General features: G+C 45.5%; 3 protein-coding genes and 1 pseudogene across 5 annotated transcripts in view; 2 read left to right on the top strand and 2 right to left on the bottom strand.

Moving 5' to 3' along the window:
- Window positions 1–34,159: 34,159 nt before the first annotated feature.
- On the bottom strand, window positions 34,160–37,480 carry LOC136465839 (receptor kinase-like protein Xa21; annotated as a pseudogene).
- Window positions 37,481–43,164: 5,684 nt separating this feature from the next.
- LOC136463800 (uncharacterized) lies at window positions 43,165–45,361 on the top strand. Its single transcript, XM_066462782.1, has 2 exons — window positions 43,165–44,404; window positions 44,506–45,361. Exons 1-2 carry the CDS (start codon window positions 43,393–43,395, stop codon window positions 45,003–45,005), a joined length of 1,512 nt encoding a protein of 503 aa, XP_066318879.1. The 5' UTR covers window positions 43,165–43,392; the 3' UTR covers window positions 45,006–45,361.
- A 16,265-nt stretch (window positions 45,362–61,626) lies between these two features.
- On the top strand, window positions 61,627–61,944 carry LOC136465838 (uncharacterized mitochondrial protein AtMg00810-like). The gene has a single exon (XM_066464420.1). It carries the CDS (start codon window positions 61,627–61,629, stop codon window positions 61,942–61,944), a length of 318 nt encoding a protein of 105 aa, XP_066320517.1.
- Window positions 61,945–68,207: 6,263 nt separating this feature from the next.
- The window catches only part of LOC136463798 (filament-like plant protein 7), an 8,379-nt gene continuing 4,497 nt past the window's right edge, over window positions 68,208–72,089 (bottom strand). The window contains exons 2-4 of one of the 3 annotated variants that reach the window (XM_066462780.1): window positions 69,260–71,183; window positions 69,103–69,163; window positions 68,208–69,000 (exon numbers count right to left, since the gene is read on the bottom strand). In XM_066462780.1, the coding sequence (XP_066318877.1) occupies window positions 68,500–69,000; window positions 69,103–69,163; window positions 69,260–71,058 (2,361 nt within the window). In that variant the 5' untranslated portion in view covers window positions 71,059–71,183 and the 3' untranslated portion in view covers window positions 68,208–68,499. The remainder of the gene's footprint in view (window positions 69,001–69,102; window positions 69,164–69,259; window positions 71,184–72,089) is intronic. The other 2 variants (XM_066462779.1, XM_066462781.1) reach the window with 2 other exon arrangements.

The following is a 72,089-nucleotide window of genomic DNA, read 5'->3' as shown; positions in this document are numbered from 1 at the left end:
TTGGTCATCTAGCACATCAATGCACAGAGCTCAAGAAAGACAAGTACAAGAACAAGAACAAGGGCAAGAAAGATGACTCAAGCAATGAAGAAGAAGATGAGAAGAAAAAGAACAAGCCATACAAGAAGAGAGATGGCAAGAAGAGGGACTTCCACAAGAAGAAGAAGAGTGGAAAGGCTTACATTGTCGGTGATTGGCTCACGGACATTGATTCATCTAGTGGATCATCCGACGATGATAGTGACAACGATAAGGTGGCCGCCATTGTCATTGACTCTTCATCATCTTCACCGCCACCACCGCCATCATCCTCTACTCACCTATGCCTTATGGCCAAGGGTGAATGCAAGGTATCAAAGAATGTTGATAGTAGTGATGATGAGCATGCTAGTGACAATGATAGTGATAGCGATAGTGATGATGATGATGACTCACCTTCTTATGATGATCTTGTTAAAATACTAAGACAATACACTAAGATCATTAGGAAGGGTAGAGCTAAAATTGAAAAGCTAGATGCTAAGAATGATTCACTTTTGATAAAATGTGATACAATGGAAAAGGCTAATGTTGAGCTTAGGGAAGCAAATGATGCTATGTCATCTAAACTCAAAGAGCTCAAATCTTCTAAGAAAGAGCTTAAAGATAAACATGATAAACTTGAGTGGGTGCACAATGAGCTCATCACTAGCCACAACAAGCTAAAAGATGAATATACAACTTTAAAGATCAATTATGATACTCTTGTTATTGCTCAAGAATTTTTACCAAATGAGCCACATGATGCTACTAACCATATTGTTAAGATTGATATAGCTACATCATGTGATGATTTAATTAATGAGAGCATTGAGCAAGGATCTAGTGGCAAAGGCAAGTAAGTGGTTGAGTGCGATGACTATGATGAGTTTGTCAAGCTCAAGAATGCAAATGAGAAGCTCATGAAAGATCTTGAAGAGATGAAAAGCCACAACACCATTGTGCTAGAAACTCTTGATCACGATGAAGAGTTGATCCTTGAGAACAAGAAGCTCAAAGAAGAAAACAAGAAGCTCAAGGAAGAGAAGAAAGATGATGCTCTAAAGGAAGAAAACAAGAAGCTCAAGTTGGAGAAAGAGCATCTCAAGATTGGATTGAGCAAGTTTGCAAGAGGCAAGCATCTCCAAAGTGAGCTACTTATGAACACCGTCATGAAGATGGATAGAAGTGGCATTGGATATGTGGCACATGTAGAGAAGAAGAAAGCTCAAGTTCAACAACAACAATCAAAGCCAAAGCCAAAGCCAAAGAGATGCTTTGAGTGTGGACAAGAAGGTCACTTTGCTCATGAGTGCCAAACTCCTCCACCACAACCCTTGCCCAAGCATGCTAGACCCTTTGCCTTCAATGCTCACTACATGCTTAGAAAGGACTCTAGTGGAAAGATGAAAGTCATGTTCTTAGGACCCCCTTAACAAGAATAGGCCTAAGAAGATTTGGGTGGCTAAGTCACTTGTTGAGAAGGTGAAGGGCCCTCAACAAGTTTGGGTTCCTAAAGCTTGAATCTCTTGTGTGTAGGTGAACTACAAGACCGGTGGAAGTCATTGGGTTATTGATAGTGGTTGCACACAACATATGACCGGTGATCCTCATATGTTCACCTCACTAGATGAAGAAGTAGATGGACAAGAGAGAATAACATTTGGAGACAACTCAAAGGGCAAGGTTAAAGGATTGGGCAAAGTGGCAATATCAAATGATCATTCCATCTCCAATGTGCTATATGTTGCTTCATTGAGCTTCAACTTGCTATCCGTTAGTCAATTGTGTGATTTTGGCTTCCAATGCTTGTTCACCGAGAAGGAGGTTGTTGTATCCAAAGTGGATAATAATCAAGTGATATTCAATGGATTTAGATACAACAACCTATATCTAGTGGACTTCACCTCCGAAGATGCAAACTTGAAGACTTGCCTCTTCACCAAAACAACACTTGGGTGGCTATAGCATAGAAGACTTGCTCATGTTGGTATGAGTTCACTCAAGAAGCTAATGGAGAATGATTTGGTGAGAGGGTTGAAGGATGTGAAGTTTGAGAAGGACAAGCTTTGTAGTGCATGTCAAGCCGGCAAGCAAGTTGCAAACACCCATCGAACCAAAACTTTCATGTCAACCACAATAGTGCTAGAACTCCTACACATGGATTTATTTGGACCAACAACTTACAAGAGTTTGGGAGGAAATCTTTATTGTCTTGTGATTGTTGATGACTATTCAAGGTATACATGGGTATTCTTCCTTCATGATAAATCTGAAGTTGCATCTTGTTTCAAGAAGTTTGCCAAGAGAGCTCAAAATGAATTTGAAGTGAAGCTCAAGAAGATAAGAAGTGACAATGGGAAAGAGTTTGACAACACAAACATTGAAGCTTATTGTGATGAAGTTGGGATCAAGCATGAAGTCTCCGCAACTTATACTCCTCAACAAAATGGTGTAGTTGAGAGGAAGAATCGGACATTGATCAATCTTGCAAGAACTATGTTAGATGAGTACAACACCCTCGAAGCTCTATGGGCGGAAGCAATCAACACCGTATGCTATGCATCTAACCTCCTATTCCTTCATAAATTCCTTGGCAAGACACCTTATGAGTTGCTCAATGGGAAGAAGCCGGACGTCTCCTTCTTTAGGGTGTTTGGTTGCAAATGCTACATCTACAAGAAACGGCAACACCTAGGGAAGTTTCAAAGACGTTGTGATATTGGGTTTCTTGTTGGTTACTCATCGAAGTCCAAAGCATATAGAGTATTTAATCATGCCACCGGCTTGGTTGAAGAAACATATGATGTGGAATTTGATGAATCTAATGGCTCCCAAGGAGCACATGAGAATCTTGATGATGTAGGTGATGAACCATTAAGGGAGGCTATGAAGAACATTCCGGTGGGAGACATCAAGCCTAAAGATGATGAAGATGATGTACAAGTCATTGATCAACCTTCCTCATCAAGTGTGCCACAAGATGGTGAAAAAGATGGGAGAGTAGAAAATAAAGATACATATGTCTCCCATGAGCAAATGGTGGTACAAGCACAAGATGTTGATGCTCCACAACCTCCTCCTCAAGTGGTCAATAGAAGAAATACACCTCTACTACAAGATCATCCACAAGATCTCATCATAGGGAGTCCATCAAAGGGAGTGATGACTAGATCTCAAAAACTTGCTTTATTTATTACTTATCACTCTTTTGTCTCTTGCTATGAGCCTACCAAGGTAGAAGAAGCGCTCAAAGATCCAGATTGGATCAATGCCATGCATGAAGAGTTGAACAACTTCACTCGCAATGAAGTTTGGACTCTTGAAGAGCGACCAAAAGGTGCAAGAGTCATTGGAACAAAGTGGGTGTTCTACAACAAGCAAGATGATCAAGGTGTTGTTGTGAGGAACAAGGCAAGACTAGTGGCAAAGGGGTTCTCTCAAGTTGAAGGTTTGGATTTTGGAGAGACCTTTGCACCGGTTGCAAGATTAGAAGCCATCCGTATCCTCCTTGCATATGCATCACATCATGAAATGAAATTATATCAAATGGATGTGAAAAGTGCATTCTTAAATGGCTTTATTAATGAACTAGTCTATGTTGATCAACTTCCCGGGTTTGAAGACCCTAGATATCCTAATCATGTTTATAGGTTGTCCAAGGCACTATATGGGCTTAAGCAAGCCCCAAGAGCTTGGTATGAGCGCCTTCGGGACTTCCTCATTGAGAAGGGCTTCACCATTGGGAAGGTCGACACCACACTATTCACCAAGAAGCTTGATGGGCATATCTTCATTTGTCAAGTATATGTTGATGATATCATCTTTGGATCATCAAATGAAGATTCATGCAAAGAATTTGGTGAATTGATGTCGAAGGAGTTCGATATGTCAATGATTGGAGAGCTTACATTCTTTCTTGGTTTTCAAGTCAAGCAAATGAAAGAAGGCATCTTTATCTCTCAAGAGAAATACACAAAAGATCTTCTCAAGAGATTTAAGATGGATGAATGTAAGCCAATCAAGACTCCAATGCCTACTAATGGACATCTCGACCTAGATGAGGGAGGTAACCTGGTTGATCAAACTCTCTACCGTTCTATGATTGGTAGCTTGTTGTATTTAACCGCATCTAGGCCCGACATCATGTTTAGTGTGTGTATGTGTGCTAGGTTTCAAGCTAATCCTAAGGAAACACATTTAATTGCCATAAAAAGGATCCTTAGGTATCTTAAGCACACACCAAGCATTGGCCTTTGGTATCCCAAAGGAGCTATATTTGAATTAGTTGGCTATTCTGATTCGGATTATGCCGGATGCAAAGTTGATAGAAAAAGCACATCCGGAGGGTGCCATTTGCTTGGTAGATCACTTGTGTCTTGGTCCTCCAAGAAACAAAATAGTGTGGCTTTGTCCACCGCCGAAGCGGAATATATTGCCGCAGGTGCTTGTTGTGCACAAATACTTTATATGAAACAAACTTTGCTAGACTATGGTGTAGCTCTAGATAAAGTACCTCTTTTGTGCGATAATGAAAGTGTTAGTGGACAGTTGTTCTTGACAGTGGTAGTTGATTCTTATCAGATCAGATGGCTCGAACGAAGAACGTCGGAGGTGGTCCAGGGGATGAGGATCCAAGGCCTCCGCCTCGCCAGCCTGCAGGTCCTAAAGGCAAGGCGACCAAGAAGTAGGCAGTCAGGAAGCACAAGTACCCAGATGCTGAGACCGCCAGAGCAGCAGTAGTTGCAGAAGCCACAGAGCATGCTGAGAGAGGAGGCGCTCGTAGTGGAGTTGTTATTGCAGATCCGCTTCCACCAGGAGCGATTGAGGGCATCGAGCGTGTTGAGCGCCTTCATGGTGGTCCACCTAGGACCGTCATGGTTGCTGGTCGGCGTCATACTCTTGATGAGGTTCAGCCTCAGGGGGAGTCACAGCAGCAGGCACCGCCAGCAGAGCAGCCTCAGGTGGAGTCACAGCCACAGCAGTCTTAGGAGGGTGAGCAAGCCGAGGAGACTGAGGAGATAGAGTCGGCACCCTAGCTTCGCCGCTCTGGACGTACTCGTGTACCAGTCTCACCGAGGCCACTGACACAGCAGAGGGGATCACGTCCACCGCCTAGACCACAGGGTCCTCCTCCAGTGGTACATCTTGACTTGAGGGCCGCCACGGCCAAACAGGTGCAGCAGCTTCGCTTCGTGGAGTTTGAGGTGTAGTTTCCACCCAGGAGAGATGAGAGAGCAGCAGAGGATTTCTATACACCGCTCTAGGAAGACTTCTACAATGCCTATCTGAACAGTGGGGCAGTCTTTAGATCTCAGAGAGTCTGCAGTATTGAGGCTATTGTGGCAGCAGTCGGAGAGCACATTCGCCCATATTTATCATATTTGCCAGGGCTAATAGATCTGATTAGCCAAACAGGAGTATATGTATCATCTTGGGTTCGGCAGTTTTATGCTTCACTTTATGTTGATCCGCACCATAACTACATTCACTTTGTATTCAGAGGCAGAGACTATAGGATGATGAGTCAGAGGGCCAGGGAGATACTGAGGCTACAGGAGCAGCCTGTCAGGTTACATGAGGTATGTTATGGACAGCAGGAGCCTCCCAGGCGTCCTCATGGTGGTTTGGTGCCCCCTACAGATCTTGTGCGCCATTACTTCAGGGAGCCTTTTGGTGAGGGGTCGAGAAGGAACCCTAGTGATCTTACTCGTACTGCCAGAGTGCTAGAGGCTATCATACGGAGGACACTTCTTCCTAGGATGGGATACAGAGAGGGATTGACTCACCTCCAGCTTTGGCTCCTGAATGCCCTGATGCAGCAGACCGTGTTTGATATTTGGGACCTCCTTCTGTCAGAGATGGAGGATACTATAGCTGAGGGCTTCAAGGGTCGTAGGCAGCTTCCATATGCACATTGGATCACTTTTCTTATCCTCAAGGTCGTGCAAGTTAGGACACCAGAGATGGTAGCTGAGTACAGAGGTGCCACCATAGAGTTCCCAGCATATAACATGGCACAGAGAATCAGGCACAGCACTCCTCAGGCACCCAGTCAGCATCGCCGCCGTCCAGATGTGCCAGAGTCCGTAGCTCAGCAAGACGAGATCATTCGAGGGATAGCAGCTACTGAGGAGGAGCAGCTTGAGGCTCAGCAGGAGGCGAGCGACCCCAGCGACAGCTCGGATGAGGACTACCAGGCCATCCCTATGATGCCTCCATGCCGACATGATCATGAGGCTGGCAGCTCCAATTCAGCTCCACCAGCACCACAGACGAATCTCGCTCTCATTGCTATACTTGAGCGGATGCAGCAGGATCAGGCACGACAGGCTCAGGAGACCGCTGCTACCTTTGCACAGTTTCAGGCTTGTCAGGACGAGTTCCAGCGGTAGCAGCAGGTCCTCCAGCAGCAACAGCAGCAGATGCATCAGCAACAGTTACTCATGCAGCAGCAGCTCATGGGATTCATGTAGCATGTAGTGATAGCTCTTGGGGCCCCACAGCCTTCGCCCCAGATTGCTCAGCCTGCCACCACTATGACGACTCCAGCAGTACAGCCTAGTGGGCTCCAGAGTCAGGGATAGCCTCCAGCTCAGTTTGCCTCACCTCTTGTACAGGTGTCCTAGTGGTTAGCGTCACCCGTGGTAGCCCCGTAGTTCACTCCACTTCAGACGGGCTTCACACCGGACCAGTCACCTTCGCTGTTTGTGCCTAACACGTCAGTCTCTAGGAGTCTTAGAGCTTCTTTCAGTGAGTTGACCGGGATGCCTACACCACCGCATATGTATGCCCCTAGTCCTTCTATAGCAGCACCAGTCGCTGTGACGACACAGAGGCTTCCTTCGTCTATCGCATCATTAGATCCTACTACAGATGTCCCAGCAGCATCACAGGCAGCACCTGTCCTAGTTATATATGGCCATCGGGCCGGCCTGGCTCGGCACGGCCCGGGCACGGGCCAGGCATGGCCCGCTGGTGTCGGGCCGGCACGGCACGCCGTGCCCCCCCGTGCCGTGCCTTACCGGGCCTCGTGCCCCGTTGACAGCCCAAGCACGGCCCCTCAGGCTGAAATTCGGGCCGTGTCGCCCGCACAGCCTGGCCAAAACTTGCGGGCCATGCCAGCCCACAACCCGAATTGTAGAAAACCGCTCATCAGATTCTTAATCAACAGCACATTCATAATTTTGACAAGTCATTCACAGAATCACAAAAACTACTTAACTATTTAACAACTTAACAGCAAGACTCAAACACAACAAAAGACAGAGATTTAAAGATAGAAATGAGCTGTGTGCAATGCTGCCTCATTAAAAACCTTTTTGGGTAAAACTCACCCTTGTGAGAAACCCTAGAAAGGAAAAAAGAGTGCAGCACAGCTCTTATAATGTTCAAATGTTCACAATACAAATACCAGATACAAGCATCATGTCTCAACTCTCAAGCCTCATAGGTCTCAATCTCAACTCTCTCAAACTGAACTCTCAACTCTCAGCTCTCAGGTAGCAGCAGAAGCAGAAGCAACAAAAGCACTTGCAGATGTGCTAGCAGAAGGAGGCTCAGATCCATCTTTAGGAACATAAAGATATAGATTCTCAAAGGACTCTGCCAGCTCTTGGTTGTCAGCAGAATGTTGAAGTCTTCTATCACCCAGGTCCTGGTCCTTGATGCAAGCAAGCATCTCCACATGTTCAAGCAGAAGTCTTCGGCGCCGCTCCTCAATAATCCTTCCTGTTAAACTAAAACATGATTCTAAAGAGACAGTAGAAACAGGAACAGCCATAATATCTCTTGCCATTATAGAAAGAACAGGATAGGTTAGTTTGTGGTCACGCCACCAGAGAAGCAAATCAAAATCATCCTCATGCAGTGACATTGTCACTATCTAGATAAGTTGTGAGCTCACAAGCAACAGAGGCAGCAGATTGAGTTGAAGTGGAGACAGAGGCAGGGGGAGGAGGACCAACAACAGCTGATGATCCAGGGCCGCCAAAGATCCTTCCCCATGCTTGTTTCCTCTTACCTGAGTCGACTGCAGGATGTGCAGGCCTTTGAGACCTTGTAGAACCATACTTGCTGTCATACTTGGCAAATAACTTGTAAATTTCAGTTTTAACATCAGCATAATATTTACTATAATCAACACCAATGTTCTCTTTAAGTATTACCAGCACATTAAACAAACCTCTCAACTTAGCTCTAGTATCAAGAATGAAAGCAATAGAATATAACAGAGGTATATTTTCCCAATACTTAAGATATTTAAGCTTCATAGGATAGACAACAGCCATTAGATTTTGATCTTTTTCACTTTCATGCAAATGATGAGCAATGTCAAGCATATGGTGCAGAATTAGTGGACTAGTTGGATAGTAAACACCAGATAGAACACATGTTGATTCATAAAATAATTCCAAGAACTCCAATATCTTGGCAGCAATGAGCCAATGTCTTGGAGTCAACAATGTGCAGCCAAAATTTGCATTAATGAACACAGAAAAAACCTCCTTGTAAGGTAGCAAGTGTTTAAGCATAAGGTATGTAGCATTCCATCTCACATCCATATCTAAACCAAACTTTATAGGTCTAACACCCTGAGCATTGCAATAATTCTTAAACATGGCAATTCTGTGATTAGATGAATTTAAGAAATTAATAGCAGTTCTAAAATCCTCTGTGTAAGTTTTAAATCTCTTTAAACCAGATTTCACAATCAAATTAATGATATGGCAAGCACAACGCTGATGCATAAGATTATATTTACGCTTATTAGGATCTGATGGAGTAGGTGCTGGATTAGAACCTAAATAACATGCAAACATGGGTGTCAAAGTCTCCATTGCCTTAGCATTGGAGGAAGCATTGTCTAGAGTAACAGAATAAATCTTGTCAATCATACCAAATTCCTGAACCACACAAGCAATTTTTTCAGAAATGTTCTCACCAGTGTGCTTCACCTCAATCAACTTGAGGCCAATTACCTTTTTCTGTAGCTCCCAATCTGCACTCACATAATGAGCAACTACACTAATGTAGCCCTCCTTAGCATTTCCAGACCATATGTCAGATGTCAAAGCAACAGATGATGCACCAGACAAAACATGATTCTTAAGCATATTACGACGTTCAGTAAATAGAGCACGAAGGTCTCTAGTGGTGGACTGTCTAGACACCCTACGAAACCTAGGGTTATGAGCACATTGAATGTACTCCTCAAATGCATCTGTATCACCAATACCCAAAGGCAAATCAAGCCTAGCAATCAATCTGCAGAGTTCAGTTCTAGCTACCACAGGTTTATAATCCCAGTTATGCACAGAACCATCAGGATTGTAAGATAGCCTAGATTGAACCCTAGCACGTTGATCAGTTTTCTGCCTATAAGAGTTCTGGTGCCTCTTCAAGTGACCAGTGCCCGCACTAGATCTAGCAGACAAGGTTGACTTACACATTTTACATTTAGCTTTAGTGCAAATCTGTACTCCATTCACAGTCTCAAATATCTCTTCAAAATCATCCCAGACAGGAGATTTGCGCTTACCAACCTTACCATTACCAGCAGCAGCAACAGATGGAATAGAGCCGTTGGAGTTGGAGCCGACCGGGTTCGCAGACGCTGTCGCCCTTTCACCACCGTCGCCGTCTCTGAGATTGACACCGAACAACGCAGCAGCATCATCACGGATGTCGTCGTCGTCATTCTCGCCCTTAGGGGCCATGCCAGGCGGAAGCTCGCCATCGTCTTCAGCCATGGCCGCCTCTCCAGCACCGTACCTCAACGGTGTGGGTGGCCGCCTTGCTCCTCGCTCTATGCCATAGCTAGAGCTTGAAGCATCGGCTACCGACCTACGGAGGAGGAAGGAATAGATCAGTTAGAGATCTCATCAAAAAAAGAAGAAAGATGGGGATTAGGGTTAGCCGGTTAGGGTTAGGGATAGGTGCTTACCTTCGCAACTGGAGCCCGGTGTCGGAGAAGAAGACGACGATGGCCCCGCGGCCAGAGAAGACGACACAAGGTCAACAAGGACGGCGAGCGGCGGAGGAGGGACAAACGGGGTCAACAAACTCACATAATCACCGAGATCTAAAGAGGAGAAAGGTAGAGTAGAGGGAGAAGGGAGAGGTAGAGAGGGTGGGGAGCACGCCGGCGGTGGCGGTTCGAGGTCACCGGAGTCAGGGTCGACGATGGCACAGTGGATACGGCGAGGCGACTGGCTGTAGGCGAGAGTGTGAGCGGCGGCTGCGGCGCAGTGGACTAGAGAGTGGAGAGGAGTCCATCGAGTGATTTAGGTTTAGGGTTTGTGAGGGGCGCCGGCTGCCTCGCGCTTATATGGCAAGGGGAGGCCAAAGCGTCGTTGGCCGCTGGGCCGCTAGCAGGCCGCGCGGGAGCTGCTGCCGGGCCGACCTCGGGCCGCCTGCTTATTACCGTGCCGGGCCGTGCCAGCCCACGGACTTGCGCGACGGCCCAGGCACGGCCTGTAGCTGCGTGCCGGGCTAGCCTAGGCCCAGAGACCCTCGTGCCGGGCCGGACTCGTGTCGGGCCAAATTAGCAGGCCGTGGGTCGGGCTACCGGGCCTTGGGCTGCATGGCCAAGTATAGTCCTAGCTCAGACCCAGACCGCTTCAGCGACACTTCTAGCTACAGAGGGTCAGTCAGTACAGAGCTCAGGGTCAGATGATGATGGCGCCCAGTTCGCGTTTGCTCCTCGTACTTTAGCACCCGACTCGTCCGCTGCAGCCCCGCCGACCGACCCTTATGTTTTGGTGTTTGACGCCAAAGGGGGAGAGGGTTCGAGTATGTAGACTCAGGGGGAGCGACATTCAGGGGGAGCTAGTTATCTGTTATTAGCTTATTACATACATTTGGAGTTTTATTTGTGTGATACACTATTACTATTATGCATTCGTGTGTTTACTTTCATGCATACATTTATATCTATGTGATAGTGATATCTACGTGATTGTGATATGTGACATGTGTGCTCTCCATTTTTGATACTTTATATGTCATATCACTTGTTTTATGCTCATTTGCCTTTGCTTCCGCATTTTTACTCTATGCAAATGAGCTTTGTTACTTGTACTCATGCTTAATTCATATCTTTTGAGTACATTGTGTTGGCTTGGGTCATATAAGCTTGCCTAACTCTTTTGTTCTTATTGACAAAAGCTTATATGATCCAAGCATGTCAAAAACCTCACTCTTTCACATACTCGAGGTGGTATTGTCATCAATCACCAAAAAGGGGGAGATTGAAAGCATCTAGGCCCCTAGTTGGGTTTCGGTGATTAATAATAATACAAGATTACTATGACTAACGTGTGTTTTGCAGAGGCAATTTAAGTTAGGTCATGGTAATGGAGATCGATTGGGCAATCATGGATGTCATGCCCCTACGATGGAAATAGTTTCGGTTTTCAAAGGATGGATGACAAGGTTAAGGATGACTAGTTCTAAGTGTCGATTGGAGTTGGAGTGATACTTAGAGTAGTTTAGGACTTTGTTTTTCCTTTGGTCGTACTATTAAGGGGGGTATGGACGGGTAGCTTGACCTAGGTGAGTCTAGTGAGTTAGGTGTGGTGCACACTTGCTAAGTCTAGCACTAGGTAGCTCCAACATTGTCCTTAGATCCAATGGAGCAAACTTCATTCACATATGATCGAGAGTTGGAAGTGAATGGAGGGTCAAATACTGATCGGACGCTGGCTCTGGTGCGACCGGACGCTGGCCGCAGAGTCCGGTCAGTTCATTTGACCAAGGAGAAATCGTCTGGTGCGACCGGACGCTGGAGGTCAAGTGACCGAACGCTGAGGGCCAGCGTCCGGTCGACTCTAGTAAGGTTCTAGAGAAGAGAATCTGCGACCGGACGCGTCCGGTCAGTACTGATCGGACCCTGGGGGCTCAGCGTCCAGTCGAGTACAGTAAGGGTCCAGTGAGGGAAAAATGCGACCGGACACGTCCGGTCAGTGGTGACCGGACCCTGCCAGCGTCCGGTCAACACTTAAACACTGGTGTGCGGGTTGAACTGATCGGAGCGTCCGGTCACCTCGCAGAGGCACATAACGGTTCGTTTTTCAGCTGCTGTTATAAATACTTGATCCCTTCATGTGAGGGGGTACTTTTGCTCATTACAACAGCTGAGAAACACGTTTGTGAGTGCCAAGAAGAGCAAGGTCCTAGTGAGGTGATTGAGATTTGAGAATCCAAGAGAGTAGCCTCATTAGTGAATCAAGAGTAGCAAAGTGTGCATCCACCGTTCTCATTAGGCTTCGCGTGGTCAAGTGAGAGTTCGTGCTTGTTACTCTTGGTGATCGCCATCACCTAGATGGCTTGGTGGTGATTGCGAGCTTGGTGATCACCCGGTGGAGCTTGTGGGTGACCCAACTCAAGTTGTGAGCGGCTTTGGGTGATTTGTCGCGACGGAGTGTCGAAGAATCAACCCGTAGAGAGCACTTGATCCTTGCGTGAATCAAGGGGGAGCTACACCTTTATGTGGGTGCTCCAACGAGGACTAGTGGAGAGTGGCGACTCTCTGATACCTCGACAAAACATCACCGCGTTCCTCTCTCTCTATTTACTTTGAGCATTTACTTTGAGTATTTACTTTGAGCAATTCAATACATGTTCTTACATTCATAGAATTGCCATGCTAGAGTAAGTTTGGAACATATGTTGCAAGTCCTTTGTGCCTTAGATTAATAGGAACACATTTATAGGCACAAGGGGTTAATTGGGCTATCCGTAGGATTTAATTATTACAAAAAAATTTAGAATTAGCCCAATTCACCCCCCTCCCTCTTGGGCATCTTGATCCTTTCAAGGAGAACGTACAAGTATGGAGCTATCGAGGACTACGCGAGGATAGGACACCCGGCCGGAGTATACCGAAGATGGAGCCGTACGACTACACGAAGGAGCTACGCTAGGACAACGACGATTGGGATATAGGAATACTCTTAAAGAATAAGTCTTGGGTTATGTCCGCACTCCAAGTTGCCTGTAGGAATGGAGCCACGTTATCATAGGACCGCTATCTTAGAACTCTGATATGCGATATAAGGCCAATGGCCTAAGTTATGTAACCCAAACCTTGTAATGTGTCTTTCCCATTAACAATAAAAGTATGGTTTTGGATATCAATCTCGTTTGAGTTGTGCGTATAGGCTACTGATCCAGGGGCTGATACATGATGCATAGAGGACTCTAAATTAGGGGCCAACAGTATCTGACATGTTGTTAAACTGAGCAAGTTAAATATATTTACGTTGCTATTAATCAAATTAACAGTGGCACATAAAAGGACAAATGCTAATCTCTATGTTGTTTTTAATTTGGAAAGCAGTGTGAACAAAGATTTGTCAAAATTAATAATTAAATTAAAAAAATAGAAAACATGAAGCATGTTAAACGTCGTTGCCATATAGTAGACCGATCAGATGCAACCCAGAAAGAATAGATTAAAACGGGGCTAAAGCGATTAAGATATGATGGAAATAAGACAAGACAATGTGGAGCATATATAACTATAGATACTCAATGGCAGCCTGAGCAGGTCCACGACATATATGAAAGATGCAATTTCTTGACTGAGGAATAAAGGCCCCGTTCGGCTTGCTGAAACTTGGCTGAATTGGCTGAAAAACATTGTTCTGACTAAATTATTGTAAGAGAAAAACATTGTTCCGACTAAAAAAACAAGCTAAATAGTGCGAATTATAAGGTAAGCCGAACGGGTCAAAATAGAGAATGATGATTTAGTATGCATGAATGACATACACATGACATCAGCATAAGGTTTAATCAATAGAATAATGTGACAAGGGACTAATCTGGTCGCTGAACTTCAGTTGCAGCAGCTGAGATACTTTTTTTAGGGAGCAGGAGGGACTCGGGTAGTCCCTACTAGAAATTTATTAGAGTAACCAAGAAGGTTAAAAAAAGCAAAAGTTTTACAAGAAGTTACAAGAAAGATTGTAGGCAGACCGAAGTTCAAGAAACAAAAAAAACAAAGAAAATTAAAACAATTACAGAGATTGCTCTAGCCATAATTTAATTGAAGGAAAGTATTTATTTTTAGCCTTCCATAGGAGCAAGCCAAAAGTGTGCCTGAAAAAATCTGAAGCCCTTTGAACGGTAGCAGGGAGTCCTCTGAAATGGCATCATTCCTAATAGTCCAGATACTCCAACTCATAATGATGATGATTTTCATAAAAAAACTGATATTTAGCTGCATTCTGAAACTCTCGAAGATCTGCAAAGGGTCTAGTGCTAAATTAACTGTGATGCCAATAAGATTCCAGCAGGCTTTAGCTATTTCACATTCCAAAAAAAGATGCTGAACAGTTTTCTCAGAATTCGAAGAACAAAGCACACAACTGTGAGAAGGAAGATGCATGTGCTTCCTCCTCAAAATGTTATGGGTGCTCAGTCTGTCATGAGTAAGCAACCAGAAGAAGACATTGTGATTATGCTGGCAAGAGGATTTTCAAATCTATTTATAAATTTGGTGTGACCAACTTCTTCCACGTAGCTGACAGTAAGCCTTCTTGGAGGTGAAAATGGAGCTGTCCCAAATATATATCCAGGTGTCAACACCATCAGACAGCTGAAGGTTTTGCAGGATGATTTCAATCTGCTGAAATTGTGCAAAGGCCTCTATTGAAAGAGAAAGGTTGAACAGGCTGGAGGTGTTACTAACTGAGGCTGCACATTGGAGAGAAAGGAGAGGCTTCTTGGAAAAAGAGAACAATTTAGGAAAGGTTAATCTTAGAGGTTGACCCATCCAGCAATCATTCTAGAGAAGGCAAGAAGCACCATCTGCCACTGAAACTGAGGCCATGCCTTTGAACTTATCTAACAATTTCAAGGCATCTTTCCACCAGAATGACCCTTTTTGACATGATTAGGGAGCCTACCATTACTATAATATTTCTCCCAGATAAGATGCACCCAAGGGATGTCTGCTCTGTTGAAAAATTTGTGAAAGTTTTTTAGGAGCAGGGTCTCATTTTGGGTTTTGAGGTCCAGCACCCAAAGTCCACCTTCTTTTGACTTGGTCACCATGGGCCAAGCAGCCTTGGCATTGATTCTGTTGTTTACTTCAGCCCCTCTCCAAAGACAGTGCTTTCTATATTTGTCAATTTGCTCCCTGACAGTGGAATGAAGGTGGAAGTGCTCATGAAGAACATAGGAATGGATGTGAAGACTAAATTAGTCATCTGGAGCTTCCCAGCTTGAGAGAGAAAAAGAGAGGTGTTGACCAGCCTCCTTTCACATCTAGTCACCAAAGGCAAGAAGTCCTCAACTCTTGGTTTAGTAGTACCCAATGGAAGCCCCAAGTAGATGAAAGGTAGACTACCAGTGGAGCAGCCAAAGGTGGCAGCAAGGTGTTGAAGTCTTTCCTCAGAGATATTAATTGGAACTAGCATTGACTTGGAGAAATTTACCTTCAGACCAGTAGAATCAGCAAAAGTGTTTAGAAGAGCTTTCATCACAAACAATTGCCTAGCACATCCTTCCATAATAATAAGAGTGTCATCAGCATACTGAAGGATTGGGAAGTCATTAGTATACTAAAGAGGGATTGGGAGATTGAGCAACCCTTGTTCCTTTGCCCTGTTGAGAACTGATTGTAGTAAATCTACAGCAAGGACAAACAGAAGAGGGGATAAGGGATCCCCCTGCCTAACACCTCTTCTACAATGGAAGACCTTACCAGGAGTACCATTTAGTAGAATAGAAGAGGTGCCAGAAGAAAAGATAAGCTTCAACCAAGCCAGCCATTTTCCCCAAAACCTTTCTTCATCATAATTTGCAATATAGCCTCATGTTCAATTTTGTCAAATGCTTTTTCAAAGTCTAGCTTCAAGATTACAAGCTCCTTTCTTGAAGAGTGGCAAAGGTGCAGATATTCAAAGGACCAAGCCAGACATTCCTGAATAGATCTAGACTTGATGAAGCCATATTGATTGACATGGACCAACTTAGTAATCCAGGGTTGAAGTCTGTTAGCCAGCAACTTAGTGATGATCTTTACTGAGGAGTTGAGCAGGGAGATGGGTCTGTATTCACTGATTCTGGTTGGCCTATCACTTTTGGAATGAGGGTTATAAAGGAGCCATTGATGCTCTGGAGGCAAACATCTTCAGAAAAGAAAGCAGAGCATAGGTTATAGAAATCATGCTTGATCATAAACTAATATTTTTTTAGAAAATCATTATTAAACCCATCAGGCCCTAGAGATTTGTCTGGAGGCAAATTCTTTACAACATCATCAATTTCTTGGTTGCTAAAGGGCGCCTCTAATGAGCTGAGATCATAGGGCTGGCCAAAGAGGGAATCAAGGTCAAATAGCATGTTCTGGTAGCTTGAGGAGCCTAATCTATCCTTGAAATCAGACCAAATGAGCTCAGCCTTTGAATTATGGTCATAAACTGGAACACCAGATGGGCTAGTTAGTGAAGTGATTAGGTTCCTCCTATGCCTGGCAGTTGCTATTGAGTGAAAAAACTTAGAATTCTCATCCCCCAACTAGACCCATTTAACAGTGCCTCTTTGCTTCTAGTAAATCATTTGTTGGTGGAGGAGAGAACCGAGCTTCAAATTGAGGATGTCTCTAAAATTTCATTCTTGTAATGATAGATCCCTCCATTCCTCAATAGAATCAAGGAAGGAAATAACTAATTTAACATTCTCAATTGTGATCTTGAGTTTTGAAAGTTTAGCGTGCCAATACCTTAGAGCACATCTGAGAGACTTGAATTTGGTAGTCAGGAGCTTGGCTGCATCCTGTTGAGGAAAAGAGCCATTCCAACAACTAGCAACCACAGGCAAGAAGTTATCATGGGCCATCCAATAATTCTCAAATATGAAGATTCCTCCCTTAGGAATGGAAGTTTTAATCTCAATCACACAAGGCCAATGGTCAGAGGTTTCCATGACCAAGGAATGAGCAATGGTAAGAGGATACCTAAGAGTCCAAGACTGAGAGGAGAAAAACCAGTCAAGTCTTTCTAAGAGTGGTGGATGCTGCTTATTGGTCCAAGTAAATTTTCTCCCATGTAGAGGAATTTAAACAAGCCCCAATGCACTGATTGCATTATTGAACAAGAGCATATCACCCACATTTTCACCTGCTCTATTTCTATCTTTAGGTTTTCTATAGAGATTAAAGTCACCAATGATAAGCCAATCAAGATCATCTGGCATTTGAATATTTTCAAACTAGTGCATGAATTCTTCCTTGCCTTCACTATCACAAGGCCCATAAACTGAAGTGAGAATCCAGGGATCATTATTATGGACAGAAGAGAATTCCACAGAAATTGCAAACCTATTTTGGAAAACCTCATGACCAGAGAAAATAGAACTCTTCCAGACTATAAGAATACCCTCTGAAGCTCCAACCGATGGGATGGAAGCAGAAGTTATCAAAGGATCTGGGGCAAATTTTCCTAATATAAGATAAAAAAAACTCTCTCTTGGTTTCCTGGATGCTAATGATATCACATTTACTTTCTGTGATTTTATTTCTAATGGACTCCCATTTATTATTAGCATTGATGCCCCTAATGTTCCAACATAGAACATTCCAAGATCTATTGTAAGTTCTACTATCCATAGAAAATAGTAAAGAGGTAGGCCCAAGTACAAGTATGCATAGCATAAGTACATAGTTCAGGCAAAGGATAGAAAGGAACATTACATAGGATCTCATAGATCAACAGACCATCCAGGCACTGAGCCAAAGCTACCAGAAAGTTTAACATTCCAGGAACTAAAAGAAAAAAGCAAAAGCAGGAAACCAACTGGAGCCAAAAGGCCTTCCTATCTGCCCACTTCTTCCATGCACTGTGAGGAGGGCAGTCTTCACTTATCAGTAGCACCATTCTTCTTACTTGGGGGGGCATCATCATTCTTGCTTGAGGCATCCTTCTTTTTGTGAGAGCTAGTTCCCACAGGGGCCGGCTGACTCTTCTTCTTCTTACTAAGAGCAGCATCGGTAACTTGAGAAGCATCAAGATCACAAAGAGTGAAGCTAATACTCCTGATGACCTTAGAAGAGAGGGATGGTGGCTTGGCATTATAGCCAAGGCAGGACTTCTCCTTGCGGATTGGATCCTTGAATCCTTTTTTATTCACCTTGATCCTGGGACTCCTCCTAACATCTATTTCCACTAGAACAACACCCTTCTTCTTCTTGTTTCTCACTCTTCCTTCATCATCAACAGGAGGGGCTTCATTTAAGTCCACAAACACATCTGTAGCTAAGCTTTCTGTCACCATACTGTTACTTTCCAGAGCTTCATCATCTACAACATCTGCATAAATTATGCAGGAAGGGAAGGTCTTCACAGGACAAGAAGCAGGCAGAGTGAAATCAATTTTCTAACCATTATCAATACCACCCAAGAGAGCATTGGACTGCATGAATTGCTTGGCACGACTAAAATGGCTTGGGGACATCAGGAGAGCAGTGAAGTAGTTGGCCCAATCACTGAGGATCAGGAACTGAGGGACCTTGTTAGGACCTGGGGCAAAGAATTTGGCCCAAGGCCCAGCTGGATCCACAAAGGAGCTAGCATAGTTGTGTCTTTCAAAAAGGGATAGGGTGGAAGCATTGAGTTGATCACTGATCAGAACCAAGCCAACTTGCAGATTTTGAGGCCCAATACCCTCATTCTGGGCTGCCTCAGCCACAATCTATTGAATCTCTGCATCGTTCATGAGGTCATCCTGCTGGATCTCTAAAGGCATGAAGTTTTCAGCCGACCCATCCAAGACAGGGATATTCACCTCAACAGCTGGTGGATCATTCAAGGCATTAGCAAAATCCTCCTGAATGGGGTCCAAGGCAACATTGTTCTCATGTTCATCTTCCTCCTCCTCGTTTACTTGATTGAGTAGATCATTGAGCTCAAGAAACATTTCATGATGTTGAGGGCCCTGAATGACCGGGTCAATAATCATCTCCTGCATGTCAGGGACCTCATTTAGATTAAGCTCTGGTGGGTTCTCAGCATCCTCATTAAGATCAAAATTAGGGATCTCCTGAACATTATCTAGCAATCCTTCCCAGACAGCATCAGCAGGCTGGATATTCTATCCCACATTGCCTCCACCAAGACCAGCAGGAAACTCATTAGGCCCACCCTGCTGATTGGGCTGAGCAGCAGGGCCAGGACCATTCTGGCCAAAACCAAACAGATCAAAAGGCCCCCCCGGAGGGAAATCATCCAGTCTAGGCACTGGGTCTTCATCTTGCGGCAAACCACCCAGCAGTTGACCTTGCAGTACCTCACACTGCACTGTCCAACATTCCCACTGAAACCCCTTGCCTTCAGTAAGCACCAAGAACTGTGGAATAGACTCCAGATCAATCACACGAGCCCTAACCAGGATTCTTGACAAATGTCTACCGTCATCCACCTAGGAAATAACTCTGCCAAAGGAGCAGATTGTGTTGACCACATACTCATCTTCTCCAAAGTTAGGCGGATACCCTAGCAAAAGCATCCAGTACTCCCTATTGAAATTAATTGCACGCCAGTTCCTACCCTTATTATGCTCAACAAAGGTGATTGTGACATTACCAAACACATACGCACCATGCTGAATCAACCGATCACTATCAAAAACATTCTTGAATCTAACAAACGCCTGGCCAAGGTGTGTTGATTGCATATCGGTGAAGACAACATGCTGCTCATTCACCAAAGAAATCTGAAACAACCTCCCTGATAGCCTGAAAAGTTGCCTGCTGCTCAGGCATTGGGTGAATGGAGACGATGGCCAGATCATGATGCTTGGCACGCGAACGCATCAGAACCACACGCTCCATGGGCTTGCGCGCTTGGACGTCAATCTGGTGCAGACCCTCAGGGATGAAAGGCGCTGGATTAGCGCGGAAATATGCCATTGACGACCCCTCTTTGTGATGATCAGGAGAATGCGAGGGGTGAGGACTGGGGTTTCTGGAATAAGCAACGCAATCCACAGAGAGCTTCGGAGAGCACGGAGGGTCCGAATGTATAGTGCGGGAAGGCCAAGGGGCACCTGAAAAATCCAAGAAGTCCAGGAACTGCGGTGGTGTAGACGGGCCCGCAGTCATTCGGGCTGGGTTAAACCAGTTGGTGTGATCAGAAGATGGCCCAAAATCCTTCGCGAAATTATCCAGGGGGCGTCCATTCACACGTCTTTGCAGGTTCTCCCAATTCGCACGGCAGGAGGCTGCAACATGGCCCCACCCAAGACATTTATCGCATTTAATGGGGGCTTTGCATGCAAACCTCGAGTGGGAAGAAGAGTGACAGCGCCGACAAAACACAGAAACCGAAGAGGAGAGATCAACTGGACCTTTGGAAACCCCATTTAAAGATCCGAAATTCAAATCCAAATTAAGTTCATCCCGCTCAACACTGAGCCATTGTGAGTTATGATCAGAACACTGCATTCGTTCCATTGCAGAAGAGTTAGAAATTGGCTGACTGAACTGCTTCTAAAAGACCTGATGTTTCACACAACGCCTAGGATCCCAACTCAATCGATCAAAGACATAAATTCTTGGAAAGGATAAGCGATCAAAAACTGACTTTCGCTGGGCCTTGGAAGTGGCATTCTGTCGAACAGGTGGCGAGCGGATTGGAACTCTGTTAGCGCCAGTAAGAACTGCAGCAGGTTTTTTCACCATATCAACATAAGAAGATTTCTTCCTTACTTCCACCCAAGGGAAAACCGGCAGATTACTTGAGAAAGAGCGAGCAGAGGCCAAGCCAGAGTCGTTAAAAAGATGGAAGGAAAGCTCAAGCTCATCACAGACAAACCCCCTGATTCTGTAAATTTCAAAACCAATTGCCTTGGACGAAATGGAGAAGAGGAAGATTCTATCCTCAATCAAATTGACATGAAAATGCTCAGCAAGATCACCCAGAATGGCACTGAGAGTACTAGCGACGAAACTTTCATCTAGTCGAAAACGGCACCTGCCAAGGGCGACGAGCAGTGACAAGGCACCAGCAGATGGCGCACCAGGAGTCACAGCCATCCCATACTTGCCGAGAATGAAGGAGGAGAACTTTCCCCCCACCGCCGCCGAAGTTAGGGAAGACAGCTTAGCAGGGGCGGCCATGGCAGAGCACTGCCAAGAGGGGGGGGCTCACCGGAAGGATAGAGGAAGGGGAAGGGAGGGGAGGCGAGGGGAGGCGCGCCGGTCAGCAGCCGCCTGGGCCGCCGGGGGCGCCCCGGCGGCGGGGGAGGGAGCCCAGCGGGAGCGCATGCCTTCGCTTTCTCACCCTAGTACTTCGTGCTAGCAAACACGAAAGCAGTGAGAAACAGCATCATTGTCCGGCTTCATGGTTGAACGTATAGTAGCTGCAGATGAACACAAGATAGCCTGCTTGTTTCTTCGTGACTGGCAACTACTTGCTTTGCGGAGCTTCATGGCTGGAAGCAGATCGATGATAAACCGGTACATGGCCGAAGATGATCTGAAACGGCCGGACATCTGTATAAGAGATGGTAGGGCACAAAACAGGACGGGCGGTGGCTGGACTTGCATGCAGAAAAGGAAGGTGACCGGTGGTGCTCCATATGGTCGTGCTCCTCTGGCCGGAATCAAAGCAAGGGGTTCCATGAAAGCCTACACGTCTTCACAGGAAAACTCCAGGTGGTGGCAAACTGCGCCTGTGACATCGGGCTTGACGACTTCGGCGGATCTGCATCACGGGGCAATGGCAGTCATGAGGATGGAGATCAGCAGATTGGCGTTGATATATTCAGCATGCAAATCACGTACAGGGGAGAGGAAGGAGCATGTACGCTGGATTGCTTGCCGACGGAAGCGAGACGTCCACGGACAGCTTGGCCGTGTCCGCCTTGGAGATTGATGATGGTTCTGGATGAAACACGGACGGCGGCAGGAGAGGTAGCTGCAGCAGATGAAACTATGGTGACCGACCACAGCTTTGACGGACGGCCGGACTTCACGCGCCCGTCGGCGACAACGAGGTCCACGGATAAGAAGGCGGCACCAACGTGCAGCCGTACAGGAACGGCTTGGCAGCTCGGAGAAGTCCTCTCGGAGATGGCTTTTCCTCTTACTTCGATGGTTTCGGCAAGATCATGTGGAGGCCGGTGACGAGGAATAGAGCGGCGGCGTGTGTCATTATAGATTGGTTTGGTTTTAGAGTTTAGAAAAGAAACGATGGCCCAGGCTTGCTATGTATATATAGGACAACAGAGGGTCATATCGCAAACGTCGTGATGGAGATTGACATGGAGTCCTTGACGTGCACGACTAGAAATTAGACAGAGAGAGAGAGATCGATGATCGGAGCAAAGGAAACTACTCGGCTAAAAGAAAAACCAACGTCCAGTTAACGAAGAAAATAAAGGAACAGTTGGTTTCTTCCTTCAAAAGATCATTATATTATATTATATTATATCATTACGTGTTAAGCAAACAAATGCATGTGATTTAGATGATTCCTAAATATTTTTTTTGAAAACTTTGCACCCTCAAACACAAAATCAAGCAACAAGCAAACATCACATCCATCAAAAGCTAGTCAAATTAATTCAGAAAATTTTGTACATTCACATTTTTCTATATCTAAATTTGCGCTAGCTCAAACTACACTAGGTAAATTTTATCCAAATATTACAATTAATTGGTTTATTTAGTGGTTTCTATTCACAACCCAAAATCAAAAATTTTGGGGTGTGACACCTTTCTATTATTTTCCCAAAAGTTATTGCTCAGGAAGATATTTCTAGAGTCAACTGGGCCAAATAGCTCTTTGTAAAATTGAACCACATGCTTCATAATAGCATCTTGCTCTGTGATCATGCCCTGATCAGTCTCCATCTGAATGATAGTCCCTTTTCTTCCTCTACCATTAGCAAACTGATGAAAAAACCTACTATTTTAGTCCCCAGCAATCAGCCAATGCTTGCCCATTCTGTCTCCAATATACCTCTTCCTGTAAATACAGATTCTCTAGCTGTCTTTCCACATCATATCTGTGAGTCTATTCTTCTGAAGAAAGCTCCCTACTTTTAGACTGTTCATCAATCAGAGCCAACTCACCCATGAGTTCTTTCCTTTCTCTCTTTTGATCCCCCAATCTTCTTATGTTCCGCCCCTTCAATTGAGTTCTCATCCAGACAAGGCACCCATGCCAATAGTCCAGAGAGTAACATCTCTCAGGGCATCTGTCTTCAGCCTCCTTCCAATTTTTAGCCCTTGTTTAGTTGTAGGAATTTGGATTTTGGGGCTACTGTAGCACGTTCGTTTTTATTTGGCAAATAGTGTTCAAACATGGACTAATTAGGCTCAAAACGTTCGTCTCGCAATTTCCCACCAAACTGTGCAATTAGTTTTTCTTTTCGTCTACATTTAATGCTCCATGCACGGGCCGCAAACATTCGATGTGACAGGTACTGTAGCAACTTTTTGGAAATTGGGGTGGAACTAAACAAGGGCTAGTAACCAGGTTAATGAACTCTTCATTCAGAAGCCATTGTTGATCAAAGAAAAAATACCTAGGTCTAACTGGAAGGCTCTCACCGTTATCCACAATGATTGGAGAGTGATCTCACTCCATCCTAGTCAGACACCAAGAAATAGATAAGGGGAATCTCTCCTCCCAACCCATAGAGAAGAACACTCTATCTAAATTCACCCTAATGGGATTGTCCTGTTTATTTGTCCAAGTAAATTTCTGACCAGATCTCTTTAACTCTCTCAACTGATAGTCTCCAATAAAGCCATTGAACTGATCCATCAACTGGTAATTAAAGTTCTCAGAACTCTTATCAGCTTCTTCTCTAATCATGTTAAAATCTCCTCCAATGATAATAGGTAAGGCAGTTTGGCAGAAATTACCCAACTCTGCCAAAAAAAAAGCTCGAAAAGTTGATGGTCGACAGGACCATAGACAGTCACCATGACCCATCTAAAATTGGTCCTTCTATCCCTAAGAGTCATAGCAATACAAAAGTCAAGAACACAACAATCCTCTATTTCCAAGCTGTCTAGGTTAGCCCCCATCAGCAAACCACCTGATCTACCTTTTGCAGGGGACCAATGCCAGGAAAAAACCTTATTCCCTGCCAGGTCCAAAAGCTCTCTATCAATGAAGGACTCCTTAATGGTCTCCTGTATCCCTACCACCATCAAGTTATGATCCTCAATGAATTCCCTCACCTGTCTCTTTCTGCTCCCTTTACCCAAACCCCTAGCATTCCAGAAAAGAAATCTCATTTGGACTTTTTCCTAGGTCTCCCCCTCCTTTTTGGGGGGTGTTTTCAATTTCAATTGCTTAGGCATTCCCTCAGCATCCCTTGCTGAATTATCAAAAGCCTCCAGATTATACTCCTGAATTTCCTCCTCATCCTGAGGGGTAGTTCTCTTATTAACAGAAGTTAAATACTCCTTGTAATTAGCTTCTACTAAAGCTGCTCTCACTCTCTCCTCTGCTTTGAAAACTTCTAATTGAGTGTCAACATTTTCAATATTAAGATCAAGTTTAGAAGCTACATCACAGGTAAGTTAAGAGAATTAGTTGATATCGCGACTAGGAGGCGTGTAAATATATTATGCGTTCAAGAGACTAAATGAAAGGGGGTCAGAAGACGAAGGAGGTGGACAATACAGGTTTCAAGCTTTGGTACACAGGGACAGTCGCGAATAGAAATGGAGTAGGAGTTTTGATTGATAAGAGCCTCAAGAATGGTGTGGTGGGAGTGAGAAGGCAAGGAGATAGGATTATCTTAGTCAAGCTTGTCGTTGGTGATATGGTCTTGAACGTAATTAGTGCGTATGCCCCCCAAGTAGGCCTCGACGAGAGTGCTAAGAGACAGTTCTGGGAAGACTTAGATGGCCTGGTTAGAGCTATACCTAGTAGTGAGAAGCTTTTTATAGGAGGAGATCTTATTGGGCATGTAGGTACTACAAGCGCAGGTTTCGAGGCAGTTCATGGAGGTTTTGGGTATGGTAGTAGGAATCAGGAGGGGGAGGAAGTTTTGGACTTCGCGGTAGCTTTTGACCTGATGATAGCCAACACTTTCTTTAGAAAGAGAGAATCTCATCTAGTGACCTTCAGTAGCGGACAACACTGTAACCAGATTGACTTTGTCCTCGCAAGAAGAAAGGACAAACGAGCATGCTTGGATTGCAAGGTGATACCAGGGGAGTGTGTTGTTTCTCAACGTAAGCTTTTGGTGGCAGATTTTCTTTTTCAGGTGCGTGCCCGTAGGGATAAACAAGCTAAGATTGAAAGAACAAAGTGGTGGAAACTGAAAGGGGAGACGTCAGAGGTATTTAGGGAAAGGGTTATCAAAGAGGGCTCTTGGAAGGAAGAAGACGACATAAACAATATGTGGGACAAGATGGCAACCAACATTCGGAAGGTAGCCTCAGAGGTGTGTGGAGTAACCAAAGGAAGGGGACGCGAGGCTAAAGACACTTGGTGGTGGAACGAGGAAGTCCAAAGGGCTATTAAGGAGAAGAAAGAATGCTATAGACGCTTGTACCATGACAGGAGTGTGGACAACATAGAGAAGTACAAGGTGGCAAAGAAGACTGCAAAGCGAGCTGTAAGTGTGGCAAAGGGTAGAGCGTACGAGGATCTTTATCAACATTTGAGTACGAAGGAAGGAGAGAAGGACTTTTATAGGATGGCTAGGGTTCGTGAGAGAAAGACACGGGACTTCAACCAAGTTAAGTGCATTAAGGATGAAAGGGAGCATCTCTTGGTAAAGGAGGATGAGATCCGACATCGATGGCAAGAGTATTTTGACAAATTGTTCAATGGTGAGAATATGGACACAACCTTTCAGTTGGATGACTCTTTTGATGACACCAATAGGCGCTTTGTGCGGAGAATCCAAGAATCTGAGGTCAGAGAGGCGTTGAAAAGGATGAAAGGAGGTAAGGCGATGGGACCGGATGGTATCCCAATCGAGGTGTGGAGATGCCTCGGGGACATAGCTGTAGTATGGTTGACCAAGTTGTTCAATCATATTTTTTGATCAAACAAGATGCCTGATGAGTGGAGGAGAAGTATATTGGTACCGATCTACAAGAATAAAGGGGATATTCAAAGTTGTACAAATTACCGGAGAATTAAGTTGATGAGCCATACTATGAAGCTATGGGAGAGAGTTATCGAGCATCGCTTGAGAGCAATAACGCGGGTCTCTATGAACCAATTTGGTTTCATGCCCGGAAGGTCAACCATGGAAGCAATTTTCTTAATAAGACAAGTTATGGAGCGGTATAGGGAGAAGAAGAAGGACCTACACATGGTTTTTATTGACTTGGAGAAGGCTTATGATAAAATACCAAGGAATGTTATGTGGTGGGCTTTGGACAAACATAAAGTCCCAACGAAGTACGTCGGGCTCATTAAGGACATGTACAACAATGTTGTGACTAGAGTTCGAACAAGTGATGGAGATACGGATGACTTCCCGATTAGGATAGGACTACATCAAGGGTCAGCTTTGAGCCCTTATTTGTTTGCTTTAGTGATGGATGAGGTCACAAGGGACATACAAGGGGACATCCCTTGGTGTATGCTTTTCGCGGACGATGTAGTGCTAGTTGATGAAAGCCGGATAGGAGTGAATAAAAAACTGGAGTTATGGCGGGAGACTTTGGAGTCCAAAGGTTTTAGACTTAGTAGAACTAAAACTGAGTATATGAGATATGACTTCGGCACTACTACTCGGGAGGAGGAAGATGTTAGTTTGGAAGGTCAAGTAGTGCTTAGAATGGATACCTTTCGATATTTAGGATCAATGCTACAGAGGGACGGAGATATTGATGAAGATGTTAGCCATAGAATCAAAGCAGGGTGGATGAAGTGGCGGCAAGCGTCTGGTGTCCTATGTGACAAAAGGGTACCACAGAAGCTAAAAGGCAAGTTTTATAGGACGGCGATTAGACCTGCTATGTTGTATGGTGCAGAATGTTGGCCTACGAAAAGACGACATATTCAACAGCTAAGTGTCGCGGAAATGCGTATGTTGCGTTGGATTTGCGGGCATACAAGAAGGGATCGAGTTCGGAACGATGATATACGTGAGAGATTAGGGGTAGCGCCAATTGAAGAAAAGCTTGTCCAACACCGGTTGAGATGGTTTGAACATGTGCAACGGAGACCTCCAGATGCACCGGTGCGTAGTGGAATCCTAAGTCAGGATAGTAACGTGAAGAGAGGCAGAGGAAGACCGAAGTTGACTTGGGTAGAGGCAATAAAAGGAGACTGAAAGGATGGAATATACCCAAAGACTTAGCCTTAGATAGGAATGCTTGGAAGACAGCTATTCACGTGCCTGAACCTTGATTGTTTCTGTTGGGTTTCAACTTTAGCCTACCCCAACTTGTTTGGGACTTAAAGGCTTTGTTGTTGTTGTTGTTGTTGTTGTTGTAAGCTACATCACAGATATAATCATTTTCAAGGTTATTCAGAATGAGAAATTGGTTAGAAATATGGGTACCTTTAGAAGTATCATTCTTTTGTTGAACATGTTGAGTGGCCTTCTCCAGCACAGTCCTTCCATCCTTTGGAATTCTGCTACTGGCTCTTGTAGCCATAGCAATCTTGACACCACCCTTCTTCTTGTCCTTCTTCTTTTTAGTTGAACTAACCTAGGGCTGCTGCAAGATATCTTCTGATAATTCGTCTAAGCTTTGTGCAGACATATCATCCATATTCTCTAATTCCTGTGTGAGCATCTCTTCTGCAACCTGTGTGAGACTCTCCTCCTCCATTTTAGAAACATCTTTCATCACTTCTGAGATTAGATTGCCTGCTCACACACACACACACACATCCTGGTGGAACATATTGCTCCCAAGTAGTATCCTGAGAACCTTCCTGCACATGGCAAACCTGGGACATATTTTCTGTCTATGACTCAATCTCTGTTTCATTAGGCAAGGACAAACGTGCCCACTTGTTCTTGTCCATAAGATAGGGACCCATCCTACTTCCTACCGTGGACTATCTTATCCTCAGGTATGTTTTTAAAAACCTGGCCTCCCTCCTCCTTGCAATTTTCCACATCCTGCACCTCCATAAGCTCCTCACTGTTTGTTGCTTCCTTAAATAATATCATTTGGATTTTTCATTTGACTGTAGCATATAGGCAGTAGGATCCCAAATGAATGAATCACCACCCATGGTGTTCACCTCATTCGGCATTAACTGTAAAACGCCTATGCTAGGATGGTATGCCGCGATGGGCATAGTCTGCTTTCCATCTGGATTCCCATCCTGGCCATTATCTTCCAAGGCTTCCTGACTGTCACCATGACTGGACTCTTGTTCTCTGTCCAATTTCCCAAATCTATCAAATTTGTCATTTCTCTTCTTTCTAGTTTGGTCACCTTTCCCCCACTGATCCCTTCTACCAGATTTGTCATTATCTTTACCTGATCCAGAGGGCCCTCCCTTGGGCAGCATCTTGTCTCCAGCAATTCCTTCAGCCACAAATTTGACCTCATGACCTACTTTGTTAAAGAATATCTCAATTGAGCATCTGATTGCAGATGGGTTTCTGCAGTTGACCTTAACCCTTACTGGTTTAGCTCTGACCAGACTTAATTCATCCACTGCCACTGGTTGTCCCACTAGTGAAGCAAGTGCTTTTGCCACAACCTCATCTCTGGCATAGTCTGGAATATTACTGATCCTCACCCAGCAGGTTTGTAGCACAGAAGAAGTAGCTGGGTCTACAGAAGATTTGGTGATCTTGACTTTCAGCTTATGTATAGAAAGCTCAAAACTGCCAACTCTAGAGAGAGTTTCCAGAGTACCCTTATCTGGAAAAACCACCAGGTATTCTTGGCCAGCAATCTTCTTAGCTTGAAAGTTCCATTTCTCATTAACAACCAACCTAAGTTTCTCATTCAACTTTTCCTCATCAGCTTCTCCTTCCTACACTGTGACCAGACCTACTCCTTGGTTATGTTTAACTTGTGTTTCTAATATTTCCATGGAGTAAAAAACTTAGGCTGGAATTCCAAAACCAAATAGATTAATTTTTCGTTTTGTCTGCTCACAGTCAACAGCCATATGTCCCTTGCCTTTGCACTTGTAACATACTGGCTCCATAGTGCAATCTGATTGATGATGACCCAACTCCAGACAGCGAAAACATTTGATATCTAGAGGTTTTCCTTCAATTTGTGATAAGTTCTTATCTCTACCAGGCTCCTTAGGTCTCCAATTCCCCTGGGCTCCTTGCCCCTCGGATATATACCTCCTCTGAAAGATGGAGCTCCCTTGCCCCCTTCCTTCCCAAAGTTGCGTCTCCCAAAATCTAGGTCTTCGGTAACAGGTTGACCTTTACCATAACCTCTACCCCTTGAAGATTTCCTTCAGATCCTCTGTATCCTCTAGCACCTCTATCATAATCACGATCATTGTAACCCCCTCTAGCAGATCCATGCCCCCCAGTGTTGACGGCTATTACCTTCCCCATTAGCACCTCGCTGAAGCTTCTGACGCAGATCCTGCTCGTGGTGAAGCTCTCCGCCCAGCAAGTCGTCTTCATCCATCCACTCATCCGAGCACCGCTTCCACGACCGCTGCTCCTGCTCTCTCCACGCCATCTTGTCGGCCTTGACAACCTCTGCGAAGAATTGCGAGAGCGGCGGTGGAGGACCTATGCGCTTAACTCTTCGAGCCAGATACCCAAATCTCTGCACTTCTGCTTTAGAAGTAGGATAACCTATACCCCGTAAAGCACTGGCCTGGGATATCCATACCCAACGTGGCCCAATGGGCTTGTAGGAGTGGCTGTACATATTGGCATGAGAAAAGCCCATTGGCCTATCAGATTCAGGACCGTCTTCAATCTGTTTCTCCTGACCAATCTCATCAGCCCTTGCACTACCCCCATCGAACTTGGCTAACTCTCCCAGTCTCCCCATTGCCTCCTCCAATCTCCTACTTGCCTCATCTAACTCATTGAGCTCTTTCTCAGATTGTTGATTTGGAAAGCTAAAAAGGTGTTGTTTGAGTTCAGCACCCAATTTGATCCGCTGTCTTTGCTGATTGGCCACTTCCCAGGATGAAATTGGTTAGTTGAGATTCCTACTCTTGTGATTCCCATCCATGGGCATTGAGCGAACTGATTCAGTAACCTTTTCTAGATTAGGCCATTCTTCTCCAGGAAGCTCAAGCTGTTCACCATGATTTTGCTCACCCCTTGTCATGGAACCATTGGGAAGTAGTGTGCAGGGATCGTCCCGAATCGCCAGGGCACCCCATCCTACACCAATGGCCTCCAGAGGCTGCTCTCCACCATGAGAGATCGAATCCGAGAGATTCCTGGTCTGAACACTCCATGTGTTCATCCTAGAATGTAACATAGATGTTTGAATCCTTGTGCGTTTATGTCATTGAGCCACAGCGTTCGCCCCATGAACAACTATGTCACAATCCGCACAGAGGAAAGCATTATCGACCTCACAAAACAACAGCGCAATCACCCCGCATAGCAAACATCTACGAAATCCCTTCTCCACCATCATCTCACCCTCTCCGGGATCAGGCATGGCAGAGGGAGCGAACCGCAAAACAGAGGAAACAATAGAAGGTGACGCGGAGCTAGGAAGAATAGATTGGAGAAAAACTCACCGGTCAATCGACGCACCACGCACTCTCAAATCCTATCTCCTACTTTTCCCCCCCGAGAAATCAGCTTACCTCGCTGGAGATTGGTTGGAGAGGGGTCGAACCCGCCGGTCGCCGCGCCTGCTTCCACGTAGGCGAGTTTTTCTTTTTTTTTTCTTCCTTTTTCTATTTCTTTTTTCTCTTTCCTTTCTTTGTGGTGTTTTCTTTTACTTTTTTTGGTAATTAATGATTTTCTTTATTTCATTTTTTCTTTCCATGTTTAGTTCTTTTTGTTTTCTTTCTTTCCATCTATTTCTTTTTCCTTTATCTTTCCTTCTATGTATTTAGTATATTTTCTTACTTTCATTTTGTTTTGTTTTTCTTTTTAATTTTATTCTAGTTATTTTTTTTATTTTTTTGTTTTCTATGTATGATGTTCTATATATGATTTTCACGTAGTATAAGTAGGATATGCTATAATTATTTTTGAGTATTCATAAAATACCCATGAGATGTTCTATATAGGTTGCTCATATAGTATCCATATGATATTTTTTTAAAAAATTCTGTTACGTGGTTTTTTATTTCTTGTTTTCCATTATGCTTTATTCTATCTTTTTATCACTTTTCATTCATGTTCTTTGTTCATTCATTTATGTATTTAACTTTTTCTGTCCATTTCATATTTTTTTCATTGTTTCCTACCATTCATATGCACCTAGAATTTTTTTCCTACATCTAAAATATTGTTGTCGTGAACTTAGAACATTTGTGTATGAAGGCAGAACTTTTATGATCTTGTGGTGATATTCACTTAAACGATTTCTTCTATAGCATAATAAGACCATTCTCATACTATTTATTAGGTATATTGTAGATTATTGTTATATTATTTTCTATATGATTAGTGATTTTTATTTTTTTTCATTACACATGATGATCAGGTTTATGATGTTCATGTAATATACATGTGATGTTCTATGATGTATTTTTATGATATTCATGTAGTATACATGTGGTGTTCTATAATGTATTTTGTGATGTTCTTATTATTTCTATTTTCTTTTTTATTTTATTTTCTTTTTACTTTTACTAATCTTTTCTTCTCTTTTTATTTTATTATCATTTTATATTTAAATTACTTTTTACTTTCACATACCAAAATATTTGGAGAAATAATTTGTGCATTTGTGATGTTCTTTAATTTTTTTCCTATTATGTGGTTTTTCCCTTATGCTTTGCTCCATCTTTTATTAATTATTCTATTTATGTCATTTATTTATTTATATTTTATACCTTTTGTTTTTTATTTTTATATTTCACAGATATTATAATACCTCCTTATGAACCTAGAATGTCTTTTTTTATCTAAAATATGAAATATTGGTTTTTTTTAATTTAGGACATTTATTTTATGAGTGTGGAACACCTTATCTTAGACCTATAACATTTCGTGTACTTTTAAAAAATACTCTATCTTCACGAGATAAATGTTCATTAATAATTTTTCATATAAATATATCTACATGGGGTCTCGATTGATGGATTTATTGTAATAATAAACATAATGATGGGTCAAAATTTAGCTTCGATACTTGGTTTACCAACTAAATATTTTTAAAACTTGACTGAGACAAATGCTTGGCACGCTTTTTGTAGGCATATATGCATGTGGAGAGGTCGTCCCGCTTTTACTGGTCAGTGTACGTACGAACTTTTACTGGCGTACCGACTGGTCATTTTATACGAAAGAGCCCAGAAAAAAGATCTGCACAAACATTATTTCCGTATACTTTACGGCAAAAACAGTCTATACATTCAGTCCGGTCGGCTCCCTTCCTCTAGCGGCTGCAGCAGCAGTATAACAATTTTTTTTATGAGGGGACAGCAGCAGTATAACAGAACATCACTCACAATAATTCAGCCAGAACAATATTTTTTAGTCAGTTTCAGCCAAGATTCAGCGAGCCGAACGGAGCCTAAGAGGGTGTTTGGTTTCTACATGTCCTCCTAAAATTTCTGTCACATCAAATGTTTAGACACATGCATGGAGTATTAAATATAGACTAATTACGAAACTAATTACACAACTTACGACTAATTTATGAGATGAATCTTTTAACCTTAATTAGTCTATGATTTGACAACGTGGTGGTACAGTAAACATGTGCTAATGACAGATTAATTAGGCATAAAAAATCATCTCGCAAATTAGCCTCCATCTATGTAATTGGTTTTGTAATTAATCTATATTTAATACTCTTTATTAATATCTAAACATTCAATGTGACATAAATTTTATGAGCGACTAAAGACCAAACACCCCATAACACACAGCAGCACCCGCAGCGTGCAGCCACACAACCAGGAAAAAAAAAGGCAGACGATTTGGACCATTATACACTACAAGAAAACTCAAACAGTCCTTAACGGCCCACGACGTGCAAAATCAAAACGGCCCATGACGCGCTGCGGGAACGCTGCGGCAGAAGACTTAGGGCCCGTTCGTTTAGGCTAATTTCCAGTAAGAACGTTTCCTGACAAATATAAAATACAGGTGCCTTCCGGCCCGATCGGTTCCAACGCTCCCGTTCCGCTCGAAACGAACGGGCCCTTAATGATTATGGTCGGCGCACGACTTGCTGCCGACCCGGTCGGCCTATAGGCGCCCCCGTCTGCGCCTAGGCTCGTGGTTCGTTGATACCGAAAGTGAATGACCATTGCATCAAACAAAAAGAAAGTGAATGACCAGGTGTGCAGCCCTGTGGCTAGAGCGGAAAAAAATTACATGAAAACTATATGCATCGAGTCTCCGTGAAAACCTCTCTCGGATGGAGGACGCGTGTCGATGAAAAGAAGTCTAGATCGCTGATTTAGCTGCTGGAGATGTAGCGGAGCCGTGCTTACAGCCGAGCCCAGCCTACGACGTCCAGGCGCGGAGCAGAGACACGCGTCAAGTAACGACGCATGTATGCACAGCTCCACGCTGCATACGGTTTCCATATTTTTTTTTTCTGCTAGAGCTAGATGGATAAGGCCAGTGTCACTAGAGACTCTTATCAAGAATCAATACTCGAGAATAGAGATCGCTGTAAGTTGATCCTTTGGCTCTTAGCGAGACGGTTGCAAGTCGATATTCGATGTTTCGGTGCACTGTTTTCTTTCTATTTTTTGAGACAAGCTTCCTGACCCGATCAACATGAACAGAGTCGAGCGTGGTCAATCAAGATACTACTCCGTATCCATCAAAGCGATTTGTGACACTCGACGAAAATGACTAATTGATGCTTAACCAAACCAATTTTTCAAATGTTCAAAAATCAAATCTTGATATGAACTGGTAGCCTTGGAGTATACACAACTTGTCTCTACAGCAGCACATATAATTTTGTAGCAGGGTAGTTCATCAATTTCAGCACACTACTCATGCCTGATTTGCCATCGTTATGCTAATTACATTCAAAGACAGTCTGATCTAATTACACAAAATCCACAGAAGCAAATGGATTGTCTCATTTAATCGCTGCGACATATGACTTTCTGATTGCATGCAAGTTAATGGCTACCTCTCTCATGCTCATTCTTTCTCTTGGTAGTGGAAGCGTGCAAGCAAGGGCAACTTGCATGAGGGATGGCACACATCGATAGGCCTCATTTTCGGTTGCTACTATTGCTTTATTATAGCCCTTGCATTCTTCATGGATATGAGCATCAATGATATGTAGCACCTGATCTGGAAAGTTCCTCTCTGCATAGCTAACAATGCTGAGTTCATCCCCAAAGATAGAATCAGTTGGCCTTCTGCCTATAATCATCTCTAGAAGTACTATTCCAAAACTATAAACATCCCCACATGTTGATGCATAAACAGTTTGAGCATACTCTACAAAAACATAAGGAAAAAACAATTAAGATTGCTTTATACAAACGTATATATAAGAGGGTATGGCAACATTTCTTATCTGTACCTTGAGCGATATACCCTATAGTTCCTGTCATAGCAAGTGAGCTACTATAACTTGATGATTGTCCAACTGCTATTGACCTAGAACCAACAACGAGACTTGCAATCCTGAAGTCTCCCAAATGAGCATTCATGTCATCATCAAGAAAAGATATTAGTTGGTTTCAAATCATAGTGGACAATAGGCCTTCCACAATCATGGTGTAAATAAGCCAATGCGTCGGCTATGTCAACGCATATGCTTATTAAGTCCAAAATCTTCAGAGCTACACGACCACGTTTCTGATGCAACCATGTATCCAAATTCCCATTCGGCATGAACTCATAAATTAAGGCTTTGAAATCATTACCGTTATTGTCTATACTTGAACATGCAGTTAGTATAGGAAGAAGGTTTCGATGCCGAATGGTTCTCAAAGCCTCACATTCGGTAACAAAACTTTTGTCTACAAATCTTGTCCCAAGGTCAAATACCTTAATAGCAACTTGGATTTTAGCTGGAGTTAACTTCCCTTTGTATACTAAACTATAACTTCCCCTTCCAATAAGGTTGGACTTTGAGAAGTTCCCTGTGGCTTGAGCTAGATCCTTGTAAGCAACTCTAGGAAATTTCTTGCCGAAAGAAAGCGGCAATAAGTATGGTCTTCTTGATGTCTTCTTCCCATGAATTATGGTGAAAATCAATATAATAAGTGACATGAAGCCAAATATTGGGATCAATATTTTGACCATATAGTTTATGATTCTTGCTTTTCTTGGATAAATGACATTGCATGAAGGCTCATGAAAATCCATGGCACCTCCACACAGTCCTAGGTTACCATTGAGTGAAACAATTGTCGCATTATAGAATACACCATTTCTTGGTATTTCTCCTTGGAAATTGTTGAAAGATAAGTCTAGTTCAGTGAGAGACTCTAAATCTTTCAGACAATGGCCCCGTTCGCTGGTCTGAAACTTGGCTGAAAAACACTGTTCCGGCTGGTTTGTTGTGAGAGAAAAACACTGTTTGGCTGGTTTGGTGAACAGTAACTTGAGAGGAGCAGCAGCCGGCTGGTTGGTCTGAACCAGACCAGCGAACGGCCCCAATCTGGGATGGGGCCTGACAAATTGTTATGCGAAAGGTTGAGCATGCTCAAGCTCTTTAGATTGCTAAAGGTAATTGGAATGTTTCCTGTTAGAACATTTCGGTCCAATCGAATGGTATATATCTGTTGAAATTGCCCCATACTTTTAGGAATTTCCCCATTTAATCTGTTGGATGAAATATCTAGAGTGGTGAATTGTCCGAAGTTACCAAACTCAACAGGGATGTTCCCTTGGAAATTATTATAGCTTAGGTTCCGCATCAACATTGGTTTAAGGTTTCCCAAGTTAGATGGTACAGAGCCGGAGAAATTATTTTCGGCTACAGAGAACTGTACCAACCGTGTAAGATTACCAATTGATGGTGGAATTTTCCCTGTGAAGTTGTTCGATTGTAGTCTTAAAAGTTGTAGATTTATCATCTTTCCGACCCATTCCTCAATGGTACCAGTAAGATTGTTGTTTACTAGTGATAGTTTGATTTAAGCCACTAGGTTTCTCAATAGTTGGGGGAACTATTTCAGATAGGTTGTTCCAACCCATCAGTAGATATTGAAGAGAGGTGGATAGATTAGCAATCGAATTTGGTATAGGTCCGTGTAGAAGATTATGAGTCACTGAAAGTGTATTAAGAGCGTGACAGTTTGCCAGGGCACCAAAGAATTGCCAGCCTTCACCCCTTGCTTCAAGCATGTTTACCTCAAGGTTTAGAATCTGCAACTGCGATAGGTTTCCAAAAGAGCTTGGGATTTTGCCAGTGAAATAGTTAACTGATAGGTCTATGGTTTCTAGACTTGAAGGATTACCTAGGGAAGTTGGAATTCGACCCACAAAATTGTTCCCTCCTAAGTAGAGTTCATGCAGATTAGGGAGGGCATCACCTATGTTTGATGGCAACGCGCTGCCTAGCATATTGGTGGTCAAGGATAATACCATAAGAGAAGATAAGTTAGACAGAGTGTCTGGAATTCCACCTGATAGGTTATTTTGTCCTAGAATCAACTCTACTATGTTTGGCATTTGCCAAACCTCATTAGGAATGCTTTCGTTTAGTTGATTGTCTGAAAGATTAACTTCCTCTAATGTGTATATCTTTCCCAAGGTTGGAGGGATGACTCCGGTGAGATAATTACCGTAAAGGAAGATCTTTTTGAGCCTTATCAGAAAGCCTATGTTAGAAGGAATATAACCCACGAGGTTGTTTTCAGAGAGATCTAGGCCGACTAAGTTGGAACAGTTTGTAAGCCCAACGGGAATAACGCCCTCTAAAAGGTTTCCCCACAGAGAAAGTTTGTTCGGGTTTTGGAGCTTGTTAAGAAGAGGTATGGAGCCACGGAAGCTATTGTTGCCAAGATCAAGTGTATTAAGGAAGGTCAGGTTTCCAAGAGAGGAGCTGATTTGGCCAACCAAGCTCTCGCCGATGAGGTTGAGCCCCGTGACGTGATATGGTCGCGTGGAGCTGCAGTTCACACCATGCCAATGGCAGAAGTGGATGCTGCTGGTGGTGTTCCAATTGCTCAAGGCCCTGTTCGCTTGAGCTACTTTTCAACCATGGAACGGTCTTTTCCTCTCACAATATTTCAGCATAAGCATTAGCGTAAACCAAATTTCAGCATAAGCGAACAGGACCCAAGGCTCTATGTGGATCGTTGGTGATGCCCTTCTTGAACTCTAGCAATGAGAGCATATCTGTTCTGTTGCTATGGATTGTGGAGCAACAGGTGTTGCCAACTCCCAAACACAACAGCAGCAATGGTAACAGTATATTGCCCAGTTTTGCCATTTGGCTTGGATAACACCCTTATCATATATATCTGCAAGGCATATTTTATAGCATAATTGCTTTACTAATGAACATCGACAACCACTAACACGAAGAATTTCAACCAGGAGAAAAGCTAAGAGAGACAGGGACGACGGATCAAAGGAAGAGTGTACAAGTCAGGAAGGCCTACCTGTGTTCGTCCGGAGCGCACAACACCTTTTTGATCTTTGGGTCAGTGAGTGCAATCTGCAATGCTATGAGAACCGTGAAGGTTGAGTTGGATGCTCGGCTGGTTGAGGGCTTGGGGCCTTATTACACGGGTTTAAGAACAGGTTCATTTTGCATTGTCCTCTCACCCACCACACACTTGCACTTCAGCTGCCACTGTCAAAACTTGCCTTTGCTTGACCGCCGCCGTTGCTGCAACGACGTTGAGTCCGTCGAACTTATCAGTTTGCACATGTGCTGGACTGCAGATACAGATACAGGAGTGCAGCATCGTGACAGGCTGAGTAATTGATTCAACGGTACTTATTGGGCCTTCAGAGGCACTCCTTGGTTTATTGTCCACTTCAGTCACTGCCAAAATCCAGGTCCAGTTCTATAATTTTGCTGTAAGGCCATGTTAAGGCCCATTTTGCGATCTTGCCCATGTGCTAGTCCTATGATCAATGGTCAGTCAGGTTAACAAATATACAAACTTAAAGAGTCTTTTCCTCTGTGCTAGCCCTATCAAGGGTTAGGATAAACATACGAAGTTAAAGGGCCCACTGAAACACAGGGAATTTTGTAGAAATTATTCATAAATTCAAAGGAGTCCTAAAAAGAGCAGAGCACAAGCTGCCAGGCTTTGTTGATTAGTCCCTCCGTTCCAAAGAAAATCGGTAATGCTGCGGTTCATGCGTCCGATGCCAGCACAAATCGTCAAACGGCTCTACAGGAGGCCCACGTGTTCTTCTTTCTTCTACTTCACATTCTCATCCGATCTTGGAGCTCTGCACCATGATGTCCACACCTTCCTCATGCTATCCGTCATCGATTGGCTATGGCTAGTGGAGATCGACAAAATTAGCTTGCAGGAGCTTCAACAACACACGCCCTCAGCCTCACCGTCACTGGACACCCCATGAATTCGCAACCCGGACCTCTGGCGTTGCGTCATGGGAGCCACTATGGCTCAGCAGTCGGCACCAGGTCAGGTTGTTAACCTTATTCTTCTCCCCTGGCGGCCAACAATGCATCTCCAGGAAAGCTGAATGCAAGGGTGACTCATGGAGACTCCCTTGTGCATCGCATCTTTAAGAAGGACATGCTTCTCACGCCCTCTCCACTGGTACATCTATAGATTTTTCTATATGTTGCAATATGAGATTTTTCAATGTCGATTGGTCATTTGTGATGTTGCAGTTTTGATTTTTTTTCAGTTTTGTACTATGATGTGTGACATTTGCTATTTCGTGATGTTGCGGCTGTTATATTGTGATGTTGTAACTATTTAGATGTTGCATCATTTTTATCCGTGCAACATTTGTTTCATTGTGAGATGTTACAAGAGTTCTTTCTGTTTGTTGCACCAATATTTTTTTATTTGTTTCAGTGGTACGTTACACATGCTCTTCGTGAATATTGAACTTAACTTTTGACTTGAAGGTGGCTTGTTGCGGGAGGAGTTTTTCTACTGTTGCAGGAGACTAACTAGCATGTGAGTATTGCATCTCAAATGTTGCCAAGTCTTATATTATTGCAGTTGAGGTTCTAATTTGTTGCACAAGAACATAATTCGTGTTGCAGTAAATATTTTGTTTTTTCAGTTCTAATCATCGACTTTATGGTCACAAGCTCGATCTCCGTCCCGCCCCCCACCCCACCTCCAAATTTTTGCTGCTGGGAGACTCATCCTACGCGGCTATGTCGATGGCCGTGTGTGCCTCTCCGCGTCGTGCAGCCAGCCACGGGCCTCCTTGCCGCTTCGCTCTCCCCCCTCGGTCGCGGGAGAAGCTTAGCCGCTCGATTAATTATTAACAGTTCAATTAACGTGGGGTTAGAGCCGGATGGACAGTGGATTTTGTGTCAAATGCTAGCCACGTAGCAGCAGGCGGGCAGCATGCGTAGCCGCAGTAGGCGGGGTAGGCGCAGCAGGTGGCGTGGGCGTGGGCGTCCGGGCGCTAGCCACGTCGAAAGAAAATACCCATTCGTCCCAAAATAGGTGTCATTCTCGCTTCCCGAGGAGTCAAACCTTTTTAACTTTGACCAAATATATACAAGCAAATATTAATATTTATTTGTTTCAAAAAAATATTAATATTTATAGTACATAATTTGTATCATTAGGTAGATCATTAAATCTATTTTCATAATAAACTTTGTTGAGATACAAATGTTATTAATATTTTTTACAAATCTAGTCAAACTTAATAAAGTTTAACCTTCTCGGCTAGACATCGATCTCGGCCTGACCAAAATCAGCAACTTCGATCTGTTTGTGATTTCTTCTCTAATTGGTTGCCAAGGAGGCTGGGAGTTCCGCAGAGGCTCGTTCTTATTTCTTTGCAAGTTTTGCTTGGGCAGTTTGGAAAAACAGAAATAAGATGGCAATACAGAGAGCTTTCCCCCGTCTGATCCTGATGTTGTCATTGACACTTCTACCAATTCGCTGCAGATGTGGGGGGATTTGCTTAAAGACGCAGAGAAGATTCAGCTTCTGAAGATGGTGTCACGCATGGAGAGTGGAACAGCAAGCGTGCTCGTCAGCAAGCTATCAGCTCTGATGTTGCTTTTCATGTAATAGATAGTGGGTAGTGTTCTGTCGCTTAGACCGTGAAGGGTGCAGTTTTTTTTTCCTTACTGTTCTGTCTTTGAAAACTGGTACCAGTATGTAAAACCCTTATTGCTTTCTTAAAAGCATCTCCTTTCAAAAAAAGAAAACTGCAGTAGTGTAGGGCCTATGTATTGAGTTAGTGATATTAACCCCCGCGCGCAGCGCAATCGCTATTGATGGTCCGCAACGTGACTTCTTAACCTATCTGTTTGGACAGCTTCAGAAATACTGTGGCGGTATTGGAGTTTTTTTTTCCCAGTAAAAAGCCTCTTGCAGAGTGAAGAAGCCGAAGCCGCAGCAGCCATACAGCCCACACTAAATGAGCCTTAATACGGTCCACACCGAATAGGCCCTTAAACTAACAAACGGAATATTTTTTTACTGATAATGGAACATTTGTTTGGAAATAGGCAAAAGACCTGCAATGACTTAACAACTCTATAAACATCGGTAAACAAAAAAAGAAAAGTTTTGAAGGGGTAAATAAAGTTGAGTGAACAATACGAAAGGCACGGATAACCACCAGTGGTCCGATCCAAATGTTTTCAAAGCCACAACAAATTGTATCCTAAAAAAACGCGCTAACTGATGGGACTGAAAATAAACACAACAAAAAGCTTGAGAGTGTGAAGGGCCAACGATAGCTTCCAAGGCGATCAGTGTTCGCTAGCTCGTATCTAGCTTATAAGTCATAGCTTATTAGCCAACGAATAATATTTTTTTCTCATACTAAATCAGCTAGTACTTTCAGTTATGGCTTATAAGCGAAACCAACCCAAACGAACCGAACGAATATACGTGAGATCCCTCCCATACCACGTGCCACGTGCCATTGATTATAGTCCCAAAGAAAAGAGAGGTTAGTGAAGGGGATTGTATATAGAAAGATGAAGGAATTCTGAACGGAACAACATGATCAGGCGGCCGTCAGGCCGGCACATCTGACGTAGCTGCGGCACCGGGTCACCGGCTGTCCGACGCTGCAGAAAAAGAACCAATACTTCTCTTATCGATTGGTATCAGGAAAAAAAAAGTCTCCTGTGTACTCTGCGTTTCGTCCACCCGTTGTTTGCATCTCTTGAAATCATGTCAAACAGCGTCATCAAGGTGACAAGGTGTGAAGTGTTTAATATTATAAAATGCCTGCATACCAAGAAAACTACATATACAGTAATACATTTTCAAAAATACATTAAAGGTTTATTGATGATTTTATTTGCAAGTTCCTCGTAAAGGAAAGAGAAGTAGGTGGAAGTTTTATCTCTCGTTCTTCCGTTGGAAAACTAGATCACTTTGTCTTCGCATAGTGGTTGCGAAAGTGATAGTAACTGATCAACTGCTGCTAATTGCCATAAATCTTATCAAGTACCATATTCTTAGAGAAATGCTACATGTACAACATGTATCAAAACTTCAATATATGGATAATGTAATGTAGCCGCACTATATTATTCACTAGGTTGAGAGTTATTAAGGAATGATCTTTGTTTTTGCACAAAATAAAACCGTAAAAATTGTCTATGTTTTGAAATATTAATAGGCATGTTCTTAAATTTTAGTTGCATTATTATTGTATCAGCAAGTAATTTCATAGACTACTTTTAAAAATAGGGCAATAGTATTATTAGGGCACAACATTATAGGTATTTTAGGGTTTTATAAGCTATACTGGATGATTGGATAGTTCTAAGTAACTATAAGGTACTCCTTCCATTCTAAAATATATGGTACTCTAGTAAGTTTAGGATAAATTATGGAGTAATGCAAATGATGCAGGTAACCCTCCATTAACTACAGAGAGACTTTGTGCTTATTATATTTTGACTCCAGTTGTATACACTAATGGCAGGTACACATGTGATTGGGACTTTGATTGAGGGAGTTAATTTACCTAGAATATACCTTGTAATTTGGGATAAATTTTGAATGCTTTAATACCATATATTCGAGGATGGAGGGAGTATATTATAAGTTGGATTATTTGGATTAGTTAGAGTTTTTCTTAGCAACTTTTTATATAGCTCTAGCTGATCCAAATAAAGCTTTAATTTCGTAGTATGTTTGATCGTGTGAACTGGATCCTTGAATCGATAGGATCACACAACATCTTGATCTAACATCAAAATTTCTCAAAGTAAAACTGAGTAATATCTATGAGTAAGTGGATTCAAGATTCCAAAATTTTGTCAAAATTAGCATTATTGACTTCTAAATATAGAATATGATCAATGATGCAAATAAATACATTCATTTTCTCAAGCAACTGATAAAGTCATGATTCTACCATTCGATCATGTCATCATTGGGTATATCCTACTCTCAACGAAGTGTCATATATATGATTGACCTCATTTTAAGATCTTAAAAAGTCAAATGTTCAGTGAACCTTGCCTTTATGATTGAAAATTCTCGCATGACCTTTCACGAATTCTGAAAATACGCCACGTTAAAAGCATTCACATGTCACGTCACCAACCTAACCCGCACCGTGCAACGTGCTGGTGTGCCCGTTGCAAATAAGCCAATTCGATCGGCCCCTGCGCGAAAAAAGAAAAAAAAAACACCTGCAGCATCACGCCGATGCGTGCCGCTTCCGCTGAATTTAGGGCGTGTTTAGATACAATTTTTTTTTTTTTTGGTGTTTTTGGCTACGGTAGCATTTTCGTTTGTATTTGATAATTAGTGTCTAATTATGGACTAATTAGGTTCGAAAGTTTCGTCTCGTGATTTCTCACCCAATTGTGCAATTAGTTTTTTTTCGTCTACATTTAATACTCTATACATATGCCGCAAAATTCGATGTGATATGTACTGCACAAAAATTTTTGGAACTAAACATGCCCTTAAAACCCCTCCTGCTCCATCCTATCGCTCGGTTTTTTGCCTGTTTTTGTTGAGGCGGTCAGCGTTCCGTGGCCGCGCCAGGCTTCCGAGACCCTCCACCAAATCAGGCTCCAAGAACGCAACAACAAAAGCACACAGAAAGAATCAACCAGCCGCACCACCAAGAGCATCGTGATTCGAGACCATGTCCATGTCCGCCCCCGCTCCATCGACGCAGCTCCGGTCTTCTCAGTGAGCAACATCGGCAGGGCAGGAACGCGCGTGCAGTATGGCGGCGCTGTGGCTTAGGCTGCTGCTCGCCGTCGGGCTCCCCATCGCGGCGCTGGTCGCAGTCGTGTTTCTGGTGTACCGGCGTAAAAGCTTGCCTCGTAATGCGCTGCCGGAGCTGCCGGAAGTTTCCCCTACGGCCGGTGTGAAGCCGCTGACGGCGAGCCCCGGGCTGGCGAAGCTCAACATGAGGTACAACGCCGCCAGCGGCCGTGTGGGGCTGCGGTTCCAGCAGTTGCACCAGCACCAGCACCACGCCGTGAGGCACCGTGGCTCGAGCGGCGGCGGCGGCGCGCAGCAGGGCGCGTTCCAGTGGGCCGACCACCCGCGGCTGGTGACGGAGGCGGCGGAGAACGGGTGGGGGCAGTTCTTGTTCACGGTGGCGCCGCCGCGGTCCAAGTCCGCGTCGTCGTCGCCGCTGTGGGGGACGTGCCCGCTCTGCGACGCCGGGACGAGCCGCGACATGGCGGAGGCGGCCGCGTGGGAGCTGCCCGCGGGATCGTCCGAGCGGATGCAGGCGGTGCGGCTCAACCCGGCCGCCGCCGCCGCGTCCGGCAGGAAGTGGCTCCCCGGAAGCATCACGAGCCCGCTCCGCGGCGACACGGACGCGGGGAACGGGAACCCCAGCGCGCTGTGCCTCGCCAGGATGAGCCTGCCGCTGCCGGGCCCACCCCTCGCCGGCACGCCGTTCCCGCAGGACGCCTACTTCGAGATCACCATCATCTACCTCAACACGAAACGGCCGGAGTGGTCAGCGTCCAGGGCGAGCAGGCGTGGGCGGGACGGCTCCAGCGAGAGCGACCGCGTCAAGCTCATCAGTTTTGCACCGGACGCCAAGAACCCGGTGCAGGAAAACAGAGCCGCCGCCAAGGACGGTGAACAGGACAAACGGAGGCATTTGGTCATGTCGCTCGGCCTCGCCACCGCGTCCACCGCTCCACAACGGCCGTCGCTGGCCGGAACGTACTCGTCGTCCATCGGGTTCCACTCCGACGGCGCCGTCTATCTCGACGGTAATTAGCAAAACACGTAAAGCACGGTGCTTCCAATTAATGATTCTTGAGTGCAAGCAAGACATGATCTGAAAGAGTTTCTTTTCGATGGATGATTTCAGGGATGAAGCTGGTGTACGAATCGGACAAGTCGTCGTGGGCGGGCGTGGACAAGGTGGTGGGGTGCGGCTTCGAGCCGGCGAAGCGGAAGGTGTTCTTCACGGTGGACGGGCAGCTGGTCCACGCCGTGAGCTGCAACGCGGAGGCGTTCTCGAGCCCGCTGTACCCGGTGCTGGCCTCCAGCTTCGACGTGATGGCGCTGGTCAACCTCGGGCAGGGCAAGTTCCGGTACGCGCCGGCCAACGCGCGGCGCACGGCCAACCCGTGCTTCGTACGCGCCGCGTCCGCGGTGGACGACGCCCGCGGCGGCAGCGGCTCGATGGGCCTCGACTTCGACGACAGCGACGAGCTCTTCTCCATGGGGCGGGTGGACTCCGGGTGGCTGGAGACGGCGAAGGTGAGCAGGAGCAGGAAGGAGAGCATCGGCGGCTCCGGTGCGGCGTCCGTCGTCGGCGACCCGCAGGCCGAGTCCGACCTGTTCGAGATCCCGCTGCGAGACTGATGATGAACGCGACGGCCGGAGACCGACACAGGAATTAGTTGTAGTAATGGCGAATAGTCACGGCGATACTGACACATGCTTAGGAGCTAGGACACGCAGGTTGATTTGGCCGTTGTTGCTGTTGCTGTTGAGGTATCATCGTCTAGCTGTTGTTATCTAGATGTGTAAAAGTATTAGGTAGGTTAAAAGGATGAAAAAGCTTGTCTTATGCAATGAGCTTTTGATTCGTTATTTTCTTCTTCTATTCCCTGGTGTGTGTCTCTTTATCTTTATGCTTTCATTATTCAAGATGTACAGATGGTGGAGATAGATTCTGGAACTAGAATTTCGGATAAAGAGGAGAAAAAAGAAGTGCCTAGAAAACACCACAATTTGAAAAGATGAATCTTCCTGTGATTCACACTTGCATAGCTAATAATGTGATATCTTTTTATCTTGATTTGCAAAGTCCATGCACTTTATACTTTTGTTGGTGTCTTGGTGACTACTTCCATCACCTCACCTATTTTTATATTTTGAGATTTTTTTTATAACAGAAAATTTTGCATGTAAGTGGGTTTGCTTTATAGCATCAGTTGACTCCCAAATTCCCAATGGGCGCACGCTTTGACATTTAATAAACCCTGTTAATGGAGGCACGGAGCAAGTATCCTGCCCCTCGTGATTGTGATTTTGTTGCTGGTGCTTGCAGCAACAAATGACATACAAAAAGTGATAATGCTTAGTTTTGTATGTTTAATAAGTTATAAAGAAACCTTATATATTTTATTTTAATGAAGCTGTATAGCATGCCTTCTCTTTCACTTGTCAACTAGCCCCTGCAGTTGCATGTCTAAAGAATCCATGTGTGCATGTACCGCTATATCATGACTTTACCATAAATTTGTAGTTTACCTTACTTTTGCTCTTCATTATTGTCAATATTATACTTGCTAATAGATATGATTGAAATATTGGTCCATCATAATCATGTCGTCACTTTGCTCCAATTTTTATATGGATACTCTGTACGCACTTATTCTCATTTTATTTACTATTTTCAATTGCAAAACTTTTGTTTAGGTTGAGAGCTCAAGTCCATTAATAGCAGGTTGCACCTTTCGGCTTTCATTGATAGCAAATCCTCTCCTTCAAGGCTTGAAATGAGTTTTCAGTGACTGCACAAAGGATGAGCACTCGGAGGAAAGAATCTGGAATTTTGATCAATGGCATCTCAAGCAACAGGTAGCTTGAATAATGCCATCCAGACATCTGTACCCCGGGAACCTTGTGGGCTGTGGCGATAAGAACCATATGGGAGCTGCCATCAAACCGCGCGGCAGACGCAACGGCAAAAATCCGCACCATTCCACAGCTTGCCATTTGGCCGCCCTGTTCCACAAGAACTCCTCGAGAAAAAAGCCTACAAGATAAGAATAAGATGAGCCCATGACTTGCCTCGCTGCCGAATAACGCTATCCAGGCATCCAGCAACGCAGAACAGAGAACAGAGAAATGACAAGCAATTGCCGGCTGCCGCTAGTCAATTAAAAAGGGGTGGAAAACAACAAGCTCATGCCGTCCCTAACGTCACTGCAGCTCGAATGATGATCTATCTAACAATTGGATTAGAACTAATCCAGGTGTCTCTTTGGCCTCAAGGTATCAATGGCGTCACGGATTTGGAGCTAGGTGCATGCGAAACCAGTGACGTTTCTGCCTGCGTCCTGCCGCGACACCCGCGGACTTTTTCGTGTTTTTCATGCGAGTTGTCAGCATCTAAAGCCCCTTGTGCGTTCGAGGTGTTGCCGGGCTCTCCTGTCCATTCAGCCGCCTCTAGTCTAGAGTCTAGAATACGGCCGTCCTTGTGTGAGTCGGTTTCGGACGGCGCTGAGGTTTGGTCCAGTCCAGCAATGAGCCATTCCCATTTTCTTATGTTGAAGTCAGCTGGTCCAGCCCATTCTGCACACGATTAGGTTACTGCTATTCCTTTTCCATTTGTTTATCAAAGTAAATTAAGTCAGAACATCACATTCCCGTTGAGAAGCCTTCTTGGGATGAGCACTTTTGCCATCAGATTAAACAATCCTGCAGTGCTAATGCATTCAGGTCTCTACAGTACCATCCAAACAAATTCAAAAAGGCAAATTGGAGCTCTCAAGCTTGCTCACATGCAAGTTTCATGTGCTAATGTGTCCATAACCATCAGGAGCAACGGAATACCAATTAGCGGTAACATACTATAGGAGAAACGGAGTACAGATAAGCGGAGGAGCAACGCTCCCGCTACACTGTAGAGGATAATTATCGAACAAATTCACTCTTTACCCTCTGGGTGCCTATTTAACTACGCGTGTCTATTGACCCTATGTGTGTCTATTTGCCCCACCTTCTGTTACGAGATGCTGAGATAGCAAGGATAACAGGAAGAGGAAGAAGGAAATGTGTTGACAACAAAAAATGTTCATTTTGTGAAGTTGTCAAAATGTGAAACGGACTTCACCATTGCGTTCCTCTCGTTGAGACGGTCAAGAAACATATATGGAATGTCTAATTCGGAGTCCGAATGAAGAAGTTATGCCCTCGAAAAGATGCCTCGTCGTCGGGAGTTCCGACGTGTGTCGGGACTTCCGGGAAGCCTGAAGAAATCTGCTCGGGTGTCTGGGGTTATCCCTACGCCGGGAGTTCCGACAAAAGTCGGAAGTTCCGACTGTCGGGAGTTCCGACTGTCGGGAGTTCCGACTCGAGTCGGGACTTCCGACTGGACTTCCGACATACCTGACAGAAAATCATGTTCGGATCTGGCCTTTTGGATTCCGATCCGAACTGTTCCAAACTCGTGGGAAACTTAGAAAATAAGGCTTGGAGAGGTTTCCTACTGGGATAAGATCACCCCCCTCTATATATATGAGAGGATCATGGCCGATTGAGATCCCATCTATCCAATCGTCATACAAACCAATCCATCAACTCCTTATTCCCTAATTCCTCTCTCTCAACCCCTCTTGCTGTTCGTTGAGTTTTCCGGCGAGATTCAGTGGCATCCTAGGCGGCCTTGCTGGTCCTAGGAGATCCTCCACGTGCTCCTCCCTGATGGGTCTTCCCGGGAGAGGTTCGGGAGCTTTTCTGGCCAAGAACAAGCTCTACATCGGTCTCACCGATCTTTAGATTGGTTTGATCGATTACGTCGCGTTCTTGCTGCGTTGCAGGTTGTGTGCAACCTCTTTGGGCGTCCAAGGCCCTGCTGGTGTGTTGGTTTGGGGTCATCCTCAACGTCAACATACTTTTTGGCGACTCCGCTGGGGAAAGCAAAGCGAATCAAGAATCAATCTACTAGCAACATGGGAGGCAACGATGGTACTGCCACCGACAAGGGTGACAAGATCAGCCCCTTCAATGAGGCTAACATGATCTTTCCTCAATCCATGGACGAGCTTCCAGATGAGTTGCGTCAGAAACTTTAGGCCAAGCTCGATGCCGATGTCAAGGCTTTCTTGGAGAGCTACACCAAGAATCGGCACGACAAGGTCACTCAGTTCTGAGAACCCTCCTACGGTGATGCTACCGCTTCCGAATCTTCAGGCGCCGAGGAGAGGGGCAACGAAAAAGCTAAGTACGATGAGGAGGTAAATACTGATGCTTATCCGACTCATGCCAATTTTGCTCAGATGTTGATAGATGAAAGAAAATTGCATAGTAATAACCTTCAGCACCTTTCTAATCTACTTCAAGCATATATGGATAAGTTAGAGGGCAAGACAACCGATTGTGATCAATCGGGTGCCATGCAACAACCTCAATTCGGTATGCCTTTGAATTTTTATGAAAATCAAACCTCTCATGCTTCCGCTAGCCAATTTCAATCGGCCCCTTCGGCATCTGAAACCGATAAGGCCGGTCAACCTGGTGCTAGCACATCTACACGTACAGGTGTTGGTGCACAAAGTTCGGGTCGAGCTCTTCGAACCGATTACAGAGCATCAACAAATAGAGCTTCAGCGGGGCATAATGTTTTACCAAACCCACCGAAGTCACCTAGCCAAATTCCTACATTTAATGTTACTCCTAATGCTCCTACTACCAATTTTGATGATGCTTTGAATCGGTTTAAGGATGAATTGGCTAAATCTCTTGAGAGTAGTTTAGGAGTGCAACTTAAATCTAGTAGGAATACTTATCAAAAGCCATACCCTTCTACTTATGATTTCATGAAAGCACCTGATGGGTGGAGAGTACCTGACTTTTAGAAATTTAGTGGTGATGATAGTAAATCAACCATGGAGCATATTAGCATGTTTCTTGCACAATTGGGTGAGGCTAGTGCTTATGATTTTATGAAAGTTCGTAATTTTCCTTTATCTCTTAATGGCACAGCTTTTGTATGGTTTACTTCATTACCATCTTGTTCTATTGGTTCATGGGCTGAATTAGAAGAGAAATTTCATAATCACTTTTATAGCGGTGCTCATGAAACAAGATTGTCTCATCTTGCATCGGTTCGTCAAGGGCGTGATGAGTCCGTCCATGATTTTTTCAAATGATTTAGAGAGATTAAGAACCAATGTTTCCATTTAAATATTTCTAAAAGAGATTTAACTGATTTATGCTTTGTTGGTTTACGTTCTAGTATTAGAGAAAAGCTTGACCATTATGAGTTTCACAATGTTAATCAACTTATGCAAAAGGCCGTTTCAATTGAATCGCGCTTTAAAGAGTCTCGTGATGCTTTTAAATCTCATCGTTAGAATGTGCATTTTGTTGGTGATTGTTTCGATGATTCTGATGATGATAATAAAGAATGTTTAGCTACTGAAATTAAATGGCCAGCAGAGAATAAATTGGTTACTTATCCTTCTCTCAAGCCGATTCATAAAAATCGGAATGAGGAAATGAAATTTACTTTTGATTTCTCTAAATGTGACCGAATCTTTGATGAATTATTGAAATTTGGTTATATTAGAATCAATTATACATTGCCTTCAGCTGATGAGTTAAAGAGAAGGGCTTATTGTAAATATCATAATTCTTTTTCTCATGCCACTAATGATTGCAATATTTTTCGTCGGTAGGTCCAATCGGCCCTTAATGAGGGACGATTGAGTCTTACTGAAATGCAAGTTGATAAGACCCCTTTTCCGATGCACATGGTTGAAGCAGGGGCGCCCGCTGTTTTGATTCATCCAGAGCAAGCCGATAAAGCCCAAGGCAAGAACGTGATTATCGGCGAACCACGTGTAGCACCGAATGTCGAAACAAATTCGGGGCGTAAAGTGGTGCTTGAGAAGGATAATGAAGGCAAGAACAAGTTGAAGATCACCGCCGGATCAACGCAATATTTGAAAAGGCAGCGGTGGTATGAAACAACGGCGGCACAGCAGAGGCCGGCTAGGCCAAGTCCACCAGTTGGCCAAGCCGACTCCAGCACACAGCAGGGCCAGTCGGCTCAACCGACTCAAGGAGTCGGCGTAGCTGACTCCACCACCACCTCAACTAAGTCAGCTGAGCCGACTGCGCCAGTCGGCTTAGCCAACTCTCCTGGTTCCAACAACTCTGGCGCCTCTGGTGTTTGTGTTTTGCGTACATTTGTTCCACAGCGACCGAAGATTGGCACCTGGAAGACGAATGAGAAGAAGAACCAGGGAGAGTTCGTGAAGAAGCAATGCACCTTTGACAGGCTCATGGCCAAGTATAAGCAACAAAAGGCCGATTCCCAGAATCGACCGTTTAAAAAAAAGAGAGTCTACTCCACCTAAGCGGGAAGATGACAAGATCAAGCAGTTGGCGGTGGTGCAACCAACAGCTCCGTTTCAGAGAGTTGTTCCTCGTGTTTTTCGCTGGGGTCCCCCGATTCCGCCTCCGGTTACACCGCAATGGGGTCCTCATGGAGTTTGGGTGTCGTATCCTCCGGCAGCACCTGTGCATAGCCAACAAAGGTGGGGAGATCCTACTGGTTCAATTCCAAGACCCTCCGTCTTTAGCCGATTGAACAATTGTCAATCGAGCTCTAGCGGTACAAGTCAAGATCGTGTGATTACCTCCAGGACTTTGACTCCACAAGAGTCGGGAAAGGCACCAATGCATCAAGTTTATGTGCCTAAGAAGGTTGAGATTCCCGTCGTTCCCCCACCAAGAGCTAGGCCTCAATCGGTTATCACAATCGGCTCCATGGAAGCTCCCGTCACTAATCATGATGGGCCGATTATAATTGAAGAAATTCCAGCATCTAAGCAAGACGAAGCTCCTAAAGATGTTTTTGGAATTGAAGAGAAGAAACGCATTGAAGGAGATTCCAAGTACCGGCAACCCGTATGGTGTCCTCGTGGGTTGAATAAAACTCAACGGTGCAAATTGCAGCGTGCCCGACATAAGCAACAGAAGAGGGAGAAGCTTGCCAAGATGGAGAATGAAATACTCAACCCCGTACAGGTCGAAATCCCTCTGGAAGTTCGAAACGCCACTACTGCTGCTGGCTAGTCGTCTAAGTCGACTCTAGAGTCAGCTAAGCAAACTCCTGTGTTGAGCCAGTTAGCTAAGCTGACTCCTGAGTCGGCTGAGCCGACTTTGCCTACCCTTACTGCTTTAGAAGCTCTAGAGTCAGCTAAGTCAACTTCCGAGTCAGCTGAGCTGACTCCTGCTGTCTCGGGTGCCTCTGAGGTGTCCTCAGATGATTTCGCTACTACTGTTGCTACTCTGGTTGGCATGGAGGTTCCTGAGGTTCCCGATGAGGAGATGGTTGACTATGAGCCTACTCTAGAGAGAGTGGAGGTCAATGTAGTTGTTTTATCTGCTGATTACTATATCGTGGCAGATGACTCCACGGCAGCAAAATTTAATTTTGCAATGGAAAGCGCTGTATTTCAGAAACCAGATGACTCCATCAACCATCTCAAGCCTCTACATGTGAAGGGTTATATCAATGGCACACTGGTCCATAGCATGTTAGTGGACAGTGGGGCGATAGTGAACTTGATGCCGTATCTGCTTTGCAAGAAGCTCGGTGGCACTGATGAGGAGCTAATCAAGACCAACATGACAATCAGCGGTGTTGGAGGAGGTGCTCCCATTCCGGCCAGAGGAGTTGCTAACATGGAGCTCACCATTGGAAGCAAGACTTTGGCCACGACGTTCTTCGTCGCCGACGTGCAAGGTAGCTATAACTTGATACTTGGGCGTGATTGGATCCATGCCAATCGTTGCGTGCCATCTATCTTGCACCAATTTCTCATCCAATGGGTGGGAGATGCTGTTGAGGTCGTGCATTCAGATTCATTGGCTGATGTTGCTACAGCCGATGCTCCTACACTTAGGGGGCATGATGCTATTGCTTGCTTATCTAGTAGAGATCTTTCTAGTTTTGAATTTATTAGTGTTACCAGGCAAGGTTTTGTTCCTGTGTCCTTGAAGCCGATTGATAATCGGCTCAATATCATCATGTAATCATTATTGTAATGGATGCTAACGTTGAATGGTTAAAACATCGTGTTGAACAGTATCGGGCTAATAAGACCGATGCCTGTGAGGCTATTGATGATTTTGATGAGCTCGATAAGTTGGGCCAAGGTTTTACGTCGGCTGACCCTTTGGAACAAGTTGATATTGGGGATGGCTCTGTGCCCCGGCCGACGTTTATTAATCAAAATTTGGAAGCCGGTTACAAAGTTGAGTTAATCGCGCTTCTCAAGGAATATGTTGATTGTTTTGCATGGGATTATACAGAGATGCCTGGATTGAGCCGAGAGCTTATTGAGCATCGGCTCCCTATTAAGAAAGGATTCAGGCCTTTCAAGCAAAAACCCCGTCGATTTAATTCTACAATTTATGATAGGATTAAAGAAGAGATTAATCGGCTATTGCAAGCGGGGTTTATACAGCCATGCAGGTATGCGGAGTGGGTCTCTAATATTGTGCCTGTTGAGAAGAAGGATTCTGGGAAGATCAGAGTATGTATTTATTTTAGAGATCTGAATAGAGCTACTCCAAAAGATGAGTATCCTATGCCTATAGCCGATATGCTTATCAATGATGCTTCAGGACACTGGGTTATTAGCTTTCTTGATGGTAATGCTGGTTATAATCAGATTTTCATGGCCGAGGAAGATATGTCTAAGACAGCCTTCATATGTCCTGGGTTTGTTGGTCTTTTTGAGTGGGTTGTGATGACATTTGGGCTAAAGAATGCAGGTGCTACTTATCAAAGAGCTATGAATTTGATTTTCCATGATTTAATTGGGGTGATTATGGAGGTGTACATTGATGATATTGTGATCAAATCGGCCGCCCATAAATCTCATTTGGCCGATTTGTGTCTTGCTTTTGAGAGGATGCGCCGTTATGGATTGAAGATGAACCCACTCAAATGTGCTTTTGGGGTATTGGCTGGAAAGTTTTTAGGCTTCATAATTCATGATAAGGGCATAGAGGTTGATCCCAAGAGGATAGAGAAGATCAAGAAAGTTAAGGCACCTACGTGCAAGAAGGACTTGCAAAAGTTCTTGGGAAAAGTGAACTACTTGAGAAGATTTATTGCTAACTTGTCTGGGAAAATTATTCCTTTCACCCCTATATTGAAGCTGAAGGATGAATCTGAATTCACTTGGGGGGCAAAACAACAAGAGGCATTTGAAAAGATAAAGGAATATTTGTCAACACCACCGGTTCTTCGTGCACCTAGGAGAGGAGTTCCTTTCAAGTTATATATTGCTGCCGAAGAGAAGGTAATTGGGGCTATTTTGACTCAAGAAGACGAAGGTAAAGAATATGTGATTGCTTATCTTGGTCGCTGTCTTTTTGATCCCGAGACAAGGTATGCCCATATAGAAAAATTATGCTTATCACTGTACTATGCTTGTGCTAAGATGAGACATTATCTTTTGTCTAGTACATGTGTTGTTGCTTGCCAGGCCGATGTGATAAAGCACGTGTTATATCGACCAATTCTTCATGGAAGGATAGGCAAATGGGCATACACACTAATAGAATATGACCTGACTTTTGAACCATTGAAAACATTAAGAGGTCAAGTTCTTGCTGATTTTATTATTGAGCATGGTATTGATTTAGATGATGAAGTCAATTACCTTACTTTTACTCCATGGAAATTATACTTTGATGGATCGGTTTGTAAACATGGCCAAGGTGTTGGTATTATTCTTATTTCCCCTAATGGTGCTGAAATTGGAATGTCAAGCCGATTAGATTTCTCTTGTACCAATAATCAAACCGAATATGAAGCTCTATTATTCGGGTTGATCATGTTGCGGTCTATGGAAGTAAAACATGTTGAAGCTTATGGTGATTCTTTGCTGGTAGTACAACAAATTGCTGGTGAATTTCAATGTTTAGAAGGATCACTAAGAGCTTGTCTTGATGCTTGCCTTGATGTTATTGATTATTTTGCCGAATTTCAAATTCAGCATATTCCGAGGCATGAAAATCAAAAGGCCAACATGTTAGCTCAGCAAGCATCTGGCTATGATGTCAGTGGACATAATTTCCATATTCAAGAATAGCCAATGCATGAAGATTTCAATTTTTCCTGTAGGTACAGACCAGTCGGCTCAGCCAACTGACCAAGTTGGCTCAGCCGACTACTCTTCTGCTGTGGCCAAGTCGGTTAAGCCGACTGCCCTAGTTGGCCAAGCCGACACCTCTAAATCGGTTAAGCCGACCAGCCCAGTTGGTTCAGCCGACTCCCCTGTGACCAACCCGGTCAATTCACTTGAGGAGCTATCAAATCAGCCTGATATAACTTCCAGTGATGTTGGGGCCAATTTAGAAGATTGGAGGACTCCCTTGTTGAGATATCTACGTGATCCAAGTGCCAAAATTGATAAAAGTATTCGACGGAGCGCTTTCAAATATGTATTGCATAATGATGAGCTTTATCGAAGAACCGCCGAAGATTTGCTGCTTAAGTGCTTGGGATCAGATCAGGCAAGAGTGGCTATGGGAGAAGTCCATGAAGGCATCTGTGGTACGCATCAATCAGCCCCGAAGATGAAGTGGTTATTACGTAGAGCCGGTTTCTATTGGCCTACTATGATGGTCGATTATTTTCGCTACTATAAAGGTTGTGAAGAGTGCCAGAAGTTTGGAAATATTCAGCTTGTGCCTGTTGTTGTGCTTCATCCTATCATCAAACCATGGCCTTTTCGTGGTTGGGGGTTAGACTTCATTGGCCAAATATATCCCTCATCTTCGAAGGGACACCGATTTGTGTTAGTTGCTACAGATTACTTTACTAAGTGGACCGAGAGAGTTCCTTTGAAGAATATGACACACAAGGAAGTAATTAAGTTCATTACTGAGCATATTATTCATAGATTCGGCATCCCTCAAACATTAACTATAGATCAAGGGACATCGTTTGTGTCTGAAGAGGTGAGGGAATTTGCCGAATTATATAAGATCAAGTTACTCAATTCATCTCCATACTATGCTCAAGCCAATGGCCAAGCTGAGTCTAGAATAAGACTTTGATCAAGCTCATCAAAAAAAATTGAGGAGAATCCAAGGAGATGGCATGAAGTTTTGTCTGAGGCTCTATGGGCACATCGTATTTCAAGGCATGGTGCTATAAAGGTTACTCCTTTTGAATTAGTATATGGCCAAGAGGCCGTGTTGCTGTCGAAGTGAATTTGGATGCATACAGGCTTGCTAAACAAAATGATTTATCAGCTGTTGTGTATCATGATTTGATGATGGATAATATCGATGAGGTGACTGATGTGAGATTAAAAGCTCTCAAGGAAATAGAGAAAGATAATGATAAGTACAGGCCCGATCTTCCGAGAGGTAGCCGGTAAGTTCGATTTGTGGAGATCTCGACGTTGGCGATCCGGCTTCAAATCAGACACGATTCGAACCCTGCAACTGTTACACCACTGCTCCGTTGGTTATCAACCAAGCACAACTTGATTGACCTCGCCAAGAAGGCTTTTCCTGCAAGCGAATCGAAGAGCACAAGCAAGAAGGTAAAACACGCAATCTGAAATTGCAAATATGAATGACGCGAATATCAATAGAGGGTTCAAGAACTCGGTTCTAAAGGACTAATCGACACAGTGGAGGAGATCAAGAACGGGGGCCCTGGATCACTGTAAAAGGATTTGTCACCACAGTTACAATGAACGATTCAGTTTCTCGATGGAAAACTAAACTCTAATAAAAAACCCAATTGTGTAGCAGCGGCGGCGGCTGTGTTTATAGTCTGCTGAAGGCCCGACACGATACATGGCCAGGGGTTGGGGACGGCCAGGGGTTGGGCGCCCACAACTTGGGCTTAAGGCCCGACACGATACATGGCCAAGTTGGCCCAAATAGGTGACGCAGCACCTTGTCGTGGTCACATAGAATGATCCACGGACCTTCTGGAGCTGGGACCAGATCCAAAACGACGGCGTCGTCGTCCCCTTTCCAACGCATCCAAGAACGGCCCGTTTCGACGTCGTATGAGGAAGTTATGACCGAAACAGTGACGACGTGTCTGCTGAATCCGAGGGTGACGTGGCAGCTGAGTTGGGAACGAATTGCAACGTGGGGAAGACCATGGCGTCGGTGTGTCCAGCGTGGCGATGTCCTCATCATCCTCCCCTTCTCGAATTGGAGTCGTCCTCGACTCCATCTTGGCGATGTCCTCATCAGATAAAGCTCGAGTTGCCAAAGCGTACAACAAGAAAGTCAAGAGCAAATCCTTCCAAGTGAGAGAATTAGTGTGGAAAACCATACTACCAATTGGATCGAAGAGCAATTAGTTTGGCAAGTGGTCACCGAATTGGGAATGTCCTTACAAAGTGGTCAAAGTTATATTCGGAAATTCATATGTGCTAGAGACATTGCAAGGTGAACGTCTCACGAGAGCAATCAACGGGAGGTACTTAAAAAGGTACTTTCCAAGTGTTTGGCAAGAAGCCTAAGTGCTCACTAAACAATGGTCGATACATGTATCGCCCTTAGAAAAATGGCCGATGTATACATCGTCCTTAGCCACTGAGCAGTCGATGAGATGGGAATCGTCACTGTTTGGTTTTAATTTATTTGATTAAGTGTTTTCAGGTTTATGCATCATTCACCTGAAAACAGGGGGGCATATGTTGACAACCAAAAATGTTCATTTTGTGAAGTTGTCAAATGTGAAACGGACTTCATCATTGCGTTCCTCTCGTCGAGACGGTCAAGAAACATATATGGAATGTCTAATTCGGAGTCTGGATGAAGAAGTTATGCCCTCAGAAAGATGCCTCGTCGTCGGGAGTTTCGACCCAAGTCGGGACTTCCGACTGTCGGAAGTTCCGACGTGTGTCGGGACTTCCGGGAAGCCTAAAGAAATCTGCTCGGGTGTCTAGGGTTATCCCTACGTTGGAAGTTCTGACTGTCGGGAGTTCCGACTCGAGTCGGGACTTCCGACACAAGTCGGGACTTCCGACTGGACTTCCGACTAGACTTCCGACATACCTGACAGAAAATCTTGTTCGGATCTGGCCTTTTGGATTCCGATCCGAACTGTTCCAAACTCGTGGGAAACTTAGAAAATAAGGCTTGGAGAGGTTTCCTACTGGGATAAGACCACCCCCTCTCTATATATGAGAGGATCATGGCCGATTGAGATCCCATCTATCCAATCGTCATACAAACCAATCTATCAACTCCTTATTCCCTAATTCCTCTCTCTCAACCCCTCTTGCTGTTCGTTGAGTTTCCCGGTGAGATTCAGCGGCATCTTAGGCGGCCTTGCTGGTCCTAGGAGATCCTCCATATGCTCCTCCCTGACGGGTCTTCCCGGGAGAGGTTCGGGAGCTTTTCCGGCCAAGAACAAGCTCTACATCGGTCTCACCAATCTTTAGATTGGTTTGATCGATTACGCTGTGTTCTTGCTGCGTTGCAGGTTGTGTGCAACCTCTTTGGGCGTCCAAGGCCCTGCTGGTGTGTTGGTTTGGGGTCATCCTCAACGTCAACAAAATGGAGATAGAATTAGAAGAACACGGCGGGAGTGTAACAGTCCTAGTGTTGAACTTGCTTAGCACCTAGGTAAGGTCTAAGAGAAATTAGCAAAATAAGTTCTCGAGTTTTAAAGTTTAAAACACACATGAAATGATAAACAAACCCTATGCAACTCACTTTTATGGTTGAGAGAAATCAAACAAATATCTAAGTTAATTTACTCAGCGCGTAAAAGTGCTAATAAAAATCCTAACAAGAAGAATAAAATAAGAAGTTTTAATTGTTTCATACGAAAAACAATTTCTATAAACAAAAATAAAATATAACTCTTGTATAGTGCTTATGTAAAGATGATGAGCAAGTGGTGTAGATGAAAATGCAACTTTAATTTTTGGAAAATAAACGTGTTAACTAATGTTCTTGGGAGGTCCAAAAATCAAATTGGAAATTAAAATCAACCTTTTCGTTAAGTCGGCAAAGATCTGAACTTATGTTAAAATACTATTTTTGGCGAGTTATATTGGACAAAATAATTAAATAGTGCTTAAATATTTTGTTCTTATGGTTTAGTATAAAGTATGAACTATTGCATGAAGTACTTGTTGGTTGGAGTTAATAAAGATTAGGCCTTTTAAAAATTGTGGCAAAAGTGTTCATGGTTGTTAAGTTCAAATTGAACTCTTGTCTTTTCTAAGTCTGAAAAGGTAGTAGACAATGCCATTTTGGCGTTTAAATTCTAACTAAAATGTTTAAACACTAGCTTCATATTCTTGTATTGTCGGTTGCTTCTAAGTTCTAAGTAAGCTCTTGGGCATGGGATAGGTCGTTGTTGCGTTGGGTGTCGCGTTGCTCTCTTAAAAATTCTACAAACTTCGTTGGAACGTGCAGCAACCATGTTGTTGACGCTCTGTTCGTGAACCGGCATTCGGCGCGACGAACTTATCTTGGCGTATCCTTATCTTTCTCTCCGGTCATCCTCTGGACGTGTGAGTTGCTCCGCTAGCTAGTCGATAGTACAAACTTTAGGTTCAGGGAATTGGTTGAACCTTAGTCGAGTTAATCAGCAGCCCTTGCTTCGCTTTAAAATCCATGCACGTCACCGCTCGTCGTTGCTCAGCCGGTGTCTGCAGTCACCACACGCGCACGCTGCCACTGCTTGACCGTTCTTGGCCTTGGTCATGCCTCGTGGCCGGCTTTGCTGGCTGCCGGCTATGCGTCGGGCTGGGGTTGTCCACGGTCGCCTCCGCGGGCTAGGACTAAGTTGCAGGGCTGCTGCTACGTGGCCATCGTGTGCGCGCTGCCGGCCAGGCCGTGCGCGGGCCTCGCCGATGCCGCGGCAGTCGCCGTATGGATGATGTGGCGCCCATCTCGACCGCTTGATCCACCTACCGCTGAGTCGCTGCCTGCATCCGCTGTCCCATCACGCTGCTGCCCTTGACGCAGTGTCGCTGCCCTCCCCGCGTGACCACCTAGTGTGCGATCGTTGTTCCGCTGTTGCCGTCCTCGCCCTGCCAAGACCGAGCCGTCCCATTCTAGCAGTCCATGATGCTCTCTCTCTCTCTGAGTCTCCCTCATGCGGACACCCCCACTTCTGTGTCATAGCCTTGGCCGTTGTTGGCTGAGCCTCGGGAGCCGCTGCCTTCATGCCATGGCCACCGGCAGAACCGCACCGCTATGCGAGTTAAATTCGCGATGCATGTGACATCGCATCCCGATTCAATGCTCCCATAGCTAGACATGGAAACAGTGGTCGGTGGTACTTCTTGCTCATGGATGATTGCAGTCGCTATATGTGGCTGCAACTCCTAACGAGCAAGGACGAGGCGGCGGCGGCGATCAAGAAGTTCAAGGAGCGCGCGAAGACGGAGAGCGGCAAGAAGCTACGCGTGCTGCGGACTGATCGTGGCGGCGAATTCACTTCGGTGGAGTTCCCTGCGTAGTGCGCGGATCAGAGTGTGGTACGACACCACACCATGCCATACTCGCCACAGCAGAATAGCATGGTGGAGCGGCGAAACCAGACGGTGGTCGGCATGGCTCGATCCATGATGAAGGCCAAGAGCATGCCGATAAGGTTTTGGGGTGAGGCAGTGACCACGGCGGTGTTCATCCTCAACCGTGTGCCCACTAAGGCCCTAAAGGGCAAGATGTCGTTCGAAGCTTGGTATGGGCGCAAGCCAAGCGTGTCCTTCCTCTAGACATTCGGCTGCATAGGCCACGTCTGGAAGACGAAGCCGGTCCTCACCAAGCTAGAGGACAGGAGCACATCGATGGTGCTCCTGGGCTATGAGGAAGGTACCAAGGCGTACCGGCTCTACGACCCACGCGGAGGCAAGGTGGTTGTCTCGCGCGACGTCGTGTTCGACGAGAAGGCGGCCTGGGACTAGAACAGTCCAGGCATGAGGGAAGCTGGCGACTTCACTAGCACCTTCATCGTCGAGCACTTGGTCATCCACGGTGGTGGAGACGCTGGAGAGGAGGTGCTGACCACTTTAGCAATAGAGCCGAGCACTCCTGGAGCGGTGCCGAGCACTCCAGGAGGGGTGCCGAGCACTCTAGGAGTGGTGCCGAGCGGTCCTGCAGTGATGCCGAATACTCCAGGATGGGTGCCGAATGCTCCCGTAGCGGGAGCCGAGAGGTCTTGCGGTGGTGCCGACCACTCCAAGACTGGTGCCGAGCACTCCTGCAGTGGTGCCAACTACTCCAGGAGTGGTGACGAGAGGCCTAGGAGTAGTGCCGAGCACTGTAGCCGGGGTGCCGAGCACTCCAGGTGCTGTGCCGACCACTCCGGCAGAATAGGGGACTCCATCGATGCCGATCGAGTTCGCCTCACCTCCAAGCGACATCACAGAGTTCGTGGATGCTTTCCACGACGGTGAGGAGGAGCGGTTCTGCAGGCTAGACGACAGCGTTGGTGGCACATGGTCCTTAGGACTGGCGGGTCGGCTGCTCAATGACATAGAACTGCTTCTCGTCAGTGTAGAGGAACCACACCACGTTCGTGCTGGCCAAGCGCAATGCAAATTGGCGACGGGCGATGCTGGAGGAGATGAAGGTGATCGAGGCAAACGAGACTTGGAAGCTCGTCGATCCACCTCCAGGATGCAGTCCGATCGGCCTGAAGTGGGTGTACAAGGTCAAGCGGGACGAGCGCGGCGCCATTGTCAAGCACAAGGTGCGCCTCGTTGCCCGAGGCTTTGTTCAGCGCGAGGGCATTGACTTCGAGGAAGTCTTTGCGTCGGTAGCACGCATAGAATCTATCCTACTGCTGCTGGCTTTGGCAGCAGCGAAGGACTGGCACGTCCATCACCTGGATGTAAAATCGACCTTCCTCAACGGTGAGCTGGCAGAGATGATCTACGTTAGGCAACCTCTAGGTTTCGCCGTCAAGGGAGTGGAGCACAGGGTGCTCCGACTGCGTAAGGCGCTCTACGGGCTGTGGCAGGCTCCACGAGCATGGAACGCCAAGCTTGACGTCACGCTAGACGAGCTTGGGTTCAAGCGGTGTGCAACCAAGCACGCGCTCTACATGCGGCGACGGGGGAAGGACATCGACAGCTTCAAGCGTGAGATGACGGCTTATTTTCAAATGAGCGATCTCGGCACGCTCTCCTACTACCTCGGCATCGAGGTGAGACAGGGGAAGGAGGCGCTCACGCTCGGTCAGATCGCGTATGCCTAGAAGCTGTTGTAGCTGAGCGGCATGGCTGAGTGCAAGCCGTGCGTGACTCCGATGGAGGAGCGGCTGAAGCTGATGAAGGTCAGTACCGCGGCGAAGGTAGATGCAACATTCTACCGGAGCATCGTCGGCGATCTGCGCTACCTAGTTCACATGAGGCCGGATATTACGTTTGTCGTGGGCTACGTTAGCCGCTTCATGGAGGATCCTCGAGAGGATCACTGGCTGCTGCGCTACATCAAGGGAACGGTGGATCAGGGGATCGTCTTCCCCAAGACCGGCGAAAGTGGGCTGCAACTCACTATGTTCAGTGATGCAGACATAGCGGGGGACATCGACTGACGACAGAGCACCTCTGGCGTGCTCGTCTTCCTCGGGTCGGCGGAGCATCTCTGGCGTGCTCGTCTTCCCCGGGTCGGCTCCAATGTCATGGCTGTTGCTGAAACAGAATGTGGTGGCACTGTCCACGTGCGAGGCAGAGTACGTGGCGGCGGCCACAGCGGCGTGCCAAGATGCGTGGCTGCGCCGGCTGCTGGGCGAGCTGACCGGTGTGGAAGCTCATCCACCAGCACTGATGGTAGACAACCAACCCGTCATCGTCCTCGCGAAGAATCCAGTTCTCAACGACCGAAGCAAACACATCGATGTCAAGTTTCACTTCCTCAGGGACTATGTCAATAGAGAGTAGATCGTCATCGAGTTCGTCGAAACTGGTCGGCAGCTCGCGAACGTCGTCACCAAGCTGCTCGGTCGTCTTCGGCTTACGGAGCTGAAGAAGATGATCGGCATGGTAGAGGTTCTAGGGTTAACAGCAGGATTAGGAGAAGAATTGTTAAGTAATCTGCTGCTCTCCTCTGTACGCACGGCAGGGGCAGGTGCTGAAAGGGCTCCCCTGCTGCTGCACTGTAGCCGCTGCAGGGACAGGCACCGAAAGGCTCACCTGCCGTACTGTAGCCACAGCAGGGGCAGGCGTCAAAGTCAGCTCTGCTGTCACATCTAGTCACTGTAGCAGCATGACAGCCTGGCATGTCTGTGCACTAGGATTAGATGGGTAGAGTTGTATATATAGTTTCCTATAGCATGGCAGCCTGACATGTCTGTGTACTAGGATTAGATGGGTAGAGTTGTATATATAGTTTCCCACTGCAACTCAGTAAAGTGAGCGAGTTCAGTTTTATCATCTCCTCTGCAGAGCTTCAGCCAACGCTGATGTTTGTGCTGTGTGTATGCGCTCTATTCTTCCTCTTTTTTCTACCTCTGGTCCTAGTGTGCGGTCGACGACGCCGATGAATGGTTTTCCCATCCGTGTGAAAGATCCAGGGGCCAACACTCTCCGGGGGCGCTGGCCATCGCTGGGAGCGATGCCCCTCGTCATCACGACGCAATCAAATTAACAAGGCCACCAAGTTCATCACTTGCGCCGCCGGAGTGCATCTGCTGCGCCAAGCAAATAAGGAGGCAGCCACACAAGGACACAAAGGAGACGCTCCGTTGACGGCGCCCCGTCGAGACGGAGGAAACGACTCGACGTCGAACGGACACGCCGAGCCGGAGGAGATCGATCGACGTTGTCGACACGACCCTGCTGTGGAGGCCGGTCGCTGTGTATCGGCTTCGTGACGTCCAAGCAAACAGCCGCGAGACTCCATCCAGTTACGCGCTCCTCCGGAAGAAGCCGCACGTCTGCAGCCCAGGAGGAGGTCGCCTCAAGACGGCTCCACGCAGTGCCGGTCGCCGGGAAGTTGATCAGCACCGACGCAGCAACAGCAGGGCACCGGAGTTCATCCGGGAAGACGTCGGGAACGGCATAGCGAGGCCAAGCTAGCCTCTCCCGGGAGCAGCGGGAGCCTTTTCTCGCCACGCGTCAAACTGCTGGCTCGTGACCATCTACAATGACTGAGGAGCCTGTGGGCCGGCTAGGACGCTCCATCGAGGCCGTGACTCTGCGTTGTCACGCCATCCTCCCAGATGGCTTCACGTAGGCTGAAGACGAGCAAGCAAGGAGATGGGCAGGCGCGCCGATCACCGTGGCAGCTAACCTCTTATCTTGTCTTTGTTTGTTTAGCAGGCACACGTGGATATCCATGCAAGGAAGATGCAAGCAAGCAAGGCCAGATGCAAGTCTTCATCAACTACTACATGTTCAAACCCGCCGACCAAGTTCCACGGCCTACCACGACCGATGCTACCGAAGAAGTCTCAAGCAGTCCAAGCTACACCAACCATGCAAATGCGACCACAACAACACCGCGCGCCGTTCGACACCGACGAAGCGAACGACACAGGCGGGCGTAGCTGATTTCCCCAGCTCCGCTGTACCATCATGCTGACGCTACATACATCCACACCGACACCATGCATGGAGACGTGAAGCGAAGATTGAAGACGACGACCAACGCAGCTTAATCGGAGGTACTCTGTGAGCTTACTCGCATGGGTATTTAATTGGGAGCTTTCCGAGACCCCAGGAACCATGAAGACCACATTGTCCAAGTTAGATTGTCGCTAGCAGGCTTTGGAGTGCACATTTGTATGGGAACATATATTTGTATTTTGATAAATATGAATAAAGTATGTGTTCCCGTCTTTTTGTTTCCTTTGTGTACTTTATAGTACACTGGCACGCCCACACATTTATTTTCCTTTGTAGCTGGGAAATATGGTATTTTTCTGTCCAAACACTAGGCTAGCTCAGCAAGGCGACCTGGCAGTAAGTAGAAACCATTCATATCTTGTTTAATTGTTTTCTGATCGTTCTTGATTTGTTTAATTCTTTACACCACTCATTTCAGTTGTATGAGCGACGATGGATACTTGGTGACTGACAAAGACTTGACAGAGGACGGTCAGATGATAGATACTTGACGACAGACAAAGACTCGACAAAGGACTGGTCGTACGAGTCCCCAATCGCCACGGTAGATGCTATGGAGGGCGGAATCGTATGTCTCTTCCAAGCATGGCTTTGTCCCCATTTTTATGTTTTCTGGCTGTGAATTCAAATGGTGATTATTTCTTCTTGTAGGAGCCATGGGCTACATCAGTCAGTGAAACAAGTTCCCCGGCTGAATGCCTTGACAAAAGGAAACTATCAGATGACTGGATGAAACGATCTTATCATTGTCGTAAGATCCGACGATTGCAGAGGGACACTGTGTCACTAGATTTGCAAGTGATGGTATTACAGCAGGAAATGACCAGACTATATGCAGATCAGGCGGAAGTAGCAGAAATGATAAGTGATTTGAAGGTATGCCTACCTTCCTCATAGGTGACTTTTGCCTTATTCTTCTCATATCTAAGCTTCATGTGTGTGATCCATAACATGTCCATCTATTATTGCAGAAGTTCTTTTTTGGATAAAACTCAGATATCTTTTTTATGGAATTGAGATCTGCTGCGGTTGCAGTAGCTGCTGCAACTGGTCCAAACTATCAAGGGAGCAAGGGGAGACCCAAGCTGAGTATGGTTAAAAGTACAGTTAACAAAAGCTTTGCCGTCCTGGTAGTATGTTATCTAAAAGGGAATGCACAAACTTGAAGTCGTTTTTATACTTATGTTTATGGACTCAAGAGGAAGTGCTTGATGCCAAGAACTGTGATCTGTCTGCTTGTCGCCTGCTGTTTCACTATACTGAGTAGCGTGTTGCAATTTGAACCTGATTCTCTGTTGAATTATAAACCTGGTGTGACACTTGCGCATAATTATGGATTAATTTTGCACAAAATCTCCTGTTGTCTTGTTTACTACTGAGTGGTTCTGAACTATTGGATCATATAGTTGAGCAAATTCTTTAATAGAGTGCTCAGTTCTTGGCTTCAAGAAAAGAAATTTAAACATCCAACTCAATGAACGTTTAGTTACATTTGCACTCATACTGGTAATCGTAATGATACAACAATTATAAGCTAGGAATTTTTTCTCCAGCATGTATGCTCATCATCTCTTATTTTAATGCCTTCCTCTTCACATACTGATGCAGATGCAATTAAAGCCACGAGTGGCTATGTGTTTACACTAGTAGTTACACTAGCAGGTGTTGCAGTTACATAGAGGTCATGTAAACAGACCATTTTGACGTGGTTGACCATGGAAGTTGAGCTTGTAGCACTTGACACGGCTACTGTTGAGGCCGAGTGGCTAAGAGAGCTACTCATGGACTTGCCACTGATAGAGAAACCAGTTCTGGCAATCCTTATGTATTGTGACAACCAAACGGTATTGATCAAAGTTATGAGTACTAAGGATAATTTGAAGTCCTCGAGACATGTGAAGCGGAGGCTTAAATCTGTTAGAAACCTGAAAAACTCTGGAGTAATTGCTGTGAATTATATTCGTAGTGAGAAAAATTTAGCAGATCCCTTTACAAAAGGGCTTGCACGGACATCGATTTTTTGTTGCAAACATGGACATGGGGTTGAGACCCATTTAGTTACAAAGTAATGGCAACTCATTTTCTTTGATAGGAGATCTCTGATTTGGAAAATGAGAAAAACAAGTTATTATTGTAACAGGGAATACAAACTATTTAAAAATTACCCATGTTCCATAAAATGTACTCTCTTCTGTATGAAAGGCTAGATATTATGCCTTAATGTATTTAGTGTCCACCGAGGGAGAAGGTATCATCGTACAGGATACCTAAAATGAATATACCTATGTGAGCTAAATTGTTAGGTCGCAGTTCATAAGAGTGGGGTACTATTTGGAAAGCTCATGAGAAGATCGAGGAGCAAGACTTTTAAAAGCTCCGTTTGGACTTAGCGTTCTTGCATCCTAGTACCAGTTGTATCTTCGAGAGAAATCTGACAGCAAAAAGCTATGAATTCAAGGCTTAGTCCATTCACAAGCTGCTGGAAGATGGACCTTGTTGATTTAGGTGTAAGTTCAACCCGTACGGGACTTATACCGAAAATATGGTATATATAAAGAATGTTCGGTACAACGGCGTTGAAATTGGTGGGGGATTGTTGGATTTAGGCCCATGTTTGGCCCAATCTAAAAAATTCCAAAGCATGCACAACCTTTAGTCCCATATTGCTAATTTAAGAAGAGGTTGTCTTGCTTAAATATGGGAGTCTCCTCTCTATGCAAAATAGGTGCAATTGAGAGAGGAGACTGTTGCTACACGCAAGCGTAGCTCGCACGCATTTTTCGCGTGTAAAAATCATGTACGTGTACAGCGACATAATGGCGCTTCAAAGTGATTGAAACTGCCGTTTTAAACAGTAATAAGGTGTGTCAGTTTCTGCTATTTCATTGATATTTTCTGTCATTCAAATGGGCAGTTTCTACTGCTTGATGAAGGGAATTGATGCACTATGAAAGCCTATAAAATCAGAAAACGTCCTGGTTGAAGGGTACGCAATCACACGCTCACCTCCCCACTCGTTGTGCTGAGCTTCTCGTTGCTGCGCCTTGTCGACCTTTGAGTTCGGCGTGCACCGGACTTGAAGATAGCGGGATCTCCGAAACCACTGCCGCGAGACTCCTACACGGGGCAATCAGGTTTTTGGGTTTCTGCTATTTCATTGATATTTTCTGTCATTCAAATGGGCAGTTTATACTGCTTGATGAAGGGAATTGATGCACTATAAAAGCCTATAAAATCAGGAGACGTCCTGGTTGAAGGGTACGCAATCACACGCTCACCTCCCCATTCGCTGTGCTGAGCTTCTCGCTGCTGCGCCTTATCGACCTTTGAGTTCGGCGTGCACCGGACTTGAAGATAGCGGGATCTCCGAAACCACTGCCGCGAGACTCCTGCACGGGGCGACAATCAGGTTTTTGGGCAGCGTCTACACGCGACCGCTTAGTGATCTGCAACATCTACTTCAACACGGTCGACTACGTTCTGCGCGGGATCATTGAGTAATTTTCTTGCACAATCCTGTTCTTGTTGCCTGTTTACATGTTTTATACGCTTGCATCATTGTTTATTTATGGGTTTTTTCTTCAAATAAAATATAGAATGTATTTTAAGCACATATTTTCAACAGAGGCACCTGAGCCGGAGCCCGCGCACGGAGAGTTGCCCGCCAGGGCGGCGCCGCGCCGCCGCGCCGCCGGCGCTAGGAGAGTTTGAAAGCTGCAGGTCCTGTCCATCGGAGTCCGCGCTTGCCAGGGAGCTACCACGCCAGAGCCCGCCCATGGCGAGTGCGCCCGCAAGGGGGCTGCCGCTCCGCCGGCGCCTCGAGAAGGAGGTTCCTGAGGCGTAAAAATACTGTTGTACCCTTCAAAAATTTAATTAGAAACCGTCCACGTAATTTTGGTTCAGGTTCATAACCTAAGTTTCTCTATATTGATTCTTTATATTTTATAACCATAAGATCTATCTAAATGAATGGCTCTTCTTTTTTCGGAGCACAGTAAAATTTCACTTGTAGTTAGAAGGAGAAATTTGCTGCACTGATTTTGTCCGTAGTCTTTTTGAGTTTCCACCGCCTGATGATCAAGTCCCCTCGCCATAAATAGTTCACTAGTCCAGCAATAAGCAAGTGCAAGAACAGCTCAGAGAACACAATGTTGTTCTAGTACTGTAAGGATAAAAGAACCTATTCTCCTTCAATAAATTAACATTTCCACAACCGTGATGTTCATAGATACACACAGAAAATTGTGTCCATGTACGTCAAAAACAAAATGCAGATACGTAGCACACACCATGTGCCAGAACCAGTTGCCATCAGCCACAAGGCTCTGGAACAGACTGTAGTAATGTACGGCCAAAAAGATCGCTCACTGGGAGCAGGAAACACATAAACAGAACACGCTAAGAAATCACTGATCATAACGTAGCAGCACACTGGCCGGATCCATGTCACACCTGCAGCTGCAGCTGCAGGCTGCAGGTTGCAGAATGCATCCACCATGTCGATGCAGTTCAGCGCAGTCGGTCTAGGAGCCGCCTTCCACTCTCTTCCTGAACATGATCCTGCCCAGCAGGCTCGTACTGCGCTTCTTCTTCCTCTTCGGGTCAGCGGAAACATCCTCCTGCCGCGGCGGCGCGGCGGCGAACACAGGATGGACGACGATCTGCATCGAATCCTTGTCGCTAGCGCCGGTGTTGTCCTCCTGCTGTCGCTGCGCTGCGCTCCTCCTCGGCGTGGCACAGACCTCACCTTCGTCTTTCTTGGACAGCGCTTGTTGCTTGGGTGTGGTGGGAGACATGGAGACCTCGGCGTCGGCGAACTCCTCGGCGAGGATGCTCGCGAGCGACTGCGGATTGTAGTCGGACGCCGCGGAGCTCGGCCTGGGGTTGCAGATGGAGCTGTCTACAGGACCTGAAGTTTTTGGCATCTTTAGAGCTTGCAGCTGCTTGCTCAGAATCGTGATCGTCTCCTGGCACTCGGCGAGCTTGTCAGCTGCTGCGAGGATCTCTGAGTTCTGCAGTGAATGCTGATGTTGTGAGTTCAGTTCCTGATGATGATATACTGAATATTGTTACTACTACTATACTATTTTCCTGTAAGAATGTATAGCAAGGACACCATAACTTACTGTTGCTAAATGACTTTCCTCTTGAGCTGCCCTATGTTCCACACCTGCCTCAGCAGCAGGGCTGCATGATGAAGAATGTACGTTAAATTTTTAAAGTGTTGGAAATAGCTTTTTTTTTTTTAAACATGAGTAGTCAACGTAGCGACATATAAATTACCTTTGTATCTCACAGAATGCAGATTTTCTTCCTGGAAGGATACTATCATCCTGGGCTTGTATAACATGTATCGGTTCTGTATCAGGCTTCTGTAGATGATTGACCATAATCTGGCTTTCAACTGACTGAACTGGTACTTCCCCTGCCTCTGTCTGAATAGCTGAAGTTGCTGCTGGTTTAGCACTTTCAGTGTTATGTGTACCATTTGCGGTAACTGTACTCGATGGCTTAACTCCATCAAAATTCTCTGCATTAGTGTTCAAACTGTCAGTCTCATCTTGATCTGAGAAGTATTGGGTCACTATAAACTTTAGGATGAGGCAAACCTCATCTATGAACTTTCCAAGGTTACATTTCCCTTCTAGTAGGTCATGACAGACCTGAACCAGGTGCTCAAAGCATCGAAATAGTTCAGACTTGTTGTTCAAGAGAACTCTTGATCTTGCAACGTTGTCTTCTGCATATGTGCGGATCATGGAAGTGATTTCCTCAACCATGTTTCTCACCGCCTTCTCTATTTCAGACCGGTCATTCAGTACATCTGAATCATCTGTCTTGGCAGAAATAGCTGTCTGATCCAATGCTTGACTTATCTGTTCAATAATAGTTTCAACACTTTCCCCACTTGCTTCATGCTTGTGCACAACTAGTTCCCAGATATTCTTAACCTTTTCAGGATGGCCGTTGGACATTCTACCATCCAGGACAGGACCATTGCCATTCTGTTCTTGCATTACCAGTCCTGTATCCACCTTCTTCGGAGATGCACGTTGCGCATTGCGCTTTTGATCACCTGACACCATCTCCAGCTTCTCAATCTCAGCGAAATCATCGAGCAAGATCATCTCAGATGAAGATGATGCCATGATGGACGCACCGTTCTGGTTGCCTGACCTGAACTTGTCCAATTCAGAAATCAGAGCAGAAGCCCAGGATTCAGACTGACTGTTGGCGTCACTCAGCTGCCTGTTCTCCTCCGACAGCTCCTTGAGCTGCCTCTGAGCCACCGTCAGCTTGCAGGCCTCGTCGGCGTACTTCATCTGCACGAACTGCAGCTCGCTCTCCCTCTTGGCGAACGCCTGCTTCAGCGCCCTGTTCTCGTCCTCTACGGCGCGGAGCTTGAACGCGTAGCCGTCGGCGTCCGAGATGGAGCGCCGCGGCGACGTGGTCCGCGGCGAGAACGGCGCGACGACCGACCGCGGCGAGGAGAGCGTAGCGGGACGCGGCCGCCTCGGGCTGCCTGATGTGGGGGTCTGCGTCGGCTGCTGATCGACCTCGTCCCTCATCTTGGCGATCGCCGCCGGCCCGGGGAGGCGCTTGCGGACCATGGCGCGCAGCCGCTGGCACTCGGCCTCCAGCTCCGCAATCCGCTTCAGGTGCTCCGCCTGCTGCCGGCGCGCGGCGTCGACGGACTTGAGGTCGTACTCCCGCTCCTGGCCCCGGACCTCCAGCTCCTTCTGGAGCATGCGCACCTCGTACTGCAACGACCCGGCTTGCTTCTGCGCCGACTCTAGCCTCGCCGTCGCGTCGGCGAGCTTGCCCCCAGTGGCCGCCGCGGACTCCCTCAGCTCCCCGATCAGCGCGTCCTTGGAGTCAGCGGCCTTGGAGAGGTGGTTGTTCTCAGCGGCGAGCTTCGCGACCTTCTTGTTCGCGTCCTCCAGCTTCTGCTGGAGCTCGCGCACTTTCTTCTTCTCGGAGGATATCTCGTTGGCCGCCTCCACGATGATCTGCTCCCGCTCTTCCCTTGCAATGACCAGCCGCTCCATGCAGGATCTCAGAGCTTCTCCCATTTCAGTCATTGTTACCTTGATGCTTGCTTCTCCAGATTATCCCTTGAAAATAATCACTGAGTAGTAGTAAGCATTGTTAGCTCAACCTGAGCAACAAGGATATTCAGCAAAAAGTTTCTGCAGAAACCAAGAATCTGTGGGAAGTAAACAAAAAATTTACGTTAGCAACTTCTGTCAGAACTATGTGTTGTTGGCCAAGCCAATTAGGTTTGCATGATGCTCTTTGCTTATGTATGAACCCCCAACAACAACTGCACTAGTTTGGTTCTCACGTTTTGCCAACCAGCTGCTAAAGATAACGCTTAGAACTACTTTTCAGCCGGTTTCTGATGGATAAGTCTATGTGGTCTTTGTGGGGCTGCAGCAGTTTTTTGTGGGGCTGCAGTAGCATGGTGGTCTTGCTGTCCATCAAGGACAGCATCCTTGACTGGCTAGGACAACATCTTAGTATCTAGGACTAGCATCTAGGACAGCATCTTAGACTAGCATCTTTGTATATGCTTGGCTGGCTAGCAGTCTATAAATATGTATCCCTAACCCCTCAGGTTGGCATAGCATTTGTGTGAGAAATAAACTAGAAAATTACCCCAACTCCTAGTGTTATCCTCTCTCAATGAGAGTAAGAATTCTGCTACTGTCAAGAGTAAGAATTTAGCGACTAACAAATGGTATCAGAGCCGTACTATCCTGTAGCATGAGCATCTCCTGCTCACCTCCTTTCCTAGCCGCGCAACAGCCCCAGCTGGGAGCAGCAGCACCTCCGGCCGCTCCGGCTCACTCCTCTCCCTCTGCGCAGACAAGCAGCAGCTCGTCTGAAGCAGCCCTCTCCCCACGCAGCAGTCCCCGGTAGCGCGTCATGTCCGCAGGGCAGTCTCAGCGCTCGGTCGCCTCGAGCACGCGGCGTCGGCAGGAGGCTGAACTTGCTGCGGCAGAGGAACGCGAGCGAGCGACGACAGAGACCACTGCGGCGGCGGCAAGCGCGTCGAGGCTGGCAGTGGCGGAGCTGGCAGCAGCCAGAGCGGAGGCGGAAGCAGCAGCGG

The sequence above is a fragment of the Miscanthus floridulus genome, chromosome 7 (assembly GCF_019320115.1).
Source record: "Miscanthus floridulus cultivar M001 chromosome 7, ASM1932011v1, whole genome shotgun sequence".
Taxonomy (NCBI): domain Eukaryota; kingdom Viridiplantae; phylum Streptophyta; class Magnoliopsida; order Poales; family Poaceae; genus Miscanthus; species Miscanthus floridulus.
This window is presented reverse-complemented; position numbering and strand designations above follow the sequence as displayed.

Bases quoted from the DNA above. Each gene is read 5' to 3' on its own strand.
- LOC136463800 (XM_066462782.1), top strand. From the start codon at position 43,393: ATGGCGGCGCTGTGGCTTAGGCTGCTGCTCGCCGTCGGGCTCCCCATC. The intron at 44,405-44,505 runs GTAATTAGCAAA...GGATGATTTCAG, and splicing joins CGGCGCCGTCTATCTCGACG to GGATGAAGCTGGTGTACGAA.
- LOC136465838 (XM_066464420.1), top strand. From the start codon at position 61,627: ATGGCTGAGTGCAAGCCGTGCGTGACTCCGATGGAGGAGCGGCTGAAG.